This window comes from Tachyglossus aculeatus, chromosome 5 (genome assembly GCF_015852505.1).
Source record: "Tachyglossus aculeatus isolate mTacAcu1 chromosome 5, mTacAcu1.pri, whole genome shotgun sequence".
NCBI lineage: Eukaryota > Metazoa > Chordata > Mammalia > Monotremata > Tachyglossidae > Tachyglossus > Tachyglossus aculeatus.
In genome coordinates this window covers 51,909,742-51,981,830 of record NC_052070.1, presented here as the reverse complement: position 1 = coordinate 51,981,830, position 72,089 = coordinate 51,909,742, and the positions used below count along the sequence as shown (strand labels likewise).

Here is a 72,089-nt window from a genome sequence, read left to right as displayed (position 1 = left end):
AAGCCCAGGCTCTTTCCACTAAGCCACACTACTTCTCTGTCTGCTGACTGACCTTGAGCAAGTGACTTAACATCCCTGTGCCTCAGTTTCCTCATCTTTAAAACGGGGATTCAATCCTACTCCCTCCTACCTAGACTGTGAGCCCCATGTGGGACAGGAACTGTGTCCAACCTGATAACATATACCTACCCCACTGCTTAGAAAAGTGCTTGGTACATAGTTAGTGCTCAGCAAATACCATAATAATTATTATCATTTTAAAATGTGTACTTAAGTCTTCTGAAGCTGCTAATGAGCAAGTCTGTAATCTATAATCTTCAATTGGGTTGTATTCCTTTCCTGTGTAACCCTACCAGCTGTTTGGTAGGTGCACTTCCAGAGACCATTGTCATTACTAATTATGGTTGGCATTCATAAGGGGCCTCTCACGGGACGATCATAAAGCAGCAAACAGATAATTAATTCTTTTCCTCATATGTCTGTCTGCTGCCTCTCTCCCTACAGGGGTCAACTGTCCTGCTTCTGTAACTTATGCAGCCTTTGTGTCTAAGAACACCACTCCGAGAGTCATTGAATCCTGGCTTCTTGTGTGGTGAAGCTCTGGGGACCTGCCCTGAGTTCTACCCCTGGGAGAAGGGGACCCTGTCAGACAGACACAAGAAAAAGAGCTGGAAAACTGCATCGTTTATGAATTCCACCTTCCCATCAGGTTTTGAGGTAACAAATCACTCCCATTTAGTATCACGGATGGAAGTAAAAGAGATCGATCTTGACAGCTACACCCAAAGAGACTTTATTAAGCCCTGAAGAAACTGCTGCCGAGCTGCCATTCTACCGGCTCTCTAATCTTCTGACACCATGACAATGGCCAACATACCTGGGAGATAAATACCTCTAATCCCGTTATTTCTCTCCAGATGCCTCGGCTAGATCCATGATAGCCGGAGTATTGCAAACCAGGGATTTGGAGCTTGCTGCAAGACTAATTTAAGTAATAGAAGATCTGATGATTTGCTTTAATAAAATGGGAGCACCAGAAAGCTTACTCCCCAGAAAGCACCTCCCTCATAGGAAAATGACTGCTGGAGATTTAGTAGCCATTTCAGAACCACTATGGTGATAATGGCTCTTAAGCAACCTCCTTCCACCCTAGCCCTTTCCTAATGGAAACAGACAAATCTCCAAACAAAACCTTGAGGTTCATTTCCTTAACCTGATGTTACGAGCAAGCCTCAGGCTTCATGTAGACCAAATATGATGGTAAGATCCCACAGTGGTAAGATTCCTAGTTAGAAGCAAACAAAAGCATCACTCTCTTAATGGCTGTTGCACTTATGCCCGCCATCATGGATGTGTCCACTAATATAAGAGGTTGGCAAATTTGCATAATCTCAGAATGTAGGAAAGGGAGCAATAGGGCCCCTGATAATAATTATAATAATAAAATAATAATGGTATTTGTTAAGCCTTACTATGTGTCAGGCACTGTACTAAGCACTGGGGTGGATACAAGCAAATCGGGTTGGATATAGTCCCTGTTCCACATGGAACTCATAGTCTCAATCCCCATTTTACAGATGAGGTAACTGAAACCCAGAGAAGTGAAGTGACTTGCCCAAGGTCACACAATCGACAAGTGGTGGGTCCAGAATTAGAATCCATGACCTCCTGACTTCCCGGCCCATGCTCTATCCACTTTTTGGCCACCCTGACTGCACCTTCTCTTTTTTTTGAAAGGAGTGACCCCCCAGAAGGAACAGAGAAGTTAAATGACTTGTCCAAGGTAATTCAGCAGGTAAGTGGCAGAGCTGGGATTAGTACCCAGGCCCTCAGACTCCCAAACCTGTGCGCTTTCCACTAGGCCATGTTGCTTCCTGTGGCTCAGTGGAAAGAGTCTGGGCTTTGGAGTCAGAGGTCATGGGTTCAAATCCTGGCTCTGCCACTTGTCAGCTGTGTGGCTTTGGGCAAGTCACTTAACTTGTCTGTGCCTCAGTTACCTCATTTGTAAAATGGGGATGAAGACTGTGAGCCCCCGGTGGGACAATGTGATCACCTTGTAACCTCCCCAGCACTTAGAACAGTGCTTTGCTCATAGTAAGCACTTAATAAATGCTATCATTATTATTTTTATTATTATTACCCTCAGGTTAACCCTGACCTCAATTAGCCATCTTGTGATGGCTACCATTGGTCCCAAGAAAATCATTTAGGAGAGTGTGGGTGGCTCATCACACTTCCCCTCCTCTAACAACAACCTACTCACTCTACCTTAATCTCAATTATCTTGCCACTGACCCCTTGCCCACATCCTCCCTGTGGCATGGAACTCCCTCCCCGTATCAAACAGACCACCCCTCTCCCCAATTTCAAAGCATTATTTAAATCACATCTCAGAGGCCTATTCCTCAACTGAGCCCCAGTTTTCCATATTCTCTTTCCCTTCTGTGTTGCCTATGGACTTGGATCTGTACTCTTTTAGCACTTGTTACCCATCCCTCCCTCAATCCCACAGCATGTTTTTCATATCTATAATTTATTTTAATGTCTATCTCCTCCTCTAGACTACAAGCTGGGAATGTCTACCAACTCCACTGTACTGTAGTCTCCCAAGCACCTAGCACAGTGCTCTGAACATGGTAAGCTCTCAGTAAAGATCACTGATTGATTAATTAATTAACTGATCTCTACTGCAAAAACAACTTCAGGGTATGACCGACTGATGGGATTTTACTACCAGTTATATCACTTGAAAATGAAAGACTGTGTGTGTGTGTGTGTGTGTGTGTGTGTGTAAGTATGTATGTGTGGGTATATAAATATGTATATGTGTGTGTGTATGTATGCACTCATCCCCCCCCCTCCCAAATATACACTGGCTAACACTTACCTATTATGAATGATCCATTTTACCTCTGAAACACCGCAGCAAGACTTACATCTTGTGTTCTTTCTGCATCCATTGCCCCTGGAGTTTCAGCTGAATCAATTTTACTCAGTTTCTTTGCCTAAATCAATTATGAATAATGGCAGCTAGGCCCACTCCATTTCACTGTCAAGAAAGAAGAGGTGGTGGTTTTTACTCCTAGGTCCTAATAATAATAATAATTAATAATAATTTTGGTATTTGTTAAGTGATTACCATGTGCCAAGCACTGTTCTAAGCACTGGGGGAGATACAAGGTAATCAGGTTGTCCCACGTGGGGCTCACAGTCCTAATCCCCATTTTCCAGATGAGGTAACTGAGGCACAGAGAAGTGAAATGACTTGCCCAAAGTCACATAGCTGACAAGTCAAGTACTTGTACAAGAACAAGTACAAGTCAAGCTAATTTTAGCTTAAACCATTCTAGAATAACAATAGAATTGTCTAGCTGGTCTCTCTAGGCCTCAATCATTCATTGTTATTTATTGAGCACTTGACATGCACAGAGCACTGTACTAACTGCTCGGGAGAATGCAGTGCAACAGAATTAGCAGACCCATTCCCTGTCCACAATAAACTTACAGTCTAGAGCCTCCAGGTAAATCCAGTTCTGAGCTGATTGCCACTTTCCATAAATACCTAGGAATTACTATAAATCTTATAATGCTTGTAAAAATAAAAATAGATGAGGACTCCTCCCTCTCAGTGCCCTTCAAACATATATCTTCTAACCTCTTGCCCTCTGAGAATAATAATAATAATAATTACAGTATTTATTAAGCACTTACTGTGTGTCAGGCACTGTTCTAAGCGTTGGGGTGGCTACAAGCAAATTGGGATGGACATAGTCCCTTGTCGCACATAGGGCTCACAGCCTCAATCCCCGTTTTACAGATGAGGTAACTGAGACCCAGAAAAGTGGAGTGACTTGCCCAAGGTCACACAGCAGGCAAGAGAACACTTCTAGAGTGATCGGATCTAAGATCCTGATGGGACAACCTGCTCATCGATCACCCTCTTCAACTTGGGGTTCTGGAAATTGAATCCCTGTACATCAGAAAATGTATGGAATCTGAAGGACTGCAGCCTGTTAAGATAGTTGCCAATTTAACATTAACAGGAGTCTTAAAGCCTGCCCTCACTGCCCAGAGAAGTCTAACAGGCCAACTGGTTGAATGGAGACCTTTATGTTCGGGCCCAACTGTTTGTTGCTGAGCAGGGGGCTGTGGGTTTGGTCTGACGCCTAAGTCCACAAGGTCCAGACAAAGAAACACATGGCTAGTGTGATGCTGAGTTTATTTATATAGAAATGGCTCTAGGCTGCAGCTGCAACAACCCCACAGAGTGGTGATTCGAATTCCTCGTTACGGTGCCTCGGATCAAGTTACCCTACCAATGTCGCGGGCTCCATTTTGTTAATAACCTTTGGTGGTCATTAATAACTCTGAGAGTCACCGACTTCACTGGGATTAAGGAACAGTTGATTAGGGGCTGCAGAGACAGTAGATGAATCTGACGCTCAGTCTGGCTGACTCTACTGAAAAACCTTGTCCCTCATAAATAGCTAGGTCTTTTTTTGTAAGGAATGGTAGCAGAAGGTCAGCTGTCTGCAGTTATTGGGAGGTTTATAGCTTGTCCCTGATAGGGTGGTATTTGTGATCCAATTTTTCAGATGGCAAGGAGGGGCTACTTAGACCTCTAGGCAGCTATTTTTTTTCTTCTTTTAGGTTAATGTGATTTTTTTGAAGCGTTAAGAAGTGGGTAATTAAGTCTCAAGGTTTTTAGATTCATCCAAATCCAGTATCCCCTCCACTTGAATTTTCTTTAATTTAGATATTAAGGTTGAGGATGATTTTGGGACGAAGATGGAGTAAATTATGACTTCCTCTGCAAGCATGATTTCAAGTAATGGGACTTACTTATTGGACTACATAACTGAAGTTCTAATCAATTCAGGTCTCTTTAGGCTACTTAAAGTTAAGGAATTTTATTGGCTCTCACCAATCAAGCAATCAGTGGTATTTATTAATTTATTAATTTTTTTAAATTTACTATTTGTTAAGTGCTTACTATGTGTCAGGTACAGCAGAAAGCAGTGGTGTAGATAATAATAATAATAATGGTACTTGTTAAGTGCTCACTACATGCCAAGCACTGATCCTGGGGTAGATAAAGGTAATAATAATTGTGGTATTTGTTAAGCACTTATTCTGTGCAAGGCACTTATACTAAGTGCTGGGGTGGATACAAGCAAATCAGATTGGACACAGTCCCTGTCCCATGTGGGGCTTACAGTCTCAAGCCCCATTTTACAAATGAGGTAACTGAGGCCCAGAGAAGTGAAGTGACTTGCCCAGGGTCACATAGCAGGCAAGTGGCAAAGCCAGGATTAGAACCCATGACCTTCTGACTCCCAGGCTTCTGCTCTATCCACTACACCATGCTGCTTCCCTATTGAGTGCTTACTATGTGCAGAGCATTGTGTTCAGTGTTTAGAAGAGTATGCAATATAATAGAATTGGTAGACACGATCCCTACCCTCGAGGAGTTTGCAGTCTAGTAGGGGGGACAGACACTAAAATAAATTACAGATGGGGAAGTGGCAGAGTATAGGGTTATGGGCAAAAGTGCTGTAGGAATGGGGAGAGGATTAAAGTGCTTAAGGGTACAGACCCAAGAGCAAAAGGAGTGTGGCTTAGTGGAAAGAACACGGGCTTGGGAGTCAGAGGTCGTGAGTTCTAATCCCACCTTCTCCACTTGTCAGCTGTGTGACATTGGGCAAGTCACTTAACTTCTCCGGGCCTCAGTTCCCTCATCTGTAAAAGGGGGATTAAGACTGTGAGCCCCACCTGGGACAACCTGGTAACCTTGTATCTCCCCCAGTGCTTAGAACAGTGCTTAGTAATAGTGAGCACTTAATAAATACCATTATTATTAAAATGATAGGGAGAGCAATTAGGGTATCAGACCAACAATGAATTGGCATAGCACATTAGAGTATTAGGAGGGCTGTTAATTCATGAGGGGGATCCAGTCTTGCATTTCTTGTACTTGCACTTGCACTTAGATCTGTGTCCTTTGGGCATTTGATATTCATCCCACCATCAACCCCACAGAACTTAGGTAAGCCTCCCTTTTTTCTTCAGCTCCCCCTCCACTCCCCATTGCCGCGACTCACTCCCTTTGCTCCACCCTCCCTCCCCGTCCCACAGTACTTATATATATATGCACATATCTATAATTTTATTTATTTATAATTAATACCTGTTCACTTGTTTTGATGTGTATAGATCCATATAATCTATATAATTACATCTATCTACATTGATGCTATTGATGCCTGTTTACTTGTTTTGATGGCTGTCTCCCCCCTTCTAGACTGTGAGCTCGTTGTGGGCAGGGATTGTCTCTGTTGCTGAATTGTACTTCCCAAAGTGCTTAGTACACTGCTCAGCACACAGTAAGCTCTCAATAAATATGATTGAATGAATGAATACATATCTTTAAATTATAAATTAGAAATGATTTTTTTTTAAGTCTGTCTCCTCCACTAGACTATAAGCTTGTTTCGGGCCGGAAACGTGCCTGCTAATTCTGTTCTTCTCTCCCAAGCATTTAGAACAGTGCTCTGCACATAGTAAGAGCTCAATGAATGCTATTAATCGATTGAGTAATCATTGATTCCTGAATTCTGGTCTGTCTCCCACCACGGCCAGAGCTGGATCTTGGATCAAGCAATCAATCAATGGCATTTAATTCATTCAATCGCATTTATTGAGTGCTTACTATGTGCAGAGCACTGTACTAAGCTCTTGGAAAGTACAATTTGGCAACAAATAGAGACAATCCCTGCTCAACAACTGGTTCACAGTCTAGAAATGCGGGCTTACTCCGTACAGAGCACTCTATTATGCACTTGTGAGAGCACAATATAACAATATAACAGAGTTCTTAGACATGATCCCTGCCCACAACAAATTTATAGTCTAGAGGGGGAGATAGACATTAATGCAAATAAATTATGGATATGTACATTAGTGCTGTGAGGCTGAGGGGTGGTGAATAAGGGGAGCAAATCAGGGTGATGCAGAAGGAAGTGGAAGAGAGGAAATGAGGTCTTAGGGAAGTCCTCTTGGAGGAGACAAGCCTTCAATTAGGCTTTGAATAATAATAATAATAATAATGATGGTGCTTGTTAAGCACTTACTATGTGCCAAGCACTGTTCTAATCAGGTTTTCCCACGAGGGGCTCACAGGCTTAATCTCCATTTTACTAATTAATTCCTATTTTGCAGATAAGGTAAATGAGGCACAGAGAAGTTAAGTGGCGTGCCCAAAGTCACACAGTGGACAAGTGGCAGAGCCAGGATTAGAACCCACATCCTCTGACTCCCGAGCCCGGGCTCTTTCCACTATACCACACTGCTTCTCCCCAGGATGAAGGTGGGGAGAGTCATTGTCTGTCGGATATGAATTGGATGGGTGGGACTGAGCCTAGGCTGAAGTGAGTAAAGGCCTGGAAGTTGCTGCTTGGCATCATCAATCAATCAATTGTATTTTCTGAGAAGCAGCATAGTGTAGGGGAGAGATACTGGGCCTGGGAATCAGAAAGTCATAGGTTCTAATCACGGCTCCACCACTTGTCTGCTGTGTGACCTTGGACAAGTCACTTCTCTGTGCCTCAGTTACCTCATCTGTAAAATGGGAATTGTGAGCCCCTCGTGGGGCTCACACAGGGACTGTGTCCAACTCGATTTGCTAAGCTTTGCACACAGTAAGCGCCCAATAAATACGATTGACTGAATTGAGCACTTACTTGGTGCAGAGCACTGTACTAAGTGCTTGGGAGAGTACACTATAACAGAGTTAATAGGCCCATTCCCTGTCCACAGTGAGCTTACATTCTAGAGCAGCATGGCTCAGTGGAAAGAGCACAGGCTTTGAAGTCAGAGGTCATGGGTTCAAATCCCAGCTCTGCCAACTGTCAACTGTGTGACTTTGGGCAAGTGACATCACTTCTCTGTGCCTGTTACCTCATCTGTAAAATGGGGATTAAGACTGTGAGCCCCCCATGGGACAACCTAATCACCTTGTAACCTCCCCAGCACTTAGAACAGTGCTTTGCACATAATAAGCACTTAACAAATGCCATCATTATTATTATTATTATAGAGGACTGCAGGCATGGCTGCTGATGGGCTGCTAGGAACCACAGTCCCAGGGGGCCACAGTGCAGAGTTACCGTGTGTGTGTGAAAGGGTTCCGCCAAAGCCCCTGGCCCAAACCCCCGTGACTCAGTGGGGAGAGGATGATGAGGGGGAAGAGCTGGTAGGATTTCTGCTACAGGGTTAGTTGAAGTGTGGTCTCCATTTAGATTCCCAGTTTCCTGTTCAAAAGGATATGTGGGCAAGGGTGAGACTCTAGTGCAGAGTGGAAGCCCAACGTTGATAAATCTATATGCCCTTTCCCATAACACTGTCACTGAGTAAACTAAACTAGAAAAACGGAAAACAGAAATCAAAAAGAAAAAGCTAAAATCTATCATAAAAGGTCATCGGGAAATGTTCTGTTTCAGTTGTTAACAGTCAATGAGTGTCATGAATCAAGTTCCTTCAGGGCAAGTGTGTGTGTGTACGTGTTTGCATCCTTGTTCTGATCTGTATCTAGCACATTGTGAACTATTACTCAATATAGAACAGTTAACACATTGACTTTAGTATGTAAGGAAAGTATAAGTTGATAAAAGCTGTATCTTCCTTCCTATGTCATGTTTTCATGTTTTCATGACAGTGTAACTTTACCATTGCCATATAAGCACTTAGTAGAGTGCTCTGCACATAGTAAGTTCTCAATAAATACCACTGATATTTTGACCGATATCTCCTAGACTAAAGTTGGGTAAAGTGAATTCCTTGGATGAAATATACTGTATCAGAGCAAAATAGCTTGGTCTTTCAGCTATACATTTCATACGAAATGAGTTGGCATTACTAAGGGTTTCCTATTAATTTTCGGTTGCTATTCCAGTCAGTGAAATTTAATTTTAGTTAGTGAATGATTGACTTCTCAAGGGAAGTGGCCTGTCGTCAAAACTTCTTAGTACCAGTCATTTTGAAAGGTGGAAAATGACTGTAGCTGGACCTGTTCATACATTAGTCATTAGGCACATTAGCTGGGGTACTGTTGTGGTCTGCATTTCTCATGCTGTCTGCTCTTCAACGCTAATGAAAAACTGACTGGACATTGGGTTCAGGTCCGGGAACATCTGCCTGTTGCATAGGAAATCTGGTGTCTGCCGTCTATTGTTTCGGACTTAGAGGGATGACTCAAGGTCAAACCAGAAGATCAATGCTTGTTGCCCTCTAAGCAGGACCTTAGCTTGATGGTTTAAAAGGGAATTCATCATGTATCAGAAACATTCCTCTTACTGCGTTAACAGATACGTGGTTTCCCATTATTCTCAGAACGTCATGTTGGAAAGAGTGATTTATTTCTAAATCAAAACGTCAGGAATGTTGTTTTTCCCCTTGCTGTTAAGAGAAAAACACTGAATTCTATTCTGGTGGGTCAGAAATTATTGATGAGGGGTTGGTTTGAAAACTTTGCTTTTATAATCTTTTTTCTTATAAATTTTTTCTTGTAAATTCTATTTTTTCTAGGCTCGAAGAATAACCCTGGTTTCTGGTGGAGTGCAATTGAATAGCTTTATATTCCTATGAATATTAAGGAAAGTCTCCTCAGCCTGGCTGATAATGCCCCTGGTTCATAAATATTTCAAGGACACTGACTTGAGAGCACATTGAGTTGTATTTATTTTAGAAATTATTAATTCTTATCTCTGCATTTGAAAAACAAGTTTTCCCTCACATTTCTAAACCGATAAAGCAAATATTTTCAATCAAAAGTTTTCACATTTATAAAACTTGGAAAGCTATAATATTGTACTATCCAAGGGTGAGCCTTACAGAGAGAAGCTAATAAGTAGATTTACTATTTCAACGAAAATTGGTGAGTTGCTTCACTCCAATCACTCTATTTAACTTAATGTAGAGGCAGAGAATCCCTCTCAGTGTCGCATCTGGAGAATTTCTCGTACTCTACCAGTCTTGACTATGGGAGGGAGAGTCAAGCAAAGGCCTACCCATTCCTAGCCTGGGCAGTGACTACTGAGTAGAAGGCAATCTGCTACAAGTCAAAACTTACCTGTGCTGGGCAGCAGAGGCACAGGAGAAAGTTGAGGGTGGAGACTCGTGCTTCCTGTGCGGAAGGAGGCAATGGTAAATCATTTTCGTATTTTTACCAAGAAAACTCTATGGATCCACTACCAGAATGATTGAAGATGGAGGTGAGGCATTCTGGGAGAGTGTCCATGGTATCGCTATGGTCAGAGATGAGTCGACGGCATAAGACCAGACAAGAGGCAGAGAGGCCTAGGGAAAGAACATAGGTCTGGGAGGGAAGAGACCTGGGTTCTTTCCCAGGAAGTCTTTAATATATAACCCAATTCTTGTTATTAACTTGGGTTGTTTCAATCGATCAGTGGTATTTATGTAGTACTTCCTGTGTGCAGAGCACTGTACTAAGTGCTTGAGAGAGTACAATATAGCAGAGTTGGTTCAATGGCCACTTTTTATTCATTTTCCTGGGAGGTAGTTTTGGTATGGTCTAGGAAGATGACATTTCTATTCAGAAAAGAGTTTTCTCTGTTGTGTGAAATCCCCATCACACAAAGGCATGTTTATCACTTGTCGAGAGACTGAGGAAATTTCCTTAACTTTACGAGGTGAATTGATATAGGAAATTACCTGGAAAAACTGATCTGGCATTTCTGTCATCAGAGAATCACAGATCCATCTGGATAACTGGTGAAAGAAGAGGCTGAAAGACATGGAAAGCAGCATGGAACAGTGTTGAGAAATCTAAGAAATATCCATCATGGTGGTTCAGTAGCCTATATCAACTGAATCCCATATGAGACAAGCATTTTTAATGAAATTTTTCTTTTAACCCTAATTTTTTTTTTAATGGTATTTGTTAAGCATTCACTATTGGCCAGGCACTGTACTAAGTGCTGGGGTAGATCCAAGACAATCACGTTGGACACAGTCCATTTCCCTCATGGGACTTAATCCCCATTTTATAAATGAGGTAACTTAGGCACATTTTATAACTGGTAACTGTGTGCCCCAAATCACACAACACACAAGTGGGGGTGCCAGAATTAGAACCCAGGTCCTCTGTCTCCCAGGTCAGTGTTCTTTCCACTAGATCAGGCTCTTCTCAAAATCGACACACTTAATCCTAGGTACAAAGTGAATGTAGGTGGGAATTACCCTGGGCCAGCAAGGTGAATGGTTTTAGAGTCACGCACCTGTAGTTTCACATCATTACCCAGAAATCCTGCTACCACCAAGTCCTCCTGATTGCATTTTTCATTTCAACCTTTCCCTCTCCACTCCCCCAGCCCTGACTTATGCTGTTTGGGCTGTGGTAGCCCAGGACAGTCCTTAGACTCCAGTTAAGGTAAGTGTCAGGTTGTGAGAGAAGCTGGAGAGCTTTGCTCTTGTGGGAAATCAGAAAAATACAGAATGAGATTGGAAAAGTTTGTTGGCTGGAGCTGCTAGAGCAGTTCTGTTTGAGCAAGACTCTCTTCTCTCTCTCTCCTCTCGCTTCAACCACCAGGATTTTTCCTCGGCCCTTAGGAGTTCTGGCCCCTGCAGAAACCAAAGGATAAATTATCTAAATTGAAAATTAATAACAGGAAAAAGCTAAAGTAACTGCACCCACGGCAAGTAGATTCCTGAAGCAATCAGCCAAACTCAAAGGTATAATTTTCCTGGAAAAATCTCTTTCATCATGACTTCAATACAATGTTTCTTTGATGATTGTGTGTGCAAAAGTACTAGCAGCAAATCACCTTATAATTAGGAGCAGGTATTATTAAGGCTATTAAGAAAGCTGTGTTTTGCAATTTTTTTCCCTAACAGATGCTTTTGTCACAGGCGGTTTCACTCAATTTTGGGTCAGTGACTCTGTCTGTGTAGGACAAACATGACAGCTGGTTGAAATGATTCTGGACATCGGGGACATCCTTGAGTTTCCTCCTTGAGGAAATGAATTGCCCAAGGTTGGACGTTAGAAAGCGCAAATTGATATTGTCAGACAGACTTATTGACATCAAGATTCCCAGTTCAGACTCTGTGGGGAGGACTAGTGGTTTATAGTTTATAGTTGGTTTTTTAATGGTATCTGTTAAGTGCTTACTCTGTGCCAGACACTCTACTAAGTGCTGGGGTAGATACAAGTTACTCAGTTTGGATATAGTCCACGTTCCATATGAGCTTCCCGATTTTACAGATGAGGTAACTGAGGCCGAGAGAAATTAAGTGACTTGCCTAAGGTCACCCAGCCAACAAGTGGCCGAGCTGGTATTAGAACCCAGGTCATTCTGACTTTCAGGCCTGTGCTCTATCCACTATGCACACTGCTTCTCTAAAGGTTCTAATTGTTCTCAATGCATCAGTCCTGTCTGCCTGACAAGGCATGAGTTTATTTAGCTGGGAACCAAAATTTGGTTTATCCATTTAAACTGTAAATCTATCGAGGGCTGAGACTGTGCCTTTTACTTCAATTGCTCATTCACAAGCACCTAGTTAAGGGATCGGTACAGAGTGGACACTCAGTAAATGTGGTTGAAGTTGAAAGTGATAAAACTCAGAATCCTTAACTTGATTTTTCTGAATTATGGAGGATGTGTATATTTAGCAGAGTAGTTGATAATCCCCTCTTAGCGTCATACCTGGAGAGTTCCCAGTACTCTTCCAGTCTTGACTACAGGAGGGAGAGTCAGGTAGACGGCTATCCATTCCATTCCTAGCTTGGGCAGTGGCTAGCCAGTGGAAGGCAATCTGCTACAAGTCAAAACTCACCTGTGCTGTGCAGCAGGGGCATGGGAGAGAATCAAGGGCAAAGACTCAAGTTTATTGCATGGAAGGAGGTAATGGTAAACTGTTTCTGTATTTTTACCAAGAAAATTCTATGGATACACTACCAGAACAATTGCAGGTGGAGTTGGAGTAAAAAACGACTTGAGGGCATAAGACAAGACAAGTTGATAATACATCACTACCTCTTATGTCAATTTACTCACAGGGAGTTGAGCATGGAGACTCATGTTTAGTGAGAGGAACAAGGCAATGATACACCATTTCCATATTTTTATCAAGAAAACACTACGGTTACACTACCAGAACAATTGCAGATGGAGGTGGAGCATTCTAGGAGAGATGTGTCCATGGTGTCGCTATGGGTTGGAGACGACTGGATGGCATAAGACAAGACAAGACCTCGGTCTCATCTGTCTTGCCACCAACCTCTTTCCCATGTCTTTCCTCTGACCTGAAACTTGCTCCTACTTCATACCTGACAGTCCACCACTCTCCCCATCTTTAAAGCCCTACTGAAATTACATCTCCTCCAAGAGACCTTCCCTGACTAAACCCTCACTTCCCCACCCTACTCCTTCTCCTTTCTACATCTCCTATGCACTTGTGTCTCTAACCCTTAAATAATTTGATATTCCACCCGACCCCCAGCCCCACGATACTTATATACACATCCTTCTACTCTTCTATTCTCCCTATCTGTAATTTATTTTAATTTCTGTCTCCCTCACTGGACTGTAAACTCTGTGAGGGCAGGAATCCTCCAGACTGTAAGCTCATTGTGAGCAGGGAATGTGTCTACCAACTCTGTTGTGCCGTACTCTGTCAAGAGCTTGGTAAGTGCTCTGCACATAGTGAGTGCTTAATAAGTACAATTAATCGATTGACTGATTGAATCGTGTCTACCAACTCTATTGCATTGTACTGTCCCAAGCACTTAGTGCTTTGCTTTCACACAGAACTGCTCAATAAATACCATCAATTGATTGATCGATTGATTCAAGGTTTAAATTTCTGACTCCTTTGTGGCCCATGGCCCTATTTTCCAGATCTGAATTTACCTGCTTTGAAATGTGGGAGCATTGACTTGTATCCTATACTCTCTCACTTCATTGAAGGCCAATAAGTGAGGACTTTCATCTCTATCCTATATCAATCAAGTAATCAATCATATTTATTGAACTGTAAGCTCATTGTGGGCAGGGAATTTGTCAGATATATTTCATTGTACTCTCCCAAGGACTTAGTACAGTGCTCTGCACACAGTAAGCATTCAATAAATACAATTAAATTATTGAGCATCTTATGTGTGCAGAGCACTGTACTATATACTATATAATGCACTGTATATTGCAGTGTGTGTGTTGGGGGAGAATGCCTTGCAACAGAACTGGTAAACATGTTCCCTGAGCAATTGGAGCTTATAGTCTATATCCCTTTGAACTGACACTTCAACACTTTCATATCACCTAAGCAGTTGTATATTCATCTCCTTCTACCCATGTTTTTATTTTTACACTCAATTGCTTCCTCTTACCTTTAATTTATTATATTATCTGTCTCCTTTGGACTATAAACTCCTTGAGGACAGTGAACATATCTATTGACTCCATTATACTCTACCAAGCCTGTAGTACAACGCTCTGCACACATTTGGCAGGCAATACGATTGATTGATCGGTTGACTGAATGGCGGTGGTTTCAGTTCCTTCTCATCAATGTGTATTTTGTTTTGTATTCTAGGCAACTCTCAGTTAACATATACATGTGCGCCTTGTGTTACAGATCATCATTGTTGGTTGAGAGAAATTTCCACTTACAAAACTCTAAAGGAACTTCTGTCATACTAATTTCATTTCTAGCTTCAGGGGTAGTGAGAATAAAAGGGAAGGAAATCTAGCCTGTGAGGGAGAGTGGATTTAATCTGCTCACTGCCAGAAGTGGATACCTGTGAATTCAATATTTGTTTTTAATAGTAAGCTTCATCTCTACAGAATTTCTGCCTTTGTGTCATTTTTGAAGATGACTGAAATACCCAGCATTTCTGTGCTTCATTCTTCTTTTTTCCCCCATATCAGCCCTCTCCAATCCTTACATAAAAATGCATTTTCTCCCCTAACTACAAGGGTAGCATTTGGTACAGTGCCCTGCCCTACCTGGAATGATGAATCTAAAGTGATGGCAAAGGTGTAATCTCAGAGTGGGATGAGAAAATCCAGCTTCTCCTTGTTTCTCATAGTGATATAATTGCTGCAAATCATTAAATCAGTATTTAGTTAAGCCTGTCCCAGAGCAGAACAGAGAACTGTTTATACTTGGCATGACAAAATTGGTTGCTCAGAATCAAAATTAGACATGTGATTTCAGTCATGCTGACGGAGCTTCCTGACGATAATGGATGAGCCTCAGGCCTTTTTTTATTTTATTATGGTATTTGTTAAGCACTTACTGTGTACAAAGCACTATACTAAGTGCTTGGCTACATAGAAGTTAATCAGGTTGGACACAGTCCATGTCCTATTTGGAGCTCACAGGCTTAACCCCCATTTTACAGATGAGGTAACTGGGGCACAGAGAAGTTAAGTCACTTGCCCAAGGTCACGCAGTGGTCAAGAGCCAGGAATTAGAACCCAGGTCCTCTGATTCCCAGGCCCGTGCTCTTTCCACTAGGCCATGCTGCTGCTCCCTAATAGGCTGCAGTCCTTTCACAAAGACTTCAGGACTGAGAAACTGTGTGAAAAGAACCGATTATCTTGGTAATGCTGGGGTACAAAGACCACAAGCGAAGAGGAAAGCAGCATGGCCTAGTGGAAAGAGCATGGCCCTAGGAATCAGAAGACCTGGGTTCTAATCCCTGCTCTGCCACTTGTCTACTGTGTGAGGTTCGGCAAGTCACTCAACTTCTCTGGCCTCAGTTCCCTCATCTGCAAAATGGTAATTCAATACCTATTCTCCCTCCTACTTTCACTGTGAGCCCCAGGTGAGACCTGATTATCTTGTAGCTATTCCAGCAGTTAATACAGTGCTTAGCACATAGTAAGTGCTTAACAAATACCACAATAATCATTATGAAGTTGGGGGTGAGACCATCACATTATAGAGTGCATGGAGTTGTTATGTGCAGAAACACAAATAGAGAAAGCTTACTGCAGGTACACTCAGTAGATATTGTCCCAGATTTCCTTGCTTAGTGTGAATTCATGAGAACTGACTTTTTCTCTTTAGTATCCCCAGCATAATCATAAGAATTTAAGTAATGCCACTACTGGATCAGACCATTGGTACAACTAGCTTGGAATTCTAACTCTAAAAGTGGTAAAAAGATGCTCAGAGGGACATACTCTCCTTGAAATCCATCCTAAAAATTAAAGGTCATCTCCAGAGTATGGCAAGTTAAATATTGTTAGGGAAGCAGTGTGGCCTAGTGGATAGAGCACAGACCCGGGAGTCAGAAGGACCTGGGTTCTAATCCTGGCTCTGCTACTTGTCTGCTGGGGCAAGTCACGTAACTTCCCTGTGCCTCAGCTACCTCATCTGTAAAATGGGGAGTTATACTGTGAGAACCATGTGGGACATGGACTGTGCCCAACCTGATTAGTTTGTATCTACCCCAGCGCTTAGTACAGTACATTTCATATAGTAAGCACTTTACAAATGCCCGGACGATTCTGCCCGGATCGTCTTTGTGCAGAAACGCTCTGGGCATGCTACTCCCCTCCTCAAAAATCTCCAGTGGCTACCAATCAACCTACGCATCAGGCAAAAACTCCTCACCCTCGGCTTCAAGGCTGTCCATCACCTCGCCCCCTCCTGCCTCACCTCCCTTCTCTCCTTCTACAGCCCAGCTCGCACCCTCCGCTCCTCTGCTGCTAATCTCCTCACTGTGCCTCGTTCTCGCCTGTCCCGCCGTCGATCCCCGGCCCACGTCATCCCCCTGGCTGGAATGCCCTCCCTCCGCACATCCAGCAAGCTAGCTCTCTTCCTCCCTTCAAAGCCCTACTGAGAGTTCACCTCCTCCAGGAGGCCTTCCCAGACTGAGCCCCCTCCTTCCTCTCCCCCTCCTCCCCCTACCCATCCCCCCGCCTTACCTCCTTCCCCTCCCCACAGCACCTGTATATATGTATATATGTTTGTACGTATTTCTCTATTTATTTTATTTGTACATATTTATTCTATTTATTTTATTTTGTTAATATGTTTTGTTTTGTTGTCTGTCTCCCCCTTCTAGGGTGAGTAGGGTTGGGTAGGGACCGTCTCTATATGTTGCCAACTTGTGCTTCCCAAGCGCTTAGTACAGTGCTCTGCACACAGTAAACGCTCAATAAATATGATTGAATGAATGAATGAATGAAATGCCATTGTTAAAAAAAATGCTTCCTGTGTGTGGAAAACTACTTTCCTTTCTCTAACCTGAACAAGTCTCCAACAGTGATATTACCTCTGGAATTATGGTGTGAAGGCAGAAATCCTTTTGCCCAAGGTCCTGATTTCTGTGGCATCAATATTATTTTCCATTTCATTTTTTTTCATGTTGAATTTAACCCTCATAAAATGTTTTCTTCAAATTTCACTATATTGTGGGTTTTCCAACTTCACTGTTGGAAAACAGCAATACTCTTTTCTGCTTCTCAAGATTGTGAATTATGGAACTATGTATCAGCAGGAGAAGCAGTGTGGTCTAGTGGATAGAGTACAGGCTTGGGAGTTAGAAAGACCTACGTTCTCATCCTGGCTCTGCCATGTGTCTGCTGTGTAACTTTGGGAAAGTCACTTAATTTCTGTGTGCATCTGTAAAGTGGGGATTAGGACTGGAGCTTCACGTGGGACATGGACTGTGTCCAACCTCATTAGCTAGTACCTACCACAACACTCAGAACAGTGCCTGGAACATAATAAGTACTTAACAAATACCAATTCTTAAAAAAAGTTCTAGACCCAAACATCATCATTAACAAATATTTAGTGAGCATCCTTAAGATGCATAGCACTCTCTACTCATCGCCTTATCCTTTCCCACCAATCCCCTTTGCCATATTTTCAAAGTCTGAACTTCTCACATACCACAGATGGAGTCTTGAGGAAATTCCCTTCACACACCAGAAACACTACGACTTCAGAACTCCCAATGAGGATTAAAAAGGAATAAAAAATGTGTGTCATCGGTGTGAGGTGACTGATATTACAGGATCAGGGAGAAAAGAATGAAAGTTATTTAGATAATGCCTTCATCTCTGCCTTGTTTCACTGCTTCCAATGCCTAAAGAAGAAATCATCCAGGTGAGAATTAGCATTTGATTGGGGAATATTGTTTTCCACAGAAGGGGTCAATTCTGGGCGTACTTCTGTCAGTGTTTACTTTCTCTCAGAAAGAGTACCAGGGTTCTTTTGAACTTTCAGGGCATAATGAAAATTGGCTTTCTATTCCTGAGTATGAGTATTTTACCTCTGAGGAAAACTCAGAACACAAAGTGTGGCCAAGTTTTTAATAGACATATTAGCTCTGTTTCATCATTTCATCTGAGGATCTGAAACATAACCCAAACCTTTCATTGAGGTTCCTCGATGATTTTCAATCAATACTCTAAATCATATTGGTACACAGTTTTTGCTTTATTTGAACAAGTGTCTACACTGTGTTGAGCATCAACACAACACTGATTAAATTACCCACTGTCCTGTCCCAGCAGGCACTGGGTCCAGTGTATAACTTGGGTTCCATTTTTCTCTTTTGGAAGTGGGGTGGAAGCAAAATAGAGGGGAGGATAAACAGGTGCCATTTGATGATTCCAAAGTCCTGGTAAGGAATTTAAAGAAGGAAATAGAGTAGCTGCTCCTTGCAAACTCATCAGGCTTCAACCTGAAGCACTCTTTATCCAGTCAAGGTTTGATTTTTTTTCCTCCAGTACATTTCCATCTTTATAAGTCAAGTGTCTGTCTGCTCTAAATATCACCCAATTGCTCCAAAGTCCAACCCAAAGTCCAGAAAGATGGAAAAGCTCTGCTTTCTGGGAACCAACTGCTTTGTGTTCTGCACAAATTCATCTAAGCTCCAAAGGGAGAAAATCACCCCTGATGAAAGGGAACTCCTTAAAGAAATCCATCTGCTCTTCTAAAGGAATATCCCAGAGCCCTTAGTTGAAGTAGGGAAAGGAATATTTTCACTTAGGGTCTTAACTTGAATTCATGGTCAGTAATAAGGATATTAGGTTTAATGGTTTTAATCCAGATGTCATTAAACTTTGGCACTATCTATACTTATTTTCCACAGCTCAGCTATCAGTGATGGGATTAAGTAAATACAGGAGGATTGGCAGATTCTATTCCTTAACGAAGTTACAAGTACAGAATTATTATTTTCTTGATGAGACATGGGCAAAACACCAATGGTGAATCAACCCCCAAGAGTGGGATAATTATGGATCGGAGGGCAGGAGAGATGAATTGGAGACCAGCCCTGACTATTTTCCAGTCCATGTTTCCTCATGTCAATCGGCATCAATGAGGTAACCAACAACTGACCCCGGGGATGGAACCAAACATAACCCAAGTAAATCAGTGACTGGTGCTGGGTGGGATACACCCAGCTGGGATTCTTCAGTCACATCTTTCTCAATTCAGCTCAGAACCTTGTGCAACCTCCCTAGTGTCATTGTTGGCAAATATGAACAATTTGTGGATGCCTACACAACTTAAAAAGCTCCCAGTGGCTTAAATGGAGAAAGAGTGAAGGTACGGAATATAATCCTTTATTTGTTTTGAAGGTGCATTGGTAGCAAGCCCAGAGAACCTGCTCTGCAGAACAACCTTCTAGAATGTAAGCTCACTGTGGGTAGGAACATGTCTACTAATTCTGTTGTATTGGGTTTTCCCAAGTACTTAGTAGTGCTCTGCATATAGTAAGCTCTCAATAAACACGATTGATTGAACCTTTGCCCTGAACATTGTCTGCATTTAGGGAAGCAGCGTGGCTCAGTGGAAGGAGCATGGGCTTGGGAGTCAGAGTTCATGAGTTCAAATCCCGGCTCTGCTGCTTGCCAGCTGTGTGACTTTGGGAAAGTCACTTAACTTCTCTGTGCCTCAGTTACCTCATCTGTAAAATGGGGATTAAGACTGTGAGCCCCCTGTGGGACAACCTGATCACCTTGTATCCTCCCCAGCACTTAGAACAGTGCTTTGCACATAGTAAGCGCTTAACAAATACCATCATTATTTAGCAGAAATCAGCTTCCAGATGAGAGTCTTGCAAAACAGTAAGTAATGTGATCTATTCATTCATTCAATCGTATTTACTGAGTGCTTACTGTGTGCAGAGCACTGTGCTAAGCGCTTGGAAAGTACAATTCAGCAACAGATAGAGACAGTCCCTACCCAACAATGGGCCAACAGTCTAGAATATAGGCTCACAGAATAGAAGTCTTAGGGGCACGATGGGCAGGATACCCACTACATGACTGTAAACTCATTACGGACAGGAAACGTGTCTGCTAATTTTGCTTTACTGTACTCTCCCAAGTACTTAATACAGTGCTCTGCACATAGTAAGCACTCAATAAATACCATTGATTGATTGATGGAAATGATTCTCTGACTCTGGATTCATCACTGGGCCCTGGTCATCTCTCGGAAAAGGCTTGTACTTGGTTGCTGAATTGCTAGATAATTCGATGATTGATTTATGCCAGTTGGCAAGTCCTCTTTGGAAGCTTTGCTGCAAAATGATTATGCTCCCTGACTCACTAACTTCCTGTTTAGTAACCAAAGTGGGGGGGTTCAGTGAAATCCAAGTCTTTGTCTTGATTTGCCTTGCTTCCTACAAACAAAAGCTTCTCATTTCACAACTTTTTGTATATAAAAATAAATTGCAAAATATAGACTGATTTTGGAAAAGTAATTTTTAGCAGGTCAACATCAGATGGGGGTGCTTTGAGATGTGTACACCATTTTTAAAGATATATCACCTGACACATAACTCTACTCCATTGGTAAAAGTATTTATAAATTAATTTCTACTTTCACAATAACCTTCAAAGTTGAGAAACTATTACTGTTCCTGATGTCATTTCAACTTCATCTGGACTATTTTATAGACAAATGGGATGACCTGTTTTTACTCTCCTGTTTCTTATATGTGATTTGCCTTCAAATTATTCTATCTGCTTGAACTTATCAAAATAATTTTCAGAATAGCATACACTTTGAATAGTCAAGTTTGAGGAAATATTTCATTTTCAATTCAAAAGTTCTCTGGAAGGCTGTGAGATCACCATGGATTTGGAACTTTGGGTGTAGCACTGCCGCAGGCCGCTTCTCACCCTGACACAGGAACACTCTAAAATAGGGAAGCTCTGAAAAAATTGGCATAAAATGACTTGATTCTTCAGGTATTCAGGGCCTGGGAAAGCAAACAGAAAAAAGCTACTGTTGATGGTTTTACAGCCACAGATGAACAGTGTGTCATTCTCCCATTTTCTCTTTCCTCATTTCCTGCAATCCCTATTGTTTCTCCCATTTTGTTTCCCCTTTGTCTGGTACCTAACCAGTGCCCAGACAATGGCACCTCTTAGAGCCTTCTGAAAGGGGAAGAAGCTCAGTCTTGTGAGTAAGTGGGAAATTGTGGCCGAGGTTTAAAAGGAATCCTACCAACTAAAGGCAAGGAAATAAAAGATGTATTTTTTAAAAATGGTATTTGTTAAGTGCTTACTATGTATCAGACACTGTTGTAAGCAGAGTGTGGCTTAGTGGAAAGAGCACAGGGTTGGGAGTCAGAGGTCATGGGTTCTAATCCCAGCTCTGCCACCTATCAGCTGTGTGACTTTGGGCAAATCACTTAATTTCTTTGTGCTTCAGTTACCTCATCTGTAAAATGGAGATTAAGACTGTGAGCCTCAGGTGGGACAAACTGAATGCCTTGTATCTACCCCAGCACTTAGAACAGTGCTTGGCACATGGTAAGCGCTTAAGAATATGAAAATTATTATTATTATTATTTTTATTGTTATAATACAAGTGAATTAGGTTGGACATAGTCCCTGTCCTGCATGGGGCTCCCAGTCTAAGTAGGAGGGAGAACAGGAGAACTGAGGCACAGAAAAATTAAGTGATATGTCCAAGGTCATCCAGCAAGCATTTGGCAGAGGTTGGATTAAAACCCAGGTCCTTTGACTCCTAGGCCTGTGCTCTTCCCACTAGGCGATGCTGCTTCTCATAATGTATGAAAGGAAGATTCCCTCTGACCAGGACACTGTGGATGTTTTGTCCCAGGAAAGGGGTCTTGGAAGAATGAGAAACAGGCTCTTGTTCCCATTGCCCACTCACAATCAATCAATCAATTGTATTTATTGAGCGCTTACTGTGTGCAGAGCATTGTACTAAGCGCTTGGGAAGTACAAGCTGGCAACATATAGAGACAGTTCCTACCCAACAGTGGGCTCACAGTCTAGAAGGGGACTCACAAGAGGCGCGTGATCAGTTTTGGTCTTCACCCTACTGGTTTTCTGATACCACTTTATGACCATGGCCTCCATGGGGACAGAGAAAATGGATGAGAAGTGGCAGCTTAGGATCGGAAACAAAGAAAGGGGTCATGATAGAGACCATGTATTTCCTGGTACACCACATAAGAGGTCACAGGGCCCACCTTCTACTTTTGGCCGGTGGGGATTTGACTAATAATAGTAATTAATTACCATGGTGTTTGTTAAGAACTTAGTACGGGTGAAGCACTGTCGTAAGACCTGGGAGAGATATAAGTTAATTAGGTTGGACAAGTTTCCTTTCCCATGTGGGACTCAGAAGAGGAAACAGAGGTATAGAGAAGTAAAGTGCCTTGCCCAAAGCCACACAGCAGGCAAGCGGCAGAGCCAGGACTAGAACCCAGGTCCTCTGGTTCAGGCCAGTGCTCTTTCCAATTAGTCATGCTGCTTCTTGACTGGATTGTTCTTTGTTTACTCCTGGCTGATGGGAGATTTAATGGGAGATTTAAGGCAGGACGCAGGTGGTGAACATGTTCTAAGAGCCTGGGCTTTGGAGGCAGAGATCATGGTTCAAATCCCGGCTCCACCAATTGTCAGCTGTGTGACTTTGGGCAAGTCACTTAACTTCTCTGGGCCTCAGTTACCTCATCTTTAAATGGGAATTACAACTGTGAGCCCCACGTGGGAGAACCTGATCACCTTGTATCCTCCCCAGCACTTAGAACAGTGCTCTGCACATAGTAAGCACTTAATAAATGCCATCATCATTATTATTATTATTACAGAGGGCTTCTAGAGGCATGGCTCTCCCCACCTTAGCATCTCCCTTATTTGGAAAGCAAGGTACAATAGAGCTAGCTTCCTTTTGATTGATTCAGCAGTGGTCCTGTCCAGAGACATAGTAATGATGGTATTTGTTAAGCACTTACTATGTGCCAAGCACTGTTCTAAGCGCTGATGAGTGAATGGAAGGGCCTCTATGGGTTTTCTCTCAGCTCTGGATTTTATAAGGATTTCTTGGTGCTCCATACCCTCCCTCCATCTTCTACATGGTAAAGGTAGGTATTTACTTACGAGTACCTGCCCGACATTTTCCTCACGACCGCGATAATGATTCCAGCAACGATGCCAATAGCTAGTATGATTCCAACGATGATTCCCACCAGGGTTACCGTCTCCAAGCCCTCTGATAAAAAGAGAAGGAAAAAGTACCAGGTCAGTATACTTCAGAAATATCCTCTTGGTACTTGTTAAGAATTATGGTATTTGTTATGTGCTCCCTATGTATCAGGCACTGTACTAAGTACTAGGGTGGATATAAACAAATAGGATTGAACACCGTCTCTGTCCCGCATAGGACTCACAGTCTTAATCCCCACTTTACAGATGAGGTAACTGAGGCACAGAAAAGTGAAGTGACTTGTCCAAGGCCACACAGCAGACAGGTGGTGGAGCCAGGATTAGAACCCATGACCTTCTGATTCCCAGGCCCGTGCTCGATCCACTCCCAGATTAAGCCCCCCTTTACCTCTGCTCCTCTCCCACTTCCCATCACCCCGACTCCCTCCCTCTGCTCTATCCACCCCACCACAGCCTTTGTGTATATATGTACATATTTATTATTCTATTTATTTTATATGTATCTATAATTCTATTTATATTGATGCTATTGATGCCTGTTTACTTGTACCTGTTTTGTTTTGTTTTGTTGTCTATTTCCCCCCTTCTAGACCGTAAGCCCAGGGATTGTCTCTGTTGCTGAATTGTACTTTCCAAGTGCTTAGTACAGTGCTCTGCACATAGTAAGTGCTCAATAAATAAGATTGAATGAATGAATGAACTACACCATGTTGCTTCCCAACAAGGGGAAGACTGCTATACAGGGCTCTTTTGCTAGAGATTTTATTATCTTTTATGACAACTGAGGAAATAGTGCGATCTAGTGGAAAGAGCTCCCTTCTTAGGGTCGCACCTGGAGAGTTTCCAGTACTCTACCAGTCTCGACTACAGGAGGGAGAGTCAAGCAGGGGCATATCCATTACATTCCTAGCTTGGGCAGTGGCTAGCAAGTAAAAGGCAATCTGCTACATGTCAAAACTCACCTGTGCTGGGCACCAGTGGCAAGGGAGAGAGTTGAGGGAGGAGACTCAAGTTTACTGGGTGGAAGGAGGCAGCGGTAAACCACTTCCGTATTTTTTTTAATGGCGTTTATTAAGCACTTACCATGTGCAAAGCTCTGTTCTAAGTGCTTGGAAGGTTACATGATGATCAGGTTGTCCCACATGGGGCTCAAAGTCTTAATCCCCATTTTACAGATGAGGTAACTGAGGTACAGGGAGGTTAAGTGACTTGCACAAAGTCACACAGTTGACAAGTGGCAGAGCCGGGATTTGAGCCCTTGACCTCTGACTCCAAAGCCCGTGCTCTTTCCACCGAGCCTCGCTGCTTTATCAAGAAAACTCTGGAGTTACACTACCAGAACAATTGCAGATGGAGGTGGGGCATTCTGGAAGAGATATGTCCACGGTGTCGCAATGGGTCAGAGATGACTCGATGGCATAAGACAAGACAAGTGGAAAGAGCCCTGCCCTGGGAGTCAGAGAACCTGAGTTCTAAATCCAGCTCTGACATTTGCCTGCTATGTAACCTTAGGTAAATCACTTAACTTTTCTGTGCCTCAGTTACTTCATCTGCAAAATGGGGATCAACTCCTCCTCTCTCCAACTTAGATACTGAGTCCCAAGTGGGACAGGGACTTTGTCTAATCTGATTATCTTGTACCTACCCAAGCTCTTAGGATAGTAAGTGCTTAACAAGTATTATTTTAAAAAAAGCTGGAGTTGTCAATCTTCAGTACAATGCCAGGGTTCTGAATTGTAAGGGGCCAGTTGCCAAAAAAAATTGTGTAATCTGTGTGTAAACACATTTACAAAATTGGCTTCTTCATCTTAAATTGCAGTTACTCTATTGTCATTCCAGTAGCTTCTCTGGCTTACCTAAATGTGAATGTGTTTCAATGTGAGGTTAAGTAATTCCCCCAGAGGACACAATTTAGAAATGACTTTGGCGTTATTCTTAAAATCTACTTTCTTCTTTTAACATTTCTAATAACAGTAACTTGACTTTTTGCTAGGTTTTTCAAGACTATTTTTTAATGGTATTTAGTATTTATTAAGTGCATATTATGTGCTATGCACTGTACTAAGTCCTGGGGAACACAGTCCCTGTCCCACATGGGACTCACTGTCTTAGTCCCCATCAAGCAGATGGGATAACTAACATCCAGAGAAGTTAAGTGACTTGCCCAGGGTCACACAGAAGACAAGTGGTGGAGCTAGGATTAGAACCCAGGTCCTTATGACTCCCAAGCTGGTGCTTTACCTACTAGCCTATGCTGCTTCTCATAACTGTCATTATTATTAGGCCTATTATTAAATTGAGGCAATTGTAATTTCCTGCCTTGCCTTTCAATTACAGAGAACCCAACTTCCTAGAATTTTATCTGCCTCAGTTCCAAATGCCAGGAGGTTTTTTTTTTCCTCTTTTAAATTAAAAGATGCTTGCAATAGGTTCTCAGCCCTCCTGGCTCCTGGTTTTCTGAAACGCATGGACTTTCATGATCTGAGAGATACACACATCTGAGGCTTTTAAAAACTGAACCTATCCTACCTTTTTCTGTTGATGTCTTTGGCTCTCCACCCACCTCCTCTGAAAAGAGATAAGGACATAGGGATATTGAGAGATTTAATAACTTAGAATGTTGAGCAGAGAAAGAAATCTGCCTCGAGCATCCTGCAAATTAGAAAGAAGCCAAACAAAATGGAGGAAAACTGCAGCCACAAAAAAGGTATAACAGAATACTTTGAGAGTTTGTTAAAACGTACTATTGGTGTTAATAATCCAGTATTATAAATGAGAGTCATGGATTTCTAGAATCCCTTCCTCCAAGAAGCCCTTTATGCTTTTACATGTCATATCTCACTTAGCTTCCTTGAAGGAAGGAGGACAAGTGTTAGTAAAAATAGAAAATATCAATCTCAGAGAGATGAAATAACTTAATAATAGTAGTGATAATAATGATGATATTTATTAAGGGCTTACCACGTGCCAACCACTCATCAAGCACTGGGGGAGATACAAGGTAATTAGGCTGTCTCAAGTGGGGCTTACAGCCTTAATCCCCATTTTACAGATGAGGTAGTTGAGATTAGTAGTTAGATTGTGAGCCCCACATGGGACAACCTGATCACCTTGTATCCTTTCCAGCGCTTAGAACAGTGCTTTGTACATAGTAAGTGCTTAACAAATACCAAAAATTATTATTAAATTATTATTATTGAGATAATTACAGAGAAGTTAAGTGACTTGCCCAAAGTCACACAGTGACTTTCTCTTATAAGTGGCGGAGCCAAGATTAGAACCCATGACCTCCGACTCCCAAGCCTATGCTCTTTCCACTAAGCGACATGGTGTGACTCTAGATGTAAGCTCGTTATGGGCAGGGAATGTGTCTACCCACTCTGTTGTATTGTACTCTCCCAAGCACTTAGAACAGTGCTCTGCACACAGTGAGTGCTCAATAAATACAGTTGATTGATTGATTGATTGCTCAACATCTCCCAGCTGTGAATTCTTATTTATAGAGTGCCTACTGTGCATAGCATTATACTCAGTGGTAGATTGTAAACACCAGAAGGGCAGGGATAAGGCCTACCAGTTCTATTGTACTTTCCCAAATACTTAGTACTGTGCCGTGCACTCACTCATTAAATAGCACACTGACTGACTGGGTGAGTATAATGTAAATAAAGACAATGGGTTTGCCCTCTGCTTTACAGCAATTCTGTGCTTGAGCCAAGATGAAAAGCAACATGGCTTAGTGGCAAGAGCACAGACTTGGGAGACAGAGGGCGTGGGTTCTAATCCTGGTTCCGCCACTTGTCTGCTGGGTGACCTTTGGCAAGCCACTTAACTTCTCTTCACTTCAGTTACCTCATCTGTAAAATGGGGATTAAGACTGTGAGCCCCACATGGGACAACCTGATTACCTTATACCTACCCCAGCACTTGGAACAGTGCTTGGCACATAGTGAGTGCTTAACAAATGCTATTATTATTATTAAGCCCATAGTATAGTGCTCTGCACACAGTAAGTGCTCAATAAATAAGATTGAATGGATTAAGAAGTCTAGCCTCCTTGCTGCTAATCCAGTGTTCTTTCCCCTACAGGAGATTATTGGGACAGTCTATCCTTTTCTGGGAGAGGCAAAATCCCCCTTTGATTACTGGGGAAGTTGATATTTGTATGTGTGACTGTTGACATTGCTGTGACTGCTGTGTGACTTTGGACAAGTCACTTAACTTCTCTGGGCCTCAGTTACCTCATTTGTAAAATGGGGATTAAGACTGTGAGCCCCAGGTGGGACAACCTGACGTTATACCTACCCCAGCGCTTAGAACAGTGCTTTGCACATAGTAAGTGCTTAACAAATGCCATCGTTACTATTATTTTTAAATTTACTCATTTGCAATTGACAGATCAGTTTCCAGATGGGGAACAAGCTCGCCCAGTCAATCGATCAATGGTATTTGTTCAATCACTCACTCAATGGTATTGATTAAGCACTTAAGGTGTGCAGAACACTATATTAAACCCTTGGAGAATATAATACAGCACAGTTGTCAGATGGTCCCCTGGCCATCAAGAATTTATAGTCTAGAGGGGGAGACAGAAATTAAAATAAATTGCAGATATGTACATAAGTACCGGGGGCTGGAGGTGGGGTGAGTATCAAGGGCTGAAAAGGTAGAGATCCAAGTTTATAGGCAACAGAGAAGGAAGAGGGAGTGGGGGAAAAGAAGGCTCAAATGGGGAAGGCCTAGTGGAGGAGACATGATTTTAATATGGCTTTGAAAGTGGTGGTCATTTGGACATGAAGAGGAAGGGAGTTCTAGGCGAGGGGGAGAATGTGGGTTAGGGGCAGAAGAGAGGTAGAGATGAGATTGAGGTGCAGGGCATAGGTTGGCAATAGAGAAGTGAAGTTTGCTGACTGTGTTTAGTAGAAAATTAACCAGGTAAGGCAGGAAGGGGTAAGCTGCTTGAGTGTTTTAAAGCTGAGAGTAAGGAGTTTCTGTTGGATGTGAAGGTGAACAGGCAATGATTGGAGGTTCTTGAGGTATAGGGAAATGTGGCCTGAATGTATTTTAGAAAAATGATCTGGGCAGCAGAGTTAAGTGTGGACTGGATGGGGAGAGACAGGAGGCAGGGAGGTTAGCTAGGAAGCTGATGCAGTAGTCAAGGTGGGATATGATAAGTACTTAGGTCAGCATAACAACAGTTTGCATGGACAGGAAAGGAGTTAATGCTGAGATGGGTGGGCAACAATTGGAAATGCTTGAAAAGAGGAGAGACATACTTTGTTCTTCCACACAGATTTTTTTACCATCATTTGACCCCTCCAAGACCGAGCTCCCTACCCAAATGGGACATGAGTTTTGCCTTGATCATAGGTACGGAAAAAGTGGCTTCAAGTCAGCAAGGACACAAACAACCAGTGAGCTAGTGGATAATTGGAGTCCCTAAAGTTCCCCTGGATCCCAGCCCATTATTGTGCAAACAAACACTGACAGCTAAGGAGCTTCACTATTGGACCCTAACTGGGAGGTCAGGGAGAACAAATGAAGTCTGTTCTTTCAAAATCATCTTAAAACCCACCTTACAGTCCATGCTATTGCATCACAAAAGATAGTTCATTAGCGCAATTAGTTCTAGTTTTAACACATTTAATTTTGAGCCCTTTCATAAAGCAAACCGGAGATTAGGACTGTGGGATTCAATTTTAAGATTAGCAGATGGTTTTTTTTTTTCTTTCAAAGAGACAAAAAGATGATTATGCCCCAAGAAATTAGGGGGACCAACTTGGCAATCAACAGGAAACCTCGATCCTGGAAGGTTGGATGTGTTCATATGTGTTCATAAGGTAGTAGCAGAGGCTACTACTAGGAAGCAGCACAGCCTAAGGGATAGAGCATGGGCAGGGGAGTCAGAAAGACCTGGGTTCTAATCCCAGCTCTTCCACTGTCACTTCAGTTCTCTGTGCCTCAAATACCTCATCTTTAAAAGGGGGAGTAAGACTGTAAGTCCCATATGAGAAGCAGCTTAGTGGAAAGAGCCCGGGCTTTGGAGTCAGAGGTAATGGGTTCAAATTCCGGCTCTGCCAACTGTCAGCTATGTGACTTTGGGCAAGTCACTTCACTTCTCTGTGCCTCGGTTACCTCATCTGTAAAATGGGGATTAAAACTGTGAGCCCCCCGTAGGACAACCTGATCACCTTGTATCCTCCCCAGTGCTTAGAACAGTGCTTGGCACATAGTAAGAGGTTAACAAATATAATAAAAAAGAAGCTTGGGTTATTTAAATGTCTTGGAAATAATAATAATAAAAATGCAATTTATTAAGCACTTACTAGGCACCAAGTCCTGTACTAAGCAGAGGCGTAGATATTAGATCATCAGGACCCTGTCCCTCTTGGGGCTCAGAGTCTTAGAGGATGGGGAGAATGTGTTTTTAATCCCTCTGGACTGTAAGCTCATTGTGGGCAGGGAGCGTGTCTACCATCTCTAGTATTGTACCTTCCTGAGTGCTTAGTACGATGCTCTGTACACAGCAAGTGTTCAATACATACCATTGATTGATATCTCAATTTTACAGATGAAGAAACTGAGCCTCAGTTACGCGTCTTGTATAACAGGAAATAACAATATTTTCCATCTTGCTGCCAACTTGTAGGTTTGATTAAGGGATTGGAAAATGAAAGCCCTGGCTGGCATTGTTGCTTTGCTGCAGAGAAGGATTGGTATTCTCCAAAAAAGGGAGCTCTTCCTTGGACAGCTCTTGTACTTATGAGAGACTGAAAAAAATGGCTATTTGCCCACCCGTCAAATCTGGTCTATTTGATAGCTGGTCTATTGATCTATTTCATGATATTTAAGTTTAACAATAATGAAAGACACCATTTAATTAAGAAATAAACCTTTCAACTTCCCTGTTTCTGTTTGTTACTTGGTTCATTCCTCTGTTGGGTTAGCTGGGTTTGTTTCTGTTTCTCTTTCTTTTAAAATGTTATTGGAAAGGATTTGGGACTGTTCTTCCCCTAAATTATCTCCCAGCCTCCCACTGAGGATCCTTCATACATGATTGGATCGGGGGAGTGAATCTTATTCCTCAATCATCATTCTTCAAAGGCTCCCCCAGGTTAACACTGGCCTCCCTACAGACCTGATCTGCTCTCAGTCAGCTACTTGGCATGGAAAGTAATGAGGCTTTGCCCTTTGGCTTTGTTTTCAAAGCTCTTCATAAGCATTGGCTAGGTAGGTATTATGGCCTCTTGGGGAGGAAACATTGTAAAGAAAATGAGGCCCAGAGGATAGCCAAGGAACCCCAAGTCCGCATTCAAGTGTAAGAGTCACTATCATTTGAGGGAGAAAAGAGGGATTTGGAGAGAATGGAATTCGGAATTTCGTTCAGTGTTTGATCCTGAGGAGTTTATTCCATTAAGACCCGCTGGCTTCAGGCCTAGCCTAAAGAATATAAAGTATCTCTCATAAATGAGAAACAAGAAGCAGAAAGCTTGGGACGCTTGCCATTACACCTTCATGGTAAGAGCTGCCTTAGGGCAAAGCACAGGGTACTCCTGCCCAGGGCCCCTCATTTTAGGGGTGATGAATCTAAAATTGACTTCTGTGACTTAAAAGGGATGAAAGTAAAAAAAAAAAAATCACTGGGTTGCCGCTTCTGCCATCTACAGCAGTGGCAACTGTGGCTAGAGGAGAAGCAGCATGGCATAGTGGATTGAGTACAGGGCTGCAAGTCAGAAGGTCATGGGTTCTAATCCTGGCTCTGCCACATGTCTGCTGTATGATCTTGGGCGAGTCACTTTGCTTCTCTGGGTCTCAGTTACCTCATCTGCAAAATGGGGATTAAGAATATGAGCCCCAGGTGGCACAGGGACTATGTCCAACCTGACTGACTGGTATCTACCCCAGCACTTAGAACAGTGCTTGGCATATAGTAAGTGCTTAACAAGTACCATCATTAATTAATTAGCTCTCATTTGCTGTGTGATCTTGGGAAAGTCACTGAACTTCTCTGTGCCTAAATTATCTCATCTGTAAAACGGGGATTGAGACTATTATTAGAATTACTAATAATTCATCTTTGTGCAGAAACGCTCTGGGCATGTTACTCCCCTCCTCAAAAATTTCCAGTGGCTGCCTGTCAACCTACACATCAAGCAAAAACTCCTCACTCTCGGCTTCAAGGCTCTCCATCATCTTGCCCCCTCCTACCTCACCTCCCTTCTCTCCTTCTACAGCCCAGCCCGCACCCTCCACTCCTCTGTCGCTAACCTCCTCACTGTACCTCATTCTCACCTGTCCCACCATCGACCCCCAGCCCACGTCATCCCCCTGGCCTGGAATTCCCTCTCTCCACACATCCGCCAAGCTAGCTCTCTTCCTCCCTTCAAAGCCCTACGGAGAGCTCACCTCTTCCAAGGGAGCCTTCCCAAACTGAGCCCCCTTTTTCTCTCCTCCTCCCCATCCCCCCGCCCTACCTCCTTCCCCTCCCCACAGCACCTGTATATATGTTTGCACAGATTTATTAGTCTATTTTACTTGTACATATTTACTATTCTATTTATTTTGTTAATGATGTGCATTTAGCTTTAATTCTACTTGTTCTGACGACTTGACAACTGTCCACATGTTTTGTTGTCTGTCTCCCCCTTCTAGACTGTGAACCCGTTGTTGGGTAGGGACCATCTCTATATGTTGCCAACTTGTACTTCCCAAGTGCTTAGTACATGCTCTGCACACAGTAAGTGATCAATAAATACGATTGAATGAATGAATGAATGAATAAATACGATTGAATGAATGAATAAATAATAATAATAATATTATTAGGAGGTGTTGTACGTGGGTAAGGTGGCAGTGGCAAGCAGTAGTCAACTGGCTTTGGCTGGGGGGATGGAGAGGCAGGCACAGGGTCCGCCTGCCCACCTGTACCAGGGGAAGGGCCCAGATTTCCCTGACAAGTTTCCAAGCTGGGATGGGGACTGCTTCCTGCCAATGGGGCAGGGAATTGAAGCCACTAAGGCAAACAAAAAGCACACATCACAGGAGTATAATGGGAGAGGTGGGTCTGTGGCTCCTGGTAACCAAGAGATGGCAGAAAGCAGGGGCTAAGGGTGGGGCAGTACACCACCCCTCCCTGGCCCAAGGAGAGCAGGGGGGTTGAGGAGGGCACCACTTCCCTCAGATTGAAAGAGCCACAGTAACCCCGCAACCCAGAATAGCATTATCATTTACTGGAGCTGGCTAGTTCCCGCTTCTTCCATCACTGATCCTTACTAAACTCACCGTTCTCTCTTAATCTTCTAGAGAGGCAAAAATGATATTAATAATAGAGGCTGAAATCTGATGACTTATAAACAAAGATTATGATTTCTAAACAGCCCCAAATAATTTTCTTCCCCAGTGGTCCTCCAACACCCTAAATCCGCTAGTGTATTCATATTTCTAAAATTCAATCTTTCACTCAAAGAATCCAAATTTAAATTTTCAGGACACTAAGGATGATAGACCCTCTATTTTATAATCTTTTCACTGTTTGTTGGCAACACAGAATAAGGGCAGTGAGAGGGGATGAAATTTATTCTGATTTAGAGGGAATGTCCAAACTATGGGTTAAAATATGGGTTCTAGATTTCTGTTATACATTTTCGGTCTGACCCCCCAACTCCCACCCCTGCCCCACCATGTATAATCAGGAGTTGGGCTGTTTTTTTCTGTATCAATTCCCTGGCTTGGAATTTTTTTTAATCAGGGAAAGGAATCTGGGTGAAATTTCCTGGAGATACCTGATATTCAGAGGTTGTACTCTCAAGCGTTTCATCTGATTGTTAGACTGGGTCTCTGCAATGTTTAGAAAGAATCTAAAGATAGTACTTCAGAATATGACTTCATCTCACTGTAAAAATTTTCCTGGCCCTTAATTTGAAGAGGCAGGGAGGCTGCAAACCAGGAATCCTGGATTCTATTCCAGGGCTGACTGCTTATTGTTTAGCCTTCATGGCCTCAGTGAATAAACCTGGACTTAATTAAAGTCAGGGCTTTAAGGGTAAAAACATCTGATAAGTTCCTTTCCTTCTATTACTGGAGAGGGAGTTTCCTGTAGTGTTTCTTCCCAAAAAAGGCTAATGAGGAAAATGGAAAATGCAAAGTTAGATGCTTAAGAAACAAAAATCCCAAGTGTTTGTGAAAGAGCTCTTGCCCGTAACTCTGGGGTATAGAGCCAACGGTTTCATTTCTTCTCTTCTGACTCCAGTCTCACAGTCAGGCTGAGATCTGCAAGTTGACAGATTCAGGGCTTTGTTTTTGCAGGAAAACTCTCTGATTTAAATAACCTCTTAGACTCGGTAGGTTTATGTTTAAAACATTTGACATCCCAAAGATAAATTCAGTAAATATGACAGGGACCAATAGCATTTTTCTACTGTGTGTTATCTTATTTTCAATACATTGCTTATCTCAAGAAGCAGCATGACCTAGTAGAAAAAGCACAGATCTGGGAGTCAGAAAACCTGGGTTCTAATCTCGGCTCTGACACTTGTCAGCTGTATGACCTTGGGTAAATCACTTAACTATTCTGTGCCTTGGTTCCCTCATCTACAAAATGGGGATTCAATACCTGTTCTTTTTCTGACCTGACTATCGTGTATCTTCCCCAGTGCTTAATACAGTGCTTGACATGATGATGATGATGGTATGTTAAGCATTTACTATGTAACAAGCGTTCTAAGCACTGGGGTAGATACAAGCTAATCAGGTTGGACACAGTCCCTGTTCCACAAGGGGCTCACAGTCTTACAAACCCCATTTTACAGATGAGGTAACTGAGGCCCAGAGAAGTGAAGTGACTTGCCCAAGGTCACACAGCAGACATAGTGGAGCCTGGATTAGAACCCAGGTCCTTATGACCCCTAGACCCGTGCTCTATATATAGTAAACACTAAATAAATAGCACTATTATTATTATTATTCAATTTCCCCACTTTTTGCTACTGGCTGGCTGTTTGATAGAAGAGATGGAATTTAAAGACACCAGATGGCGCTGGAGGGAAAGCCAAATAAATATTTTCAAAGTCAGAATGGGTGAACAAATAATGCAGCCTGCAGTTGAATGCAATTTTCTGTCAAGTAGGTTTAAAAACCCTGAAGAAATGATCTGTTTCTTATTTTTACAAGCATTGGATTTAGCAGTAACTGAGAAGCAGCATGGCATACTGGATAGAGCTCAGGCATGGGAGTCAGAAGGTCATGGGTTCTAAATCCGCCTCTGACACAAGTCTGCTGTGTAAACTTGGGCAAGTCACTTCAGTTCTCTGTGCCTCAGTTACCTCATCTGTAAAATGGGGATCGAGAGTGCGAGCCCCACATGGGAAAGGAACTGTGTCCAACCCAATTTGCTTGTATCCACCCCAGCCCTTAGTACAGTGCCTGGCACATAGAAAGAGCCTAACAAACACCGTAATTATCATTATTATTATTATTATTATTAAGTGCTGGAAAGTATACTGGAGCAGCTGGATATTTTGACACTGTTTCTGACCGTCAGGCTGGTCCACGCGGACATTAGGTTCTGTTGAATTCTGAGTTTCTTTGTCAGGGACAGTACTTTCTGGGGTCAGAAGCTCTTCAAGGTTGTAGTTCTCTGGAATACTGTAGGGTTTTGAGGGCAACTGAGAAGAGATAAATGAGAAAACAGAGAATGAGATGAAATTAGCATCCTTCCAGAGTCAACAGGAATAGTAATACAGACACCACCTCCATACCCCTCCCCATTAAAGGCCAGAAGCAGCGTGGCTCAGTGGAAAGAGCATGGGCTTTGGAGTCAGAGGTCATGGGTTCAAATCCTGACTCCACCAATTGTCAGCTGTGTGACTTTGGGCAAGTCACTTATCTTCTCTGTGCCTCAGTTACCTCATCTGTAAAATGGGGATTAAGACTGTGAGCCCCCGTGAGACAATCTGATCACCTTGTAACCTCCCCAGTGCTTAGAACAGTGTTTTACATATAGTAAGTGCTTAATAAATTACCAATCAATCAATCAATCAATCAATCAATCGTATTTATTGAGCGCTTACTATGTGCAGAGCACTGTACTAAGCGCTTGGGAAGTACAAATTGGCATCACATAGAGACAGTCCCTACCCAACAGTGGGCTCACAGTCTAAAAGGGGGAGACAGAGAACAGAACCAAACATACCAACAAAATAAAATAAGTAGGATAGAAATGTACAAGTAAAATAAATAAATAGAGTAATATTCGTACTTATTGAGCGCTTACAGTGTGCAGAGCACTGTACTGAGCGCTTGAGAAGGACAAGTTAGCAGCATCTAGAGACGGTCCCTCCCCGACTTCCATCTATATGTTGCCAATTTGTCCTTCCCGAGCGCTTAGTACAGTGCTCTGCACATAGTAGGCGCTCAATAAATACGACTGATGATGATCCGCAGCGGCGCTGCCCACTCACTACCAGTATTATTATTACTTGAATATGCCCGATTTCAACAAGGAAAGGTGAAAAGTATAGTACCAAGCAGCTGAGTCCCGTTTGGATCACTGAACAAAATGGTGTTCAGCTATTTTGGATTGGTGGACACCCAAATTTTATTCAGTTATCTAAACTCTTACTTTAAATGATCAATATTTTCCTTATTTCAGATACGAGGTTGGTTTGGATAAATGGTGTTTGAATGATCAGCATTCCACTGGGGCTAACTGATCATCCTTTTTGAAGTTTCTGGAGGTACTTGAGAGAATGTTTCTGAATGATAAAACTGTGTAGGTTTAATAAAAAACTTCAGGCATGCACTTGTAGGTTACGGAGATTTGATCAGACCTTGGTTTAGAAAACTGGTTGGTTTTAGATACCAGATGTTTGGATAATCTGCTTTTCATTGTGTCATAGACTGTTGCAATAGTAAGTGAATTACAGAACTGGCTGTCCAGTGTTCAGTTTCAATCAATCAATCAATCAATCATATTTATTGAGGGTTTACTTCATTCATTCATTAATTCACTCACTTGCATTTATTGAGCACTTACTGTGTGTACAGCACTGTACTAAGCACTTGGAAGAGTACAATATTACAATAAACAGACTCATTCCCTGCCCACAGCGAGCTTACAGTCTAGAGGGGGAGAAAGACAATTAATATAAATGAATAAATTACAGATATATACATAGGAAGAGGGGGTGAATAATGGGAGCAAGTCAAGGCAATGCAGAAGGGAGTGGGAGAAGTGGAAAGGGGGTCTTAGGGAAGGCCTCTTGGAGGAAGTGTTTCTTCAGTAAGGCTTTGAAGAGGGGAAAGTAATTGCCTGTCAGATTTGATGAAGGAGGGCATTCCAGGCCAGAGGCAGGACATGGGTGAGGGGTCGGCAGTGAGCTAGACAAAATAGAGGTACAGTGAGAAGGTTGGCATTAGAGTAGCAAAGTATGCGGGCTGGGTTGTAGTAGGAGAGAAGTGAGGTGAGGTAGGAGGGGGCCAGGTGATTGAATGCTGTAAAGCCAATGGTTAGGAGTTTTTGTTTGATGTAGAGGGGAATGGGCAACCACCGGAGGTTCTTGAAGAGTAGGGAAACATGTCCCTCCACCCCGCAGCTCCCTCAAGTTATCAGCCTGTCTCCCTCCTACCATCTGCTTCATCCGCTATCTTCATCCGTTGTCTTCATCCACTATCTCCATTTCCTCTCTCCCAGTTATCTCCTTGACCCCCTCCATTCTTTCCACCCCTTTCACTCTACAGAAACCACCCTCACAAAGGTCACTAATGATCTTCTTCTTGCCAAATCCAATGGCCTCTACTCCATCCTCATCCTCCTCGACCTTTTGGCTGCCATCAACACTGTCGAACACCCCCTTTTCCTGGAAACATTAACCAACCTTGGCTTCAGTGACACTATCCTTTCCTGGTTCTCCTCCTATCTTTCTGGCTGTTGATTCTCTGTCTGTTTCATGAGCTCCTCCTCTGCCTCCTACCCCCTAAATGAGGGAGTGCCTGAAGGCTCAGTTCTGGCTCCCCTTCTATTCTCCATCTACACCCACTCCCTTGGAGAAGTCATGTGCTCCTTCTCTGAAATCTCCCATTTCCTCTTGCCTTCAGGACATCTCTATTTGGCTGTCCTACCAAAACCTCAAACTTAATGAATCCAAAACAGAACTCCTTATCTTCCTACCCAATCACTGTAGCTTTCCAATCACTATTGAGAACATATCCATCCTCCCTGTCTCACAAGCCCATAATCTTGGCATTATTCTCGACTCATCTCTCTCATTCAACCCACATATTCAATCTGTCGCCAAATCCTATCGGTTCAACCTTAGCAAAAACCTGCCCATTCTCTCCATTATTTCAAACATTTATCCTATCCCACCTTGATTACTGCATCATACTCCTGGCTGTCCTCCCTGCTTCCTGTCACCCAGCACTCAAGTCCATACTTGACTTGGCTGCCCAGATCATTTTTCTACAAAACCTTTCAGTCCATGTTTCCTCACTCCTCAAGAACCTCTGGTTGTTGCCCATCCACCTCTGCATCAAGCAGAAACTGCTTATCATAGGCTTTAAAGTACTCAATTATCTTTCCTCTCTCCTACCTTGCCTCCCTGATTTCCTACTACAACCCAGCCCATTCATTCATTCATTCATTCAATCGTATTTATTGAGCACTTACTGTGTGCAGAGCACTGCACTAAGCACTTCGGAAGTACAAGATGGCAACATATAGAGATGGTCCCTACCCAACAGCGGGCTCACAGTCTAGAAGGGGGAGACAGACAACAAAACAAAACATATTAACAAAATAAAATAAATAGAATAAATATGTACAAGTAAAATAAATAGAGTAATAAATATGTACAAACATATATACATGTATACAGGTGCTGTGGGGAGGGGAAGGAGGTAAGGTGGGGGGAATGGGAAGGGGGAGGAGGGGAAGGGGAAGGAGGGGGCTCAGTCTGGGAAGGCCTCCTGGAGGAGGTAAGCTCTCAGTAGGGCTTTGAAGGGAGGAAGAGAGCTAGCTTGGCGGATGTGGGGAGGGAGGGCATTCCAGGCCAGGGGGAGGACGTGGGCCGGGGGTCGACGGTAGGACAGGAGAGAACGAGGCATAATGAGGATATTAGTGGCAGAGGAGTGGAGGGTGCAGGCTGGGCTGTAGGAGGAAAGAAGGGAGGTGAGGTAGGAGGGGGCGAGGTGATGGAGATCCTTGAAGCCAATTAGCTTCCCTAATACTAATTTACTGTACCTCAATCTCATTAATCTCGCCAGTGACCTCTTGTCCACATCCTGCCTCTGACTTGGAACGCCCTTCTCCTTCACATCTGATAGGCAATCACTCTCTCTACCTTCAAAGCCTTATTAAAAGCACATTTCCTCCAAGAGGCCTTCCCTGATTTGGTCCTCATTTCCTCTTCTTCCACTCCCTTCTGGGTCACCTTTGCACTTTGATGTGCACTCTTACTCACCGCCCCCTCTGCTCTACAGCACTTATGTACATAACCATAACTTATTTATTTATATTAATGTCTGTTTTCCCTTCTAGACTGTATATTTGCTGTGGGAAGGGAAAGTTTCTGCCAACTCCTATTATATTGTACTCTCCGAAGCACATAGCACAGTGCTCTGCATACAGTAAGCGCTCAATAAATATGACTGATTGATTGATCGACTGATTTAGAGAATACCTAAGTGAGGCAGTTGGTATCAGGATACAGCATTCTGGAGATGGCCTTGGAGCAACAATGATGCTGTGTTGGTTAAAATTTTGAAAGCACTTGCCCATTAGACATGGTATTTCTATGTACACAATAATAGTAATAATGGTATTTTTAAGTGCTCACTATGTGCCAGGCACTGTACTAAGCACCGGGGTGGATACAAGCAAATTGGGTTGGACACAACCCCTATCCCACACATGGTTCACAGTCCCAATACCCATTTTACAGATGAGGTACCTGATGCACAGTAAAGTGACTTGCCCAAGATCACACAGCAGACAAGTGCTGGAGCTGGGATTAGAACCCACAACCTTCTGACACCCAGGCCCATGCTCTATCTACTACACCATGCTGCTTCTCCAACACACACCTAAAGAAGCAGCATGGCCTAGTGGAAAGTGTGTGGGCTTGGAAGTCAACTGACCTGGGTTCTAACACTGGCCCTGCCAATTGCTTGCCGTGTTATCTTGGGCAAGTCACTTCACTGCTCTGTGCCTCAGTTTCCTCAACTGTAAAATCAAGATTCAATGCCTATTCTCCCTTCTACTTAGACTGTGAAGCAAGTGGGAGGGGGACTGTGTCCAACCCGATTAGCTTGTATCTGTCCCAGTGCTTAAAACAGTTCTTGATACATGGTAAAGGCTTAACAAATACCATAATAAAAGTAATAATAGGAACAGGTACCGGGGAAGGAAACAGCATAGCTATGAAGCAAGAGAGAGAGACAGGATCAGGGGTCTACCCGGAGAAATGCTCTACGTTTTAGCGCTTGGACAGACTTCCATATCGTGTACAGGTTAGCGTAATGATATCGAATGCAGCTGGACAGGGTGGTGAATTTTTCCCTGCTCAGGGCTGCAAAACGTCTGAAACCAGCATTGGTGCCAGAGCTACGAAGAGTCCCAGCACGAATTAAGGACAGAATAACAACCTCCCTCCTTCGATCCTCAAGGTTCAACCAGAGGCCATGAGTAAGTGGCCTGCCACTGGCCTGGGCAGTCCTTGGCACATTTCCACTCTCGGGACCCTCCCAACTCTCAGAAAATCAAGTAAACTCCATTGGGACCCAACCAATCCTGTCCCTGTCTTTTAACTAAATCATCTCTTGTTGCCAAATGAGGCAGTGCAAAGGGACAAGCTCCTCTAGAGACCAAGCCAGGGCCAGAAGGCACAATGATACAGGGATACTCACCACAGTCGGATGATCCTCAGGCTTGTAGAAGTTCCCGTCATTGGAGTCTGCTGTGGTTAGTTCATCTGGGAAGATTGTGCTTGCTAGATAAAACAGATTGAGTCCATGTTTCAAAACGCTTTCTTTAAGGCACACTCACAGTGCTCAGCACATACAACTGGTCAAACTTACGAGACCCCCCCCACCCCCAGCTTTTCTACAAAAATGCTCAGGATACATTTCCCTACTCCTCAAAAACCTCTAGTGTTTGCCCCATCCACCCCTGCATCAAACAAAAACTCTTACCATTGTCTTTAAAGAACTCAATCACCTTGCCCCCATCCTATCTCACCTACTCTTCTACTACAACTCAGCCAGCACACTTCGGTCCTCTAATGCTAACCTTCTCGCTGTATCTCGATCTCTTCATTCTCGCCTCTGACCCCTCGCCCACATCCTGCCTTTACCCTGGAACTCCCTCTCTCCTCAAATCAGACAGACAATTACTCTCACTTCCTTCAAAGCCTTACTGAAGGCAAATCGCCTCCAAGAGGCCTTCCCTGAGTAAGACCTCCTTTCCTCTCCTCCCACTCCTTTCTGCACTTGCTCCTGACTTGCTCCTTTTATTCATTCTCTCTCCCAGCCCCACTGCACTTATGTATATATCTGTAATTTATTTAAGTATATTAATGTCTGTCTTCCCCTCTAGACTGTAAGCTCATTTTTTGTCAGGGGATGTGTCTGTTCTACTGTTCTCTCCTAAGTACTTGATGCAGTGCTCAACACACATTAACTGCTAGGTAAAAACAACTGAATGAATGAATGAATGAATGAATGAATGAATGAATGAATGAAAGGTGTTTAGGAAGCGAGGATTTCTGGGTCATTAACCTTCTGTGGTTACTATTGCACTATTTCTTTACATAGATCACTATTGGTCAGGAGCCCAATCTTTCTTTCTGTTTATCATTCCTCATGTAGCCTCTAGGGCATAAATTAGATTACTGCCTTCATTTTCCAGAGGAGAGAATGAAAACCCAGACAGAATTGGAACTTTGAGCCCGAGTTCTCATCTCTTTGGTTTACCATTCAGATACCCTGAGTTATCACACCATGAAGGTTGTGTTCTTGCAAAACCCCAAATGAAACTTGCATTATACTACTCACCGGGTTTGCCACAAACATGCACACAAACCCTTTCTTCTGCCACTGCATCGCAGCGAATTCAAACAGGCTTGCATTGTCATAAGGATGATCCCTTAATTCGTAAGTGTTCTAGCCAAACTGTAGCAAAAATATGTATTCTGGCAGAACTGAACAAACACTGTCTAAGCAGAGACATGAATGTGTACTCCCACAGTGTGCTTGGCATGAGACAAACTGCCTCTAAAGTAATTTCAATGCCCTTACACTGACTATAAAAAATCAAATCATGCATGCATCTGAGAACAGGAGTAACCCATGTTTTTGCCTTGCTGGCCCACAATGACTTAATATTTTCTTGCAAGACATACCTCAGAGTAGGTCTAAATCCCCCTAAAGCTGGGGATTTCACCTTTCTTTACAATCGGTAACTCTGCAGGCACAAAATCTCACCTGAACTCCCCTGCAGCTCTCTCAGCCAGTAACTCCTTCTCCACCTCATAATAATAACACTACAGTTTTTGTAGAGCGCTTTTATTCCCAAAGCACTCTCTCATTACTTATTTCACTTTTGACCTCACAATAACCCTGTGAGTTAGGCAGAAAGGCAGGTATTGTTATCCCCATTTTGCAGATGAGGAAACTGAGGTGCAGAGAGGTCAAGTGACTTGACCACCATCCCAGAGAAGGTCAGTGGCAGAGCTCAGACTGCAGTCTACGTTCCCTGTCTGGAAGCTTCCAGACCGGTGATCTCTCACTACAGCAGGCTGTCTCCCCTAGGGGCTCATTCCAGTGAGCGGAACAACGGCAGTTGGAGAAGTGAGAAGAGAAACCACTCTTCATTCATACAATCATATTTATCAATCAATCAATCAATCAATCGTATTTATTGAGTGCTTACTATGTGCAGAGCACTGTACTAAGCGCTTGGGAAGTACACGTTGGCAGCATATAGAAATGGTCCTTACCCAACAACGGGCTCAGTCTAGAAGGGGGAGACAGACAACAAAACGAAACTTGCAGCAGTGGCTGCTGCTGCTGCTATTATGAGGTATTTCACCCCTGCCTGAAAACCTGCTGTGCTAAAGCCCAGATTCTGAAGAGTTTTGAAAAGAGACTGAATATACAAAGGTTACTGAGGAAACCATTTCTAACTTTTTTCTACTTCCCGTAGTGAACAACTTTCCTTAGTCACTTAATTTCTCTGTGCCTCAGTTACCTCATCTGTACAATGGGGATTAAAACTGTGAGCCCCACATGGGACAGCCTGATTACCTTGTATCTACCCCAGCGCTTAGAACAGTGCTTGGCACATAGTAAACGCTTAACAAATACCATCATCATCATCCTGTCCTACAAAGGATTAGTTCCTTTTTGTCCCCTATAATCAACCTTTTACAATAACAACACTGGTAATAGAAGGATCACTTTAAATCATTAGCTAATAGAATATTTGGCACTACCTATTTTGAGCAACAAACCATTAGGTTTGGTACAGAAAGGAAAGTCTTTAAAATGCAGTTGTTTATTTCACGCAGCTTAATGCTTTTCCTGAATTAGTGCCGGGTACATTGTCAAAGGAAACTCAGAATTTTGATACTAGTTTCTCTAGCTCTGGGTGCAGCAGAGTTAAACATAAAGTCTCTGTTCAAGGGAAAGGAAAAAAGGCATCTCTGGAAAGAAGGGGGAAGGTGCTGCTACTGGAAGCTGGGGAGAAAAGCTGAGTCACATCAGATTCACCATAATGAGAAGTCATAGCGTCATCTGCCCGACTTCTTGTGACTAGAGTAGTTACCGTATTTCTAGTTACCCAACACTGTCTATATATGGATGGTTCTATCAGGTAATTCCTGAGGAATTCCTATTCATGACAGTTAAAAATCTGACTCAAGAACCCATGTTCAGCCCCTGACACAGGATGGTACTAGAAGTGCCATTACTGAGCATGATTGCAAAATTTGAGAGATTCCTACCTCCTCAAGGGCAAGGATGTTTTGAGATATTGGTGAGTCATTAAAATAACAGCTGGCTGGGTTTATTTGCTGTGCTAGTCAAAACCCATATCTGCTGCCTCCAGATACCATTTTTCCCCCCGCTTTCTCTTGAAAATGTGCTCACAAGCAACCCAGCAATAAACACAGCTAATAAATATTTGATCCTTACTTCTCTGACACAGAATGGAGGGAGAAACTCTCTGGGGTAACAGGATGTCACTTTATTTGTTTTCACTTTGGATCTAGTGTCTTAAATCCCATCCCCATCAACTGAGGGCCTGGGTTAAGATTCCTAGACATAGTGGATTTTTTTCTTGCTGCCTGAGTAAAGGTTTCCACTGACAAACAATAGTTCAATGGCTATTTGTTCATAAAACTATCTACTCCCTTCCCTCCTTCCTCCTTGTTGAAGGGAGGTGATGATTTTCTAAGGGATTTACCATACTTTGACGCAGGGACATGATTGTTTTAAATGGCATTTGTTAAGTGCTTATTCTGTGTCAGGCACTGTATTAGGCTCTGGGGTAGATACAAGCTAATCAGGATGGACACAGTCCCTGATCCACAATAGGCTCTCAAGTCTTGTCCCCATTTTACAGATGAGGTAACTGAGCCACAGAGAAGTAAAGTGACTTGCCCAAGGTCACAAAGCATACAAGTGGTGGAGGTGGGATTAGAACCCAGGTCCTTTTGACCCCCAGGCCCGTGCTGTATCAACTAGGCCATGCTGCTTCTCAGTAAAGTAAAGTATTTGCAAAGTCAAAGAAGGGGTCTTTAAAAGATAAGGAATTAAAATTAAAGATCTGAGAAACAAGCTTCACTTTTCTCCACCCTAAGTCACAGTAAATAATAAATAAAAAATTGTTTACCTGAAAATTTCCTACAGTACCAATTACTGAATAAGCATTCTCTCCAACTTTGAAATATCACCAAAATATCTACTAAAAAAACTCTTGGTTCTCCAATAAACTACTTTGAAATTCTTTCTGGTATGGAAATTCAGATTACAGTTTGAGGTGGTACTTTCTGTTCTAAAGCCAGGTGGTTTTATGTCAAGGATGGGAAAATTAGGTATGTTCATGGGTTACTAGAAGGAAACTTGTGGATGTAAAGGGGAAAGTAAGGATGGTAGGAGGTACATCTCTAAATATGATTGATATTAAAGGAGATTGACTAACCAATCATCTTGTTGCCACTGTTGGAGCCAGAACACTGGGCTAAATGGCCCATTAGTCTGATTCAGTAATGGCGCTGCCACTGCTGTTTCTTACGCTGTCTCCCTTCAAAACTCTTCTAAAAAGTCACTACCTTTCTGAGGCATTCACCAACTCCTCATCCAACTGGCCAAGTCAGGTCATCTCTCCCGTCACCGCTGACTTTTTCAGAACCTGGAAATTGGCGAGCTGAGAGAATTTACATTGTCTGACACCCACTTACTCTATATGCTCTGTGGAAGATTTGTTCTTTGATGAGGCTCCAAATATTGCCTTCTATTGTTACTGTGGCCATTTTTCTGTCTTAAATAAGAACTTCCATTATTCGAGGGTGGGATTTAGCCTGAAATTACCTTTTATCTAGCTTGTGGAATCTATGGCATGTCTTTTCCACCTTCAGTTCTTTTTCCTCTAAAACAGAACACAGAAGGGGATGTGCCCTCCACGGCCAGCTGTAAATGTTCAACAACAAACCAGAACCCTCATCCCCTCACCAAAGGTCATCCCTACGATAACAGATGTTGGGGATTCTATGACCACTTTTCCAAGCTGCTTCCAGTACACAGCTGTGAATCAATGAAAACGAACTTGGACTAACAATGGAATGTCAGAAGGCAGTTTGATAAAGGAAATGGATTTCCACTTCTGTCCCTACTACACCCAAAGTGGGATGGAGATGTTCCCAGTTATGATCTGGGATGGGAATCTTTGAATAATCTTTCTGCTTCAGTTTTCATTGCTCAGACGCTGGTTGCATAACAAAAGATTACACTTTCTGCAAGTCTCAAACAACACAAATGAATACTGAATGTATGCCTACTCCCTGGTTTGCATTCATTTACACCCATGCTCAAGGCTTCAGGGTGTTTTTTTAAATCTATTTCTAAAAACAACTCTTACCTTGGACTGCCCTGAGGTTCTGATTTTCAGGTACTCCATGAGCCTCTAAGAACTGGGCTCATTCTAAGACAACCATGTTAAGTGCCCAGAAACATTGCTGCCCCTCAGCCCAAAAATTACCTTTAAATTGACTGCACACAAAGTGCTGCTATGTACAGATGGGCTGTGTACATCCCAGGTTTCTGGTGTACAATTCCCTTCCTGTTTTTAAAATACTCCCTGGTCTTTTTCCCTCACTACAACCAGCCTCTTCTCTCTCTGCTCATAATCAGGACATTGTTGGACTCCTGTGGTCCAGAGCTGCCTTGGAGAAACATTTCTTTCCACCTCATTGACCTGGACCTTATATACTGCTTCAGAGCCCTCAAAATTCCCATTTCTAATGCTCTGCTCCTCCCTCCTTATGTTCTTAATCTCACTGATGATGCCAACAAGCTCTGGATCCTAGTCCTCCATTAGTCACAAAGATTTCATTTTGACAAGTTCCTCTTGGGCATGTTTTCTGTCGATAATCAATGTTCTTTTTCATAGCTCATGCAGTTAGTTGTTCATTCACGACTTTTCTGGTGGCTACATTTGGGTGAGAGCCTGCTCAGAGCATTCCCTGCTCAAAGTTTTACCCTATATCCCATTACAAGTCCAAATTCCCCAACAGGACATGCTGATGTTGCAATGGCAGCTTAATCTGGAAAGTTTTTTGAATATTTAACATCCTGTGGCTTACTTGCAAAAATCCAAAATGATGAAAACACGGTCTCTTGTCTTGCCAGCTGTGTGTTAGGATGCTCATTTTGTGCCTTCTGATCATTTCAAAACAAACCATTTGTGTCAGCGAACAGTGGGAGATGACTTTCAAGCTGTCTGGTGTTCTATAATATTTCTCAACCTATCCAAGGAAAACAATCCACTTTTGAAGAGAGTGTGCTCTAAGGGCCCAGAAACGATCCTTCACAGATATCAAGAACTGGAGGGATGAATTTGTAAATTCCCCTCTGATTTCTTCCAGTCACATCACTACACCCAACTATTCTGTTTCCTTTTTCAGACATCTCTCTCAATATGCATTTGTACCATCAAAGTGAAAACCTCTTGTAGGGAGAGAATGAGCCTCATGCTTCTTTCTGGTGCACGTTCCCAAGCACTGGTGTATTGGGTGCACAAAAAATAACATTATGACTACCAGAAAAATATTAATATTTTTCTGATATATTTCATATATTTTCTTCAATATTATGTCCTTTATGCCTGACCACACCATGCGGTCGGTCTCATAGTTGGTTGAGGACAAGGGCCATTCATTAGGTACCTTAGTGACAAGGGCAAGTTTGAGTAAGTTTAGGATCAAAGTTAACAGTTTTGCCCAGTTCAAGGACAAAATATAATTAGTGTTTGGAATGGCAAGAAAACAAAACAATTTTAAAGAGTCCCAAGTCAAGCCTATAGCCCAGTCTTTCAGACCCACACAGCAGACCACCCACTCTCGTAGTTTTTTGGTCTTCTTGGATAGACCATCATTTTGACTCATGTTAGTCCAAAAACAGCCATCTGATGGCAAGTCGTTATTTACTGATGGTTGGTTACCGGTTTGGCATCTAATAATTCAGGCTCCAGAGCCACCCTCTTGAATCACTGTCTTGGCCATCCTGGAGGGTGGATGATATACATCTCAATGCTCATCCTGATCTGTAGTAAATGATTTGGGGTGAGGCGTCCCACTGTTTCAAGGTGGGAAGCAGTGGAGAAGAAATACCACAAGAGAAGATGTCCTTGGAGTACTTCAAACCAACTCTGTCCTGTGAACTCATGGGTGGACTGATGAACAATCTCCCAAGAGGTTTGCCTCCCTGAATCCCTTCATTCTGGCCAGGGTAGAGAGGGGGACCAGGAATCTCTGGGAGGCTCTAAAGGGATGAGAAGGTTTGCTCAGTTCCCAGGAAGCCAAGCAGCTCAAGAAGTTCCAGGAAATCAACTGAAGCAGTAGAGCAAGGATGGGGTGGAGAAAATGATGATGATGAAGAGGAGGATGTTGATAAATAATAATAGTATTTAAGCGCTTCTATGTGCCAAACACTGTCCTAAACATGATAATCAGGTCAGACACAGTCCTTGTCCTGATGCAAACAAGAATTGTTCTCTTTGGGGACAAGAAACAGTCCATGTAATGTTAGGTCCTTAAGGGACCCTTCAAAGTGGATTTTGAAGTTATTCTTCAGTTACTTATATGACTTTGAACCTGAATGATCTTGTGATTGCTAGGGAAAGAAAAGTTCAATCCCTAAATCTACCTATCATCCACTAAAGCTAAAACGTTCTCTCAACTCTCAACTGCCGCCGGCTCAGTAGCAATTTAGTTTAGTAACCCAGTTAAGAAGGCCAGAAAACTCAATGTAGTGGTGATCTGGTGGCCTGAAGAATTTGCCCGCTCCCAGATAAAATGCAGTACATGTAATTAAGTGGTCTGGAATCAGAGAAGAAAGCAGAGACAGGCCTCCTTCCTCCTAGCTCCTAACCACTAGACCACACCCACTCCGCTCTCTCTACAGGTCTCTGTTAAAGTGCTTTATTTAAAGCACCTACACTGAACTGGGGCCAATGCTTTCAGACCAGTAGACTGAAAACTCTCTCTTCATGAAGGATGGAGCCTTGCTTTGATATCACGGTGAAATCTTCCTAAACTTCAAGAGTTAACTTGGTGAATAGAGTCAATTCACAGGTTGCTTAACGTCTTTTAGGCACAAAAACAGTAGTTTCGTTATCTTTCAACAATTTGTGGTTATTTGAATTTGCAGGCAACAGGAGTTAAAGACACCCTAATAAAATATAAAAAACCCCAAATTGATCATTCCTGTTGGACCACTGAAACCAAATCCAGTTGAAATTTGAATGCATTTACCTGGTCTACCACAATGACCAAGATCCCAAACAAAAAATGTTCTCCTTAAATGCCCAGGGAAACTGCCATGGGGTTATAAATATATCGCCTGCCTAGAGATGACTGGGGATCTTTTCAAAAGCTGAACTATTCACTTTGAGAACAGGCTGACTTGGGATTCTGGGGTTCATCAAGGATACATTTAAAGTAGCATAATTATCTGGATACCAGTGGCAACGAACTGGATTGCATTCAGGCCCACATTTCTAGATGTCTCATTTATATCAGATTCAGATTTGCACCTAGAAATTTGCTGAAAGAGATTCTGTAGCTGGAAATAACTTCCAGAAGATCTAGACAGTTGAGCAAATTTGCATCTGGATATGGACAATTCCAGATCCTTTGGGATCGTGTGGATGGAGGCAGCTCGGGCATTATGTTGAGGAGCACCGGCAGATAAGCTCGTTGTGGGCAGGGAATGTGTTTATTGTTATACTGTACTCTCCCAAGTGCTTAGAACTGTGGTCTACAGTAAGCACTCAATAAACATGATTGAATGTATAAATTCAAATTTATTTTCACATGTACACTACTCCAGTGTATCCAGCTGCCATTTGAAGCCAAAACAACTTCTGAAGCAAATGCTGCCATAATTTAGATTTTTCGTCTTGAGAGGATTTGCTACTGGAGTTTTATTCCATTTTCCAAAATAAAGTGTTCTATTTTTATACCCATTGGCAGGAAACGTTGATTCCCCACAGTTTAACAGAAGCCTAAACCCATCGTCTGGGAAATGGACAGGGGATCTAATCCCAGGTGACACAAAGAATAGAACCGTCAGCAGGTGACCTTCTGATGGGAAGTCTCAATAGGAAAGGATGAAGAGAAAGAATGAGTCATCCATTTAGAAGTTAGAGAGAGTTAAAATGTTGGGGTCAAATGCTTTTGTATGAATCCAAAGAGTGTCTGTCAACTGGGGCTTTGAGGACACTTCATAAATCCTGGAAATGGGAAGATTGGAAACCCTTCATCTTCCTGTTGCACAAGAGCTGGTGTGGACAAGGACTATTGAACCTTTCACGCATGAAAAGCAGCTGTTGGAGAATACTATGTTTGTGTTGCTAAACCGAACTCTAAAAATGGACAGGGATAGGCAGGCATTGATCCTGCCTCTTGTGATGGTAGCCTGGGCCCCGATTCATGTTACCTACGGGAGGTTCCGCGAGTCTTCCTGATGAGGACATGGACGGGAACCTTCAAACATTCCCTTTGAAGGAGACAGCCAAAGGCCGCTCCCCAGGTGGCAAACCCTTTTGCTGGGGACCAGGATCGCCAGTGACCAGCAGCTCTATGCCTCCACCAAAATGGACTATCTAAAATGTTACTGAGTCCTAATCTATCTCTGCCACATCCCCCCTCTAGCCTGGAACTCCCTCCCACTTCATATACGCCAGACCATCACTCTACCTTCAAAGCATTGTTGAGGTCACATCTCCTCCAAGAGGCCTTCCCCACTTAAGCCTTCATTTTCCAGGCTCGCTCTCCCTTCTGTGTCATCTTTCCATTTGGATATGTGACCTTTGGACATTCGATATTTGCCTCACCTCCAACCCCAGAACACTTGTGTACATATTTTTAAACTATATATTCTCAAATGACTTGTTTATTCATATTAGAGAAACACCGTGGCCCAGTAGAAAGAGCCTGGGCCCGGGAGTTAGAGGACCAGGTTCTAATCCCTGCTCTGCCACTTACCTGCTGTGTGACCTCTGGAAAGTCACTTAACTTCTCTCCTCTCTCAGTTCCCTCATCTGCAAAGTGGGGATTCAATACCTGTTCTCCCTCCGACCTATACCATTAGCCCCTCTGGGACCTGATTAACTTGTACCTACCCCAGTACTTAGAACAGTGCTTGGCACATAGTAAGCACTTAAAAAATACCACCATATTAATGTCTGTATCCCTTTCTAAACTGTAAGCTTTTTATGGGCAGGGAACGTGTCTGCTAATTCTGTTGTATTGTACTCTCCCAAGCGCTTAGTACAGTGATCTGCATATAGTAAGCACTCAATGAATACCATGGATTGACTGATTGATTGTTCTATTAACCCTTCCAACACTGGGATATTTTTTGACCAAATCAGTTGCATCTGCCACAGCAACACCTTGAACTGGGCAGATGCTGGGGAGAACTAAAGGAGAGAAAACCCTCTCTGGTCTTGGAATCTCCACAGCTTTCTGGAAGGTCACCAAGGAGGGCACAATGATCCAGGTTATTCTGCAGAAAGACACATTTCCTGTTTAGGCCTAAATACCTGTAGATTATGAATTTGAGAGAGATTCTTTTGTCTGAATTAATCTGGCTCCACCTCCATGCTGACCTGGTCTTGTGATACCTTAGGACCCTCTTCAGGAAACGCTGAATCATTCAATCATATTTATTGAGTGCTTACTGTGTGCAGAGCATTATACTGTATCGACATTATGATCTCAATGATGTCTGCAGTTTGGCCCTGATGGCAAATTTGTTGCAATAGTGAAACAGATCACAGGGCCACCAGGTCCATATATTTGGGGTAGAGTAGAACCAGTTTAGGCATGAAATTGAAAGCTCCTTGAGGACCAGGAGCTCTTCTCTCAAGAAGCAGCATGCCATAGTGGATAGAGCATGGGCCTGGGAGTCAGAAGGTCATGGGTTCTAATCCTGGCTCCGCCACTAGTCTGCTATGTGACCTTAAGCAAGTCACTTCATTTTTCTGTGCCTCAGTTCCTCATCTGTAAAGTGTGGATTGAGACTGTGAGCCCCATGTGGGAAAGGAACTGTTTCCAACCCGATTTGCTTGTATCTACCTCAGTGCTTAGTTAAGTGCTTGGCACATAGTAAGCGCTTAACAAATACCACAATTATTATTATTATCATTATTTCTTTCTTCTAGAAGTCCTGATGATTCCAGGCTCCCAGCCCTGGCCCTCCTGAATTCTTGTCTTTTTGTTCTTCTCTTTCTCTTCTGTTCTGATCTGACTCCTCCTTTCCTCTTGCCTAGGCTCTGGCTGTCACCCCAGCTCCAACCCCTCCTGAGCAGAAGTACTCTTGACCAGTTGCCTCCCAAGAGCTATCTCTGGGCCAGTCAGATTACTCTGAGGTGAGCCGGGCCTAGACAAAGCCTCAGTTATAAAGATAGGCAATTACCGTCCTACTGGTAATGCTCCCGAATAAGACTGCAGAGTATGAAGCATCCACAAGTCCCCAGTCAACTGAAATTCGAACATAGATGCTTGCAAAGAAATGAAAAGCTCCTTTGAGAGTTTAGGACATACGGGCTGCTGTTTTTATTCCTATAATGTTCTTCTCCTAATCTAGCAAGATATGCGAGGACTGAGAATAACCTGAGTATAATTAGGAGAAAATGACTCCATTGTCTAACCCTGTATATCTTTAGCCTATTTCAGCACCCACTTTGGAAGCCATTTGAACTACAGTTGGATTGTTTTCATTTGTCACTTCCTTTTATGACTGCATTTAACTTTATCAGGAGAGGGAAGCATCCATCCCGATGAAATACAACAGGGGGGAGGCTATGGTCGCCTGTAGGCCTAGTTTACAACACTGCAAAGTTAGGAGAGCTATCTGAACCTCTAGTCAGTTGAGGCTGCCTTGGAAAGTTAGGGATGGAGAAGGAAGAGTTAAGCGTATTATAAGATCAATTTCTAACTATGAGAACGGATATCAAGAAGAGTAACCATCCTGTGGTTCCCCACAAGAGTAAGCTCCTTGAGGACAGGGATCCCGTCTACCTATTCTGTTCATTCATTCAGTTGTATTTACTGAGTGCTTACTGCGTGCAGAGCAATGTACTAATTGCCTGGGAGAGTACAATACAACAATTAACAGACACATTCCCTGTCCACAATGAGCTTACAGTCTAGAGATGAGTTTACAGTCTAGAGATGAGCTTATTCTTCCAAGTCCTTAGTACCTTACTTCAGTAAGTGCTCAATAAACACCACTGATCTTTTGTTGCCATTGTTGGAAACAGAATACTGGGCTGTATGGCACATTGGTGTGACCCAGTAATGGCACTACTGATAATTTTATGGGTTAGGTCCATGTCACCCCATCCACCCCCAAAGGAGGGATATTGGGTGGGGGTGGGGGTGGAAGATATTGGGTGGGGTGTGGAAGCAGCGTGGCTCAGTGGAAAGAGCACAGGCTTTGGAATTAGAGGTCATGGGTTCAAATCCCAGCTCTGCCAATTGTCAGCTGTGTGACTTTGGGCAAGTCACTTCACTTCTTTGTGCCTCAGTTCCCTCATCTGTAAAATGGGGTTGAAGACTGTGAGCACCCCCGTGGGACAACCTGATCACCTTGTAACCTCCCCAGCGCTTAGAACAGTGCTTTGCACATAGTAAGTGCTTAATAAATGCTATTATTATTATTATTATATTATTATTATTATTATCTTGCCCTGAGTCACACTATTTCCAGTCTGAAGAACCTGCAGGAGCTCAACTGTTTCTGGGGTCCTTTAGGGTTACCACTTACCTTCAGGGCACCTTGTGAGATCCAAATGGAACCAGGATTCCCCTGCAAAATATGGTCAGGACCTTGGGGGTGGGGGGATGGAGCAGGGAGCTGAAAATGCCCAAGCCTTCTGGGGTCCTCCAGGAGCATTTGGCCTAAAGAAGGACCCTCTGACCTTTGGACATGAAGACTTGGGGACATCACCTAGATCACTCCAAGGGTTTTGATTGCAGTCTGTGGGGAAATAGCATGGTCCATGGAAAAGACCATGGGCCTACAAGTCAGAGGGCCTGGGTTCTGATCTGGCTACCATGGGCCTACAAGTCAGAGGGCCTGGGTTCTGATCTGGCTCCACCACTTGTCAGCTGGGGGCCCTTGGGCAAGTCACTTAACTTCTTCTGCCTTGTTGCATCCAATGGCCAGGTACAGGCTCGATGCAAACCAGCCAGTCAAGCCAAACTTCCTGCCATTATAAATTTGCAGTGAGAGTTCAGCACCTGGGTACTGGGCACACAGCTCCCTCTTCACCATTGCTTTTAGGAGACAGAAATGTTGGTAGTTTGTTCCAACAGTGGGGCCAGGAGCCTCTCTGGACCATACTTATGCTTGGGCCCTGATGATCTCTTGCAACCCAGACTTTCTGCGGGGCCTTTTTTCCCAAAGGCGACCATCCTTTCTGCATCCCATATGCACCTGGGTGTGTACCTCTTAAGCACTTTGCAGCATGATGTAATGATAGAGCAAGGGCATGGGAATCAGAAGGTCATGGGTTCTAATCCCGGATCCTCCACATGTCTGCTGTGTGACCTTGGGCAAGTCACTTCACTTCTCTGGGCCTCAGTTCCCTCATCTGTAAAATGGGGATTGAGACTGTGAGTCCCATGTGGGACATGGACTGTGTCAACCAGATTTGCTTGTATCCACCCCAGCAATTATTACAGTGCCTGGCACCCAATAAGCGCTTAACAAATATCACAATTATTATTATTATTATTATTATCAGTATTATTATTATTATACATACCTCACCCCCAGCCCCACAGCACTTATGTGCATATTTTTCTACTCTGTTATTTCCCCCATCTACATTTATTTTAATACCTGTCTCCATCTCTAGACTCTAAGCTCCCTGTGGGCAGGTATCATGCCCACCAACTAGTATTATACTTTCTAAAGTATACAGTATCAATAAATCAACCGATCAATCAGCCAACCAGGGGTATATATTGAGTGCTTACTGTGTGCAAAGCACTGTACTAAGCACTTGGGAGAGTACAATACAATAGATAGGCATGAAATTCTGTCTACAAGGACCTTATATAATGGGGTGGTGGGGAAAGACATTAAAATAAATTTCAGTTGGATGAGAAACAGCATGGCCTAATGGAAAGAGCATGGTCCTGGGAGTCAGGAGACTTGGGTTGTAATCCTGGCTCTGCCAACTGCTTGCCGTATGACCTAAAGTTAACTTCTCTGTTCCTCAGTTGCCCTATTCTCCCTCTTACTTAGACTACGGGCTCCAGGTGGAACAGGGACTGTGTCCAACCTCATTAACTTGTATCTACCCCAGTGCTTAGAAAAGTACTTGACATATAGCAAGCGCTTAAAAAACAGAAAAAAAATGGATAAAAGTGCTGTAAGGCTGGAGTAAAAATCAAAGTGCTTTAGGATTATAGAACCAAATGCACAGATGATAAAGCAAGGAGGGCAAATAGGGGAAGCGATGTAGAAGGGAGGGCAAATAGGGGAAAAGAAAATTTAGTCAGGGAAGGCCTCTTGGACAAGATGTGACTTTAGTAGGGCTTTGAAGATGGGGAGAGTAGTGCTCTGTCAGTTACGCACGGGGATGGAGTTCCAGGCCAGAGAGAGAGTGTGGACAAGAGGTCGGTGGTGAGAAAGACAAGACTGAGGTATAGTCAGTAGGTTGGTGTTAGAGAAGTGAAGTGTGTAGGTTGGGTTGCTGTAGGATATCAGTGAGCTAAGGTAGCATGGGGAGAGCTGATTAAGTGCCTTAAGGCAGATGGTAAGGAGATTCTGTTTGATGAGGCAATGGATGGGGAACTATTGAAAGTTGTGAGAAAAGGGGAGATGTGCACTGATTGTTTTTTTAGAAAAGTGGGCTGGGAAGAAGAGTGTCACATGAACTGGACAGAAAGGATACAGGAGGCAGTATAGTGCTCTGCGCACACTAAGAGCTAAATAAAGAAATCATACTTATTGAGCACTTACTGTGCATAGAGCACTATACTAAGTGCTTGGGAGAGTACAATATAACAGAGTTGGTAGACATGCTCCCTGCCCACAGTGAGCTTACAGTACCATTGACTGATTGATATATGAATGAAAAACTATTTTTCTCACCATCCAAAATTTTGGGGTTTGGTTCATTTTTTAGAATGGTATTTGCTATGCACTTACTATGTGCCAAGCACTGTTCCAAGCACTGCGATAAGTCAACCAAATTGGACAAAGTCCCTGTCTCACATGCTGCTCACAGTCTAAGGGGGAGGGAGAAAAGCTATTCAATCCCCATTTTACAGATGAAATACTTGAGTCACTGCAAAGCTAAGTGACTTGCCCAAGGCCACACAGCAGGCAATTAGCGGAGCCAGGATTAAAATCCGGGTCCTCTGACTCCCATTCCAGTGCTCTTTCTAATAGGCCAAAGAATAATCATGGATTTGTGCTGTGACCCTTGATTCCATTACTGTTATATTAGCTTCTTGGGTGTTCCTACCTCCTTCTCCCATCCTCTTACCCCAACAAGACACTCAGATCTGCCAAAACATGCGTTTTCATTATGAGTTTTGCCTGGAATGTGAGGCAAAATGAGTGACGGTCCACGCAACAATGCAAGCCTGTTTGTATATAGCACAACACAGTTTCAGGAGAAAGGGTTTGTGGACATATACATGGCATCAGGCCCAGGTGAATACTACAGGAATGCACCCCTCATGTTAGAGGAGAGTATATTATGGCATCCACTGAACAGGGACAAGGAGATGCACATGAAGCCACACTGGGAGACAGCAGCCCGGCCTCGTGGAAAAAGCACAGGCCTGAGACTCAGAGGATGTGGGTTTTAACCCCAGCTCTTCCACATATCTTCTGTGTGACCTTGGGCAAGTCACTTCACTTCTCTGTGCCTCAGTTCCCTCATCTGTAAAATGGGGATTAAGACTGTAAGCCCCATGTTGTGTCCAATCTGATTACCTTGTATCAGCTCGTTGCGGGCAGGGAATGTGTCTGTTGTATTGTACTCTTCCAAGCACTTAGTACAGTGCTTTGCACATAGTAAGTACTCAAATATGATTGAATGAATGAATGAACAGTGCTTGACACAAAGTAAGCGCTTATCAAATACCACAATTATTATTATTATTATTAAAATACATAACGCTAGGCATGCAGTGTAATGCTATGATGTCTCAAGTGCCATTTTCTGAAATCCAACAATTTCCCATGATCGTCCAGCAAGGCACTGGGGAGACTACTCAAACCTCTGCTGGCTCTAGAGTCTCTGCATTCTCCTCCAAGGTGAGTATAAAGACTGGCACAACATCTGAATCACAGTAGGGGGAGGCTAAGTACCAAAACAAAAAACAAACAAACAAAGCCAGACAGAAAAGCAGCTGGTTCTATATCAGTACCAGAGTGAGGGTAAGACGAGCTGACAACTTGGACTGTCTGGAAGAAATCTCGATGACTGGCACCATTTCCACTACTGGCTGTCTGAAGAATGTGGGGGCTGGAGAGTAAAACTATGGCAAGCATCTTGAGATAAACCTGTGGAATTCAGCGTTCAGGTCCACCGTTTTCCCAAAACCCAGGAGATCAGGGTGCGGGGGTGGGTTGGGTAAGTAATATTTTTTCCGTGAAGTTTTATGCCTCTGCTTTCTAGAAAAGTTATCCACACAAACATCTGATGTTCCATTTTGCAAACAGTCTCCTCAGCCCTCAGAACTAGTGTGGTCAGTCATTCAGGTTTACCCTGGAAAGTTTGGTTTTCAATGGGTCTTTCCTCTGTCTCGTTTGGATAAATGGTCCCGGATGCCTCTATTTCAAGTAATTTGGTTTTAAGTGTCCAGTGCTGCTCTGAGTTCTGCCTCTAAGAAACCCCACTCCCAAAGACCTGGGAAGAGAATGTGATTTTTATCCCTGGAGCAATCAGAGGAGATAAGGGTATCCTTTCCTTGCAAAAAGAAATGCTCTAAGTTTCTGCCCCATGCTGCCATTTTAGTCACATTTTACTTATATCCTGGGGTGTTGTTTCCATGCTAATAATAATAATACTAATAGCATTTGTTAAGCACTTACTATGTGCCAAGCACTGTACTAAGCAATGAGGTGGACACAAGCAAATTGGGTTGGACACAGTCCCTGTCCCACATGAGGCTCACAGTCTTAATCCCTATTTTACAGATGAGGTAACTGAGGCCAAGAGAAGTGAAGTGACTCATGCGAGAGCACAAATCAGACGAGAGGCAGAGCTGGGATTAGAACCCAGGTCCTTCTGACTCCCAGGCCCGTAGTCTACCTACTATGACCTGCTCTGGACAGGGTGAGGAGAGGAGCCTCAAAGATATACACAGGCCTGTCTAGATTTTGGTACTTCTAAAAGCAACCCTGATCCCACCTCTGCCCTGCCATGAAGGTGCTTACAGGTTGCCATCACTTCTCTCCCCTGGGTTGCCACTGGAGTCATTCAGTCAGTCAGTCAATAATATTTATTGATCATTTACCATATGCAGAGCACTGTACTAAGCTCGTGGGAGAGTACAGTATAACAATATACCAGACACATTCCCCACCCACAATAAGTTTACAGTGTAGATGGGGAGACAAACATTAATACATATAAATAAATTACAGATATGTACATAAGTGTTGTGGGGCTCGCAGAGGGGATGGAAAAAGGGAGCAAGTAAGGGTGGCACAGAAGGGAGTGGGAGATGAGGAAAAGGGAGGCCTAGTCTGGGAAGGCCTCTTGGAGTAGATGTGCCTTCAATAAGGCTTTGAAGCTGGGGAGAGGCAGCAAATCATGGTAAAGAATGAGGATTGGTGCAGCAACTGTGATTCAAGGAATCACGCCTTTTCCCCTCCTCCACCTCTCTCTCTCTCTCTCTCTCTCTCTCTCCTTTCTCCACAGTTGTCTGCCCCCTCCCTCTCCCCCTTTCTTTTTGGCCTTCTCTTTGTCCCTTGCCCCACTCTGGCCCTGCCCTGCCCTCCCAGTTTACCCAGAAAGATGGTCATCTTGGATGGGCTCCAGGTAGGAATCAATGCTCCGCCGGCAGAAAGGAACCAACCAATCTTATTTGGGGAAATGATTAATCCTTGGATGGATGCACATCAGAAAAGCAGACGTAAGTGCATGAGTATTCAAGTAGGGGCCTGCAGCATTTGTTAATGACGTTCTCTTTGGTTTCTTGAATATAAGCTTATTCAGTTCCTTCTGATTGCTTAGCGTAGCTTGCTCACTCCTAGATATAGACCGATAGCTGTCTTTCACTCCAAGAAGTCACCACAGATAGAACTGCTAGCATAAGAGTGCAACATGTGGTTGCTAAGGCTAAAATGGGACCCACAGTCCCTCCCTAATCAGACACACCCAAACACTGGCCTGTGTTGTTTGCAACTCCAGGGGCTGTTTTCACTTCTGTCTCTTCTTGCACTTAAACTCAGGATGCTGAGCAGTGGCTTGAGTATTTTGAGAAAATGACAAATGCAGAGATGACTGATCCTCTTAACTCACTAATATTCAGACGGTAGATACATTGGACTAGATTTAAGAGTGGCTGTACAAGCTCTAGAATTACTTTTAAAGTAATAGTAAAATGCATTGCTTTAATGATAGCAACTCAGCTCTTCAAAGCCAACAAAAGTGCTATTAAGTTAAACTCTCCACTCATATTCAAGTTGCCTATGTTCCACAATAAAAACTGCTCTCCTCAAAGCAAACTCCCTTGCAGAAAACATCTCACCAGCCATCTCTTCACTTCTTTCTTTGGCAGTCTGATGTTGTAGGGGATACTTTTGAAAACAAAACTCTTTCAGCCTTAATTCTGACATCCTGTAAAAGGCTTAAGATAATTACAGATAATGGTTTCCCTAGTTAGAAAGAGGATATAACATGTTACCTTGTTTCCTTGGATGCACTGAGAGTGTAGTTTAATTTGGTCGCCACCCACACCCCTTTTATTGGAAAGCACAGAACTGCATAATTTGCACATTTTGCCTCCAAAAAAGAAATATAATTGAAATCCAGAACAGGGAATGTCCCAGTGGAAAGAAAGCCCCTAAAAATAGGGTTTTCAATACCAGTTATGTGGGTTCTATAAAAAGAGTTGGTCAAAGTCTCTTTGAGCTGAACAGAAACAGAATATATTGTTGTGCTGCATATATAATTTCCTTAAGCTCCATATAACTTGTATTTTTTTTTTATCTCTGGGAAGAATTACAGAAATCTATTCTAGAGCCTGAACTCCACTCCTATGCAGGGTTCGTTACTCTCTCTGGCTGGAGGCTTTGGAAGACTGTAGTCTGGAGGAGAAGAGTTGTCTCTCTTCCCCTGGAATAAACAACTTAATCATTTTACAGGTGGTGAAAGAAACATCGCCCAAGAACATCCAGAAATGGTGACTTTCCAGACCAACTGCAGTACAATGTTAGATGATTATCTCATTCTTTCATTCATTCATTCATTCAATCATATTTATTGAGCGCTTACTGTATGCAAAGCACCATACTAAGCATTTGGGAGAGTACAATAGAACAAAAAACAGACACATTCCCTGCCCACAGTGAACTTAAGGATCCATAAGAATTAAGTAAGCATAGAACTTTTTTTCCCCACCAAAAAATATAAGAATATGGTATTTGTTATGTGCTTACTATGTGCCAGGCACTGTTCTAAGTGCTGGGGTGGATACAAGCAAATCAGGTTGGACACAGTCCCTGTCCCAGATGGGGCTCACAGTCTCAATCCCCATTTTACAGATGAGGTAACTAAGGCACAGAGAAGTGAAGTGACTTGCCCATGGTCACACAGTAGACAAGTGGCAGAACCAGGATTAGAACCCAAGACCTTCTACCTCCCAGGCCCAAACTCTATTCACTACACCATGCTGCTTCATGCTGAGAAGCAGCATGGCTCAGTGGAAGGAGTGTGGGCTTGGGAGCCAGAGGTCATGGGTTCTAATCCCGGCTCCGCCACTTTTCAGCTCTGACCTTGGGCAAGTCACTTCACTTCTCTGGGCCTCAATTCCCTCATCTGTAAAATGGGGATGAAGAATGTGAGCCCCACGTGGGATAACCTGATTACCTTGTATCTACCCCAGCACTTAGAACAGTGCTTGGCACATAGTAAGTCCTTAACAAATATGAACATTATTATTATTATTATTATTCTCCAAAATATGCATATATAATAAGAGTTGATGGTTTACTTTGAATTAATATGGATAAATCAGCCCTCCCTACCCTAAATCCATCTTTTTTCCCCTCAGGATCTCATTTTGTAAGTATATTATAAATTATGTATTAACACCTGCCTCCCTGTCAAAACTGTAAGCTCGTTATGGGCAGGGAATATGACTGCCAACTCTGTTGTATTGTAGTTTCCCAAGTGCTTAGTACAGAGTTCTACACGTAAGTGCTAAGTACCATTGATAATGACACTAATAATGGGCATGATCTCAGTGTTTTATTTCACTTTGTCTCCACTCTCTCCCATGAACACCACTCTCTATTTTGGCCCCTTAATAATAATAATAATAATAATAATGTTAGTATTTGTTAAGCACTTACTATGTGCCAAGCATTGTTCTAAGTGCTGGGGTAGATACAAGGTAATCAGGTTGTCCCACGTGGGGCTCACAGTCTTCATCCCCATTTTACAGATAAGGGAACTGAGGCCCAGAGAAGTTAAGTGACTTGCCCAAAGTCACACAGCTTACAAGTGGCAGAGCCGGAATTTGAACCCACGACCTCTGACTCCAAATCCCATGCTCTTTCCACTGAGCCACGCTGCTTCCCCACATAAACTACAGTATTTGCTAAACACTAAGTGTCAAGCACTGTACTTGGCACTGGGGTACATGCAAAATAATCAGGATGGACACAGAAATTAGTTGGCAGCTCTCTTGGGTGCCGGCGCCACGGCACTGTGACAGAGGGCTGACCACTTTAGCCATTGAGTAGTAGAAGAAATGGTCACAACATTACTAAAATCCACTCTTTCCTCTCCATCTAAATTGCTACCATGTTAATCCAAGCATTTATCCTATCACACTTTATTTCTGTATCAGCCTTCTTGCTGACCTCTCTGCCTCCTGTCTCTCCCCATTCCAGTCCATACGTCATTCTGCTGCCCAGATCGTTTTTCTATAAAAGCATTCAGGCTACATTTCCCCACTCCTCATAGTAATAATAATAATAATGATAATGATGGTATTTGTTAGGCACTTACTATGTGCAAAGCACTGTTCTAAGTGCCAGGGAGGTTATAAGGTGATCAGGTTGTCCCATGGGGAGTTCACAGTTTTAATCCCCATTTTACAGATGAGGTAACTGAGGCACAGAGAGGTTAAGTGACTTGCCCAAAGTCACATAGCTGACAGTTGGTGGAGCCGGGATTTGAACTACCAGTGTTTGCCCATCCACCTCCGCATCCAACAAAAACTCCTTACCATTGGCTTTAAAGTACTCAGCCACCTTGCCTACCCTTACCCAACTTTGTTCCTCACTTACTATAACACAGCCCGCACATTTTGCTCCTCTAATTCCAACCTTCTCCTTGTACCTCGATCTCGTGAATCTCGCCGCCGATCTCTCGTCCACATCCTGCATCCGGCCTGGAATGCCCTACCTCTTCATATCCGACAGACAATTACTCTCCCTTCCTTCGAATCCTTATTGAAGGCACATCTCCTCCAAAAGGCCTTCCCTGACTAAGTCTTCTTTTCCTCGCCCCCCACTCCCTTCTGTGTGGCATTCAATTGCTCCCTTTATTCATCCCCTCTCCCAGCCCCACAGAACTTATGTTCATATCTGTAATTTTATTTATTAATATAAATGCTTGTCTCACCCACTAGACTGTAAACTCATTGTGGGCAGGGAATGTGTCTTTTTCATTTTTATATTGTACTCTCCCAAGCGCTTAGTACAATGCTCTGCACACAGTAAGCACTCAATAAATACGATTGACCAATTGACTGGTCCTAAGCCCAAATGCTCCCACAAGAATGAGGAAGATGGAGGAGAACACTGCAGTCACCTCAGTCTCTGCCCCACCCATTGCCCTGGGCTCAAAATACTGAGCTCCAGTACTACTGGACACAGAAGCACATGGAAGCAGAATGGACAGAATCTGGTGGTCGAAGAGAGGGGTTACATTTGGCCAAGGTGGAAGCATCCCCAAATTTTCACTGCTTTGGGCCTAAAGTAATCTTTAACTGGCCCTACTGCCAGGGAGGGGGGAGCTCAGAACAAGAATAAGGCACGGACCCTGTCCTCAAGATGCTTATAATCTACTCCCAGTTCCACTTTTTTTCATGGCATTTGTTAAGCACTCACTATGTGCCAAGAACTGTACTAAGCTCTGGGGTGGATAAAAGCTAATCAGGTTGGACAGCATCCATGCCCCAAATGGGGCTCACAGTCTTAATCACGATTTTACAGATGAGTTAACTGAAGCACAGAATAGTGAAGTGATTTGCCCAAGGTCACACAGTAGACAAGTGGTAGAGCCGGGATTAGAACCCAAGTCCTTCTGACTTCCAGGCCTGTGTTCTAGCAACTAGGCCACATAGCTTGTTCTCTTTCTTTGACAAACCAGAGAATCTGTCTTCTTCCCTTGGGACCCTCTCAGATCTCTCCTCGGGATGTAGGGCACATTTTACACCCACAAAAACACAGAGAAAGAACTGCTTTCGGCACAGGAGGATGAACACCTACACTTGTTTCAACACGTTACTTGGTGCTGAAGGCAACCCAGTGTCAATCGAAACCTAGGCCGAAGCAGCAGCAATTCTGTGAGACCGATTCTCTCCTCAGAGTGTGCTGCTGGATGGGCTCTTTCCGATTATCAATCAAGCCCGACCTGAAAGGGAGGGAACAGGAGAGAGGTTAAGAGCATACCCAAGGGAGCCTCCAGGGCAAACTTGGGAACGGTCTTGCTCTCAGCAGGCTCCTCTTCTCTGACTCCTTTGTCTGTTTGAAAACTATTCAATAGTCACACTGATCTCACTGATTTCAGCCTCCCCCAGCTGACTCCTCAAGACCTTAAAGGCTCACGAAGCTCAAAACAGTTCCTCAGCTCGAATTCAGAGAGTTGAGTAATGGGCAAAATAATTACAACAATTATTCCGCAAGCTACGGCGGACAATTCTATAAAGAAAGTTCCTTGATTCAGAAGCATTCTCTTACCTTCATCGGCGAGTGCCCAGAGAGGAATGCTCCCTAAAATGAAGAGCAGGAACTGAATTTTAAACATCTTTTTTTCTTCCTTCGGGAAATTAAATATGCCCCGCCTTGGGATCAGAATACTCCAGATTCTGAAGAGTTCAAATAGATGGGAGGAGAAAAATGGGGCTTCAAGCAGGCTGAGGGTCCTAAATTTTCATTCAGATGCTGCAGTGAGAAGAACAGGTCCCCCCCGGTGTGATAACTACAGTGCTAAAGAAAAGTTACTGAGCAGAGTCAACATTTTTGGCTTGGAGGAGGGCGGGGGAGGAGATTGACGAGTAAGGTGGTCCCAGAGAGAGGAGCAAAGCACCGCCCTCCTCACTATGTTTGGTCAGCACTAAAAATATGATCTCAGCCCAGGTTTAAAGTTACAGGCCTGCAGCTGCATTTGGTTTTCTTTTTTCTTTCTTTCCTCTGCAGAGAGCCCTGTTATTCTTAACATGATTTGAATGTATCTGTTTCAGGGGTGTGGGGGGGAATCTTTCAGGACAGCCTCTCCTGGCTAAAAATCTTCTTTTCAAAATAAGGGTGAGGCATAAGTTTGAGTTTTTGCTGCTATGTGCTGCAAGAGTAGGGATTGAAAACAGTGAACTGTTCTCTGTGGGGTGAGGCTAATAATTTCGGAATCACATGTTTAGTTCTTCTGGTAAATATTGAATAGTTTGTGAATGAGGCTGTTTGTGTTTGGGTGGGCTTTCAATAAACCTAAACCACACAGTGAGGACAGCATTTGTCTGTTTTGGAGGCAAGCTGGATTCTAGCAAACATAGCTAGTTAGATTTCTCAATCTGTGAATTTAGAATACCTCTGCTTCCTTCTAGATTATAAGATCCTTGTGGGCCCGAAGGGCTGTTTTATTGTTGTGTTTTACTCTCCCAAGGCTTACTATAGTGCTCTACGCAGAAGGTGCTCAATAAATTGAGGCTGTAATATTTGAATTTATAGAGGATAGATGGGACCCACAGCAACAGCATTTGAACTGTTTCTGTGGCATTCCATGATCTCTAAGAAAGACAGAGATCAAGCACATGAAATTTAGTACCCACACGAAGCAACCTGATTATCTCGTATTTACCCACCATTGTAGTATAGTGTTTGGCACATAGTAAGCGTTTAACAAATGTCACAATTATTAAATCCCGAGAGAGTCCCCGATACCAACATTGCCAATGAATCAATCAGTGGTATTTATAGTCCACCTACTGAATTAGTCAGTCAGTCATATTTACTGAGCACTTACTGCGTGCAGAGCACTGTACTAAGTGCTTGGGAGAGTACAGTATAACAATCTAACAATCATATTCCTGCCCACAGCCAGCTTACTGTCTAGAGGGGGTGACAGGTATTAATATAAATAAATTACAGATTTGTACATGAGTGCTGTGGGGCTGCAACAGGGGAAGAACAAAGGGAGCAAGTCAGGGTGATGCAGAAGGGAGTGGGAGAAGAGGAAAGGAGGGGCTTAGTCTGGGAAGGACTCTTGGAAGAGCTATGCCTTCAATAAGGCTTTGGAAGGGGAGAGTAATTGTCTGTTGGATGTGAGGAGGGAGGGTGTTCCAGGCCAGAGGCAGGATGTGGGTGAGGGGTAGGAGGTTAGATAGATGAGATCGAGGCACAGTTAGAAGAGCCAAGTCTGCAAACAGGGCTGTAGTAGGAGAGTAGCAAGATGCGTTACGAGTGGGCAAGGGGATTAAGTGCTTTAAAACTGATGGTGAGAAGTTTCTGTTTGATGCGGAGGTGGATGGGAAACCACTAGAGGTTCTTGAGGAGTGGGGAAACATGGCCTGAACGTTTTTGTAGAAAAATGATCTGGTCAACAGAGTGAAGTATGGACTGGAGTGGGGAGAGACAGGAGGCTGGGAGGTCAACAAGGAGGCTGATACAGTAATCAAGGCAGGATAGATAAGTGATTGTATTAACATGGTAGCAGTTTGGTTGGAGTGAAAAAGGTAGATTTCAATAATGTTGTGAAGGTCGAACTGACAGGATTTAGTGATGGATTGACTGTGTGTGTTGAATGAGAGAGAGAAGTCAAGGATAATGCCAAGGTTACGGGCTTGTGAGACAGGAAGGATGGTGGTGCCATCTACAGTGATGGGAAAATCCTGACGAGAATAGGGTTTGTGTGGGAAGATAAGAAGTTTTATTTTAGAGATGATAAGTTTGAGGTGAACAGGAGGACATCCAAGAAGAGATGTCTTGAAGGCAGGAGGAAATGAGAGACTGCAGAGAGGGAGATGTAAATTGTACATCTTCTGAATAGAGGTGGTAATTGAAGCCATGCGAGCAAATGAGTTCTCCAAGGGAATGGTTGTAGTTGGAGAATAGAAGGGGCTTGTCACCCGTCATCCAGGGATGCGTTCGTTCAGTAATCGGCGTGGACGGGGAGGGAGGGAGGCGGGGAGGGAGGGAGGCAGGGAGGGAGGGAGGGAGGGAGGGAGGGAGAGAGAGAGAGAGAGAGAGAGAGAGAGAGAGAGAGAGAGAGAGAGAGAGAGAGAGAGAGAGAGAGAGAGAGAGAGAGAGAGAGAGAGAGAGAGAAAGGGAGGCTGGGGATGGAAAGCCTGAGTTTTATATAACATTTATTCCGCAAGGTGAATTGAATTATTTAGTTGTTTAGGCACAATGGATTGAGCTTCCCTTTTGGTAGGAATGTAATCAATTAGCAATATTCGAGCTTCCCTAACAGGAGGAACACAATCATCCGTTAATCGCGTGTGGGTGAGGCGACTAGCTCTCACCCATGTGCACTTCCCACTTGGGACGAATCCACTTACTTTCCCACACAGGAAGAGTCCACTTACTTTCCCACACGGGATGAATTACTATCCACTGTGACATTACCCGTACACGTGGTGGGTGGCTAGCTCTCACCATGCGTTCATGTGTTCTCCCTACATGGGAGGAATCCACTTATGATCCCCATCTGCAGCGGGGTACCTGGGTCCCACCCATGAGGCACTCACCCATCCCGTGGCCCTTGCCTCAGTGCGTTGGTTCTGGTTGCAGAGCAGGCATCTGGCCTTCTGGGCAGAGAAAGACATGTGGGTTGCTGCTCCTGCTGCTGCTGCATGTCTTGGTGTTCTGCATGCAGAAGGTTAGAGGCAACAGGTATTTATCACCTGTGCTCCTAGGCCATTCCAGCTTCTGGCCTCAGTTTATCCAATCTCTGCCTTTCCCCCCTCCTGCATACCTAATTTGATTGGCACGGGGGTGAGGGACATCTTCTGTAGTCCCGGCTTGGGCTGTCAATCTAGCAGTTTTGGGTGTGGGGGCGGTATCCCACCCTCACTTCCGAGTTCCGCTTGCTGGCTCAGGTGATCACGAGATAGCATTTGACCTTGAGATGGCCAGTACCCCAGGGTCACCTTGGGACAGGGCCTCAGAACTGAATCTTGAGGGACATCCACAGTTGATGGTGGGAGGCAGAGGAGGAGCCCATGAAAGAGACTGAGAATGAGCAGTCAGAGAGATAGGAGCAGTAAGGAGAGAATAGTATCAGTGAAGCCGAGGTTGGATATTTCCAGGAGAAGGGGGTGGTGAACAGTGTTGAAGGCAGCTGAGAGGTCGAGTAGGATTAGGATGGAGTAGAGGGCATTGGATTTGCCAAGAAGATCATTTGTGATCTTTGAAAGGCCACTTACTGTGGAGTGAAGGGGACGGAAGCCAAATTGCAGGGAGTCAAGAAGAGAATTGGAAGAGAGGAACTTGAAACAGTGGACGTAGACAACTCACTCAAGGAGTTTGGAGGGGAATGTTAGGAGGGAGATAGGGTGATAACTGGAGGGACCCGTGGGGTCAAAGGAGGGATTTTTTAGGAAAGGGGAGATGTGGTCATGTTTGAAAGCAGTGGGGAAGAAGTAATAATAATGGCATTCATTAAGCACTTACTATGTGCAAAGCACTGTTCTAAGCGCTGGGGAGGTTACAAGGTGATCAGGTCGTCCCACAGGGGGCTCACAGTCTTAATCCCCATTTTACAGTTGAGGTAACTGAGGCACAGAGAAGTTAAGTGACTTGCCCAAAGTCACACAGCTGACAATTGGTGGAGCAGGGATTTGAACCCATGACCTCTGACTCCAAAGCGCGTGCTCTTTCCACTGAGCCACACTGCTTCTTTACTGAGTACTGACTCTATTAAGCCCTTAGGAGAAGTGCAACAGTACAAAAGAAGCAAAGCACCCACTTCCTGCTCGTGTGGAGCCTCCTATGCATGAGGTCTAATGTGTTGGCTAGTCATCTTGGTGGGGCAGGATGTGGATAGTCCTTGCCCTGAGGCATCTTCAGCCTAGCCCAGGCCAGACTAGAAGAGAATGAAGCTGGTGGGAGGAACTCATGTAGGTAGGAAGAGAAGCAGTGTGGCTCAGTGGAAAGAGCACGGGCTTTGGAGTCAGAGGTCATGGGTTCAAATCCCTGCTCTGCCAATTGTCAGCTGTGTGACTTTGGGCAACTCACCTAACTTCTCTGTGCCTCTGTTACCTCACCTGCAAAATGGGGATTAAAACTGTGAGCCCCCTGTGGGACACCCTGATCACCTTGTAACCTCCCCAGTGCTGAGAACAGTGCTTTGCACATAGTAAGTGCTTAATAAATGCCATTATTGTTATTATTATTATTATTATTATGGTGTATTCTGTGGCCTCCCTTGCCTGAGTTCATCCTAAGAGGCTGCCCATCAGCCTTGTGTATATGAGATCCCACCACCTCTGCCCCAAGATTCAACTCCCTGGAGAATTGTGATGCCCCTGTCCCAGGACCATTTCCAAAGGGACCCCTGAGGTACAACTGCTGGCCAGCCATTCAGCTCCATTATCTGGTATCATAGCCTAGTCTATTGAGCATGGGCTTGGGAGTCAGAAGGACCGAGGTCCTAATCCCGGCTCCGCCACTTGTCTGCTGTGTGATCTTGGGCAAGTCATTTACTTCTCTGTGACTCAGTTACCTCATCGGTAAAATGGGGATTAAAACTGTGAGCCCCATGTGGGACAGAGATGGTGTCCAACTTGATTAGCTTGTATCTACTCCAGTGCTTAGAACAGTTAGTAAGTGCTTAATAGTAATAATAAGAAGAAGAATGATATTTCTTAAGCGCTTACTATGTGCCAAGCACTGTTCTAAGTGCTGGGGTAGATACAAGGTAATCAGGTTGTCCCATGTGCGGCTCACAGTCTTAATCCCCATTTTCAGATGAAAAGACACATCCTTGGGTGGGCTTGATCCACCAACCTTTCCGTTAACAGCCAAACGCACTAACCGATTGCACCACAAAGACATATATTCATTCATTCATTCAATCGTATTTATTGAGTGCTTACTGTGTGCAGAGCACTGTACTAAGCGCTTGGGAAGTACAAGTCGGCAACATATAGAGACGGTCCCTACCCAACAACGGGCTCACCATTTAGAATAAATACTATTCTTAGTATTAGTATTAGAACCTGGGGAGGGTTTGGATTTTGGTTGGCTTCAAGCTTACTAGATCCTTCGGGAAGAGGAATCCTGTGGATTTTTCACTGTATGATAGCTGGACAGCCTTCCTCTCCCCAGCCAGGGCAGCAATTGCTCTCACTGCAACCCTCAACCTTTAAGACCTAGAGAAAACCACCTTTCCCCTAAGCAAAAGTGGTTAGGTTGCCATGATTAAGCCTATAGTAGTAGTCCCCATCTGGGGACTGTCATAAAGTGAGGCTCTGCTCTCTCTAGAAGAAGAAAGTCTAGTAACTCTACTCCTGGTTCAGAATAGAGTAATGGTTTTACTCTACTGAAGGCAGCCGACCTCATGGAAAGTTGAATACAAAAAGGTCCAATGTCTTTCATAATTTCCAACTTAAAACTTGGGTCTGGACTGTGTCAAAATGCTGGAGATAAACAAGTCTGCAATCCCTCAAATCAGAAATTTCCTCCATCTAACCTTCCTAGTCAGATTCCTGGAAGGCTGGAGCAGACAGGGCCAGCTCCAGGACCTCATGTGCCTGAGGCAGGAGCCTGACTGGCTGTACCCAGCCTGTCCTCCTACCCGATGATATCATATGACTCATGCAGAGTGATGTTGTCACTTTGAGTCACCCATGTGGCAAAGCCCGGGGCACCATCTGAGCACCCACTCGTATCCTGGGTAGCAACTGGCCAACTGCTGGTGCTGGAGAGCGTGGTGCTTGCCTGGTGCCAAGCACAAAGAATGAGAAGCAGGGTTAGGCAGGCCACAGGGCACAGTGGTGGCAGTGCCAGGGAAGTGGGTTCCACCAATAATTCCCCACCTCCTGGCTCTGTTTCCCCAGCCCTGGACTCACCATGGGAAGGAGAGCTACTCTGGCCATCCAGACTGAGTCCTTTTGGCCTCAGAGTCATAATAATAATAATGATGTTATTTGTTAAGTGCTTACTACGTGCCAAGCACTGTTCTAAGCACAGAGCACTGTTCTAAGTGCCCTGTTTCAGGGCTGGGGTCAGCACAGTGACAGCTGAGGGCTCCTGCCAGCTCAGGACTGACCCCCAGGGCCTGGACAGATGGACAGATCCAGGACAGGGACCCTCACAGGACTCCAGCCTTTCCCATTTCCAGCTCTCAGGGCTGGGCCTGGCTCCAACTTCTCTGTCCTCATGCTCTTCTCGTTGCTCACTGCTACCCCTCAGTCCACCTTGCTGGAGCCCTGGCTCCCCCCTCCTCCTGTCTACCCGTGTGTCCACTCCTGCCACCCCTTCCCTTTGCTGCCTGCCATTCTCCCCGCCCCCCCCCACCCCCAGCCCAGCACCACTCAATTCCCCCATCAAGCCCCAGAGAACCTCATAGCATGTGATTATAAAAATTTAATAAATAAACAAATCTTGTAGGAGAGATGCTTATAGTTCCGGGGGAGTCAGCGAGAGAGAGGAGGGAAGATCCCTGGAAAGGAAACAAAGATGCCACCATGTGTGCGCCATGGCCTGGTGGATAGAGCATGGACCTGGGATGCAGAAGGACCTGGGTTCTAATCCTGACTCTGCCACTTGTCTGTTGTATGACCTTGGGCAAGTCACTTCACTCAGTTACCTCATCTGTAAAATAGGGATTAAGACCATGAGCCTCACATGGTGTAAAGACTGTGTCCAACTTAATTAGCTTGTATCTACCCCAGCGCTTAGTTCAGTGCCTGGCACAAAGTGCTTAACAAATACCACAATTATTATTATTATGGGTGGTAATGGGAACTCAGCGCATGCAAGGGAACTATCTTGGTGAGACTTCTGATTAGGATGCCATTTTGAAGAATCAGGGGGTGGCTGCTCCCCGCCCCCCCCCACCAATAAGCCTCCCTGAAGGGACTGACTACCTTGTTTTCCATCTGAAGCTGGCCCTGCAGCTGTACCCAGTACATTCAGTTACCACTTACACGTGAGAATTATGTTTTACACACTTCAGGGACACTCCCACTTCGGCCTCAATTTCACCTAAGGCCGGCACATTCCTCTGGGCACAGCTAACATTCCTGGGGTTGGGGCTGGCTGAAGCAACAAGCTTTCACAGGGACCCACCTAAGGGCTGATGGTGACTTTGAGCCTGCACAACCATCTGATTGGCAGATGCTCTTTTGGTTTTTATTTCCCTACTTCCCAGTCCTCCACCCCCAAGCGTTGTGGCTGTTCCCCAGTCCCAATGCCAGCTTTGGTGGCATTCCCTGGAGTTTTCCGAGGATGGGCAGAAGGAGGGGGTGTAGGCCTCTGCACCTTCAGACATCAACTATTAATCAGATGGACTTCTAGATCAAGCAAGATTCATGAACAAAAAGGCCCCACTACAGACCTAATGCTGCCTGGACTCCACAAAACTAACCCACCATTCTCTAAGTGAAAACATGGCAAAAATCAACACAGATTCTTTTCATTCATTCATTCAATTGTATTTATTGAGCACTTACTGTGTGCAGAGCACTGTACTAAGCACTTGGGAAGTACAAGTTGGCAACATATAGAGACGGTCCCTACCCAACAACAGGCTCACAGTCTAGAAGCGGGAGACAGACAACAAAACAAAACATGTAGACAGATGTCAAGTTGTCTTTTTATTGTTTATTTTTATTGGGTCTTTAATTGGGTTCACAGTGAGGCTGAGAGTAATACGACCAGTAATTGATCTGCCAATCAATCGATAGTATTTATTGAGTGCTTACTGTGTGCAGAGCGCTGTACTAAAAGCTTGGAAGAATACAATACAACAGAGTTGATAGACACAATTCTCTGCCCACAACGAGATTACAATCTACAGGATGTAAATGAGACATACTCTTTGGGGTCTTCATGGAATTTCCTGATGCTCAGTAATTATCCAGATTTAAAATTACATTTAGTGAAATATATTTAGATTACAGTACACTGCAGGGGAAGGGGAACAATTTGTTAAATCTCAGTGACTGGTGGCAGAGCGTCTAAGTGGAAAGAGGAGGGGACCTGGAGTCACAGTGCCTGGATCCTTGTCTCACCCTTCTAGACAGTGAGCCTGTTGTTGGGTAGGGACCGTCTCTATATGTTGCCAACTTGTACTTTCCAAGCGCTTAGTACAGTGCTCTGCACACAGCAAGCGCTCAATAAATATGATTGAATGAATGAATGAATGAATAATCCCAGTTCACCCACTGCCCTGCTATA

At 43.7% G+C, this 72,089-nt stretch overlaps 1 protein-coding gene and 2 non-coding genes across 5 annotated transcripts; 2 read left to right on the top strand and 1 right to left on the bottom strand.

The window, feature by feature from the left end:
• Window positions 1-12,704: 12,704 nt before the first annotated feature.
• On the top strand, window positions 12,705-12,842 carry LOC119929096. Its single transcript, XR_005451237.1, has one exon. It is a non-coding gene; the product is annotated as a small nucleolar RNA SNORA7 (small nucleolar RNA).
• Window positions 12,843-20,010: 7,168 nt separating this feature from the next.
• On the bottom strand, window positions 20,011-63,672 carry PDPN (podoplanin). 3 transcript variants are annotated; one of them, XM_038746950.1, is made up of 6 exons: window positions 63,432-63,672; window positions 40,383-40,465; window positions 35,014-35,143; window positions 26,010-26,048; window positions 23,415-23,526; window positions 20,011-21,259 (listed from the first exon to the last, which is right to left on the bottom strand). In XM_038746950.1, the coding sequence occupies exons 1-6, from the start codon at window positions 63,496-63,498 to the stop codon at window positions 21,253-21,255; spliced, it is 438 nt and encodes a 145-aa protein (XP_038602878.1). In that variant the 5' UTR covers window positions 63,499-63,672; the 3' UTR covers window positions 20,011-21,252. The 3 variants fall into 3 exon arrangements, with proteins under 3 accessions (XP_038602878.1, XP_038602879.1, XP_038602880.1); XM_038746951.1 differs by having other exon boundaries at window positions 23,421-23,526; XM_038746952.1 differs by lacking the exon at window positions 26,010-26,048.
• LOC119929297 lies at window positions 24,295-24,432 on the top strand. Its single transcript, XR_005451429.1, has one exon. It is a non-coding gene; the product is annotated as a small nucleolar RNA SNORA7 (small nucleolar RNA).
• Window positions 63,673-72,089: the final 8,417 nt, after the last annotated feature.

Bases quoted from the DNA above. Each gene is read 5' to 3' on its own strand.
- PDPN (XM_038746950.1), bottom strand. From the start codon at position 63,498: ATGTTTAAAATTCAGTTCCTGCTCTTCATTTTAGGGAGCATTCCTCTC. The intron at 40,466-63,431 runs GTAAGAGAATGC...TGTTTTATCTAG, and splicing joins CTGGGCACTCGCCGATGAAG to CAAGCACAATCTTCCCAGAT. The intron at 26,049-35,013 runs GTCAGAAACAGT...ATCTCTTTTCAG, and splicing joins CCGCGTGGACCAGCCTGACG to AGGAGGTGGGTGGAGAGCCA.